General features: G+C 32.1%; 4 protein-coding genes across 6 annotated transcripts in view; 2 read left to right on the top strand and 2 right to left on the bottom strand.

Moving 5' to 3' along the window:
- Positions 1–11,721: 11,721 nt before the first annotated feature.
- On the top strand, positions 11,722–27,721 carry LOC134705764 (MAM and LDL-receptor class A domain-containing protein 1-like). Its single transcript, XM_063564482.1, has 13 exons — positions 11,722–11,825; positions 12,107–12,291; positions 13,851–13,929; positions 15,670–16,236; positions 17,268–17,359; positions 18,902–19,031; positions 20,072–20,253; positions 22,944–23,025; positions 23,515–23,609; positions 24,664–24,790; positions 25,209–25,387; positions 26,136–26,232; positions 27,622–27,721. Exons 1-13 carry the CDS (start codon positions 11,729–11,731, stop codon positions 27,648–27,650), a joined length of 1,941 nt encoding a protein of 646 aa, XP_063420552.1. The 5' UTR covers positions 11,722–11,728; the 3' UTR covers positions 27,651–27,721.
- A 5,267-nt stretch (positions 27,722–32,988) lies between these two features.
- Positions 32,989–44,279, bottom strand: LOC134707211 (uncharacterized). 2 transcript variants are annotated; one of them, XM_063566795.1, is made up of 5 exons: positions 44,009–44,279; positions 36,227–36,656; positions 35,519–35,638; positions 34,559–34,619; positions 32,989–33,113 (listed from the first exon to the last, which is right to left on the bottom strand). In XM_063566795.1, the coding sequence occupies exons 2-5, from the start codon at positions 36,630–36,632 to the stop codon at positions 33,104–33,106; spliced, it is 597 nt and encodes a 198-aa protein (XP_063422865.1). In that variant the 5' UTR covers positions 36,633–36,656; positions 44,009–44,279; the 3' UTR covers positions 32,989–33,103. The 2 variants fall into 2 exon arrangements, with proteins under 2 accessions (XP_063422865.1, XP_063422866.1); XM_063566796.1 differs by lacking the exon at positions 44,009–44,279 and adding an exon at positions 42,608–42,632.
- Positions 44,280–58,635: 14,356 nt separating this feature from the next.
- LOC134705124 (uncharacterized) lies at positions 58,636–63,104 on the top strand. Its single transcript, XM_063563880.1, has 5 exons — positions 58,636–58,736; positions 60,239–60,279; positions 61,445–61,563; positions 62,204–62,371; positions 62,907–63,104. The coding sequence occupies exons 1-5, from the start codon at positions 58,728–58,730 to the stop codon at positions 63,014–63,016; spliced, it is 447 nt and encodes a 148-aa protein (XP_063419950.1). The 5' UTR covers positions 58,636–58,727; the 3' UTR covers positions 63,017–63,104.
- Positions 63,105–65,347: 2,243 nt separating this feature from the next.
- The window catches only part of LOC134705125 (insoluble matrix shell protein 5-like), a 12,184-nt gene continuing 5,442 nt past the window's right edge, over positions 65,348–72,089 (bottom strand). Inside the window, exons 6-10 of one of the 2 annotated variants that reach the window (XM_063563881.1) lie at positions 71,831–71,942; positions 71,003–71,170; positions 70,172–70,206; positions 69,583–69,637; positions 65,348–65,411 (exon numbers count right to left, since the gene is read on the bottom strand). In XM_063563881.1, coding sequence (XP_063419951.1) covers positions 69,602–69,637; positions 70,172–70,206; positions 71,003–71,170; positions 71,831–71,942 — 351 coding nt within the window. In that variant the 3' untranslated portion in view covers positions 65,348–65,411; positions 69,583–69,601. Of the gene's footprint in view, positions 65,412–68,408; positions 68,469–69,582; positions 69,638–70,171; positions 70,207–71,002; positions 71,171–71,830; positions 71,943–72,089 lie in introns of those variants that run through there. The other variant, XM_063563882.1, reaches the window with a different exon arrangement.

The following is a 72,089-nucleotide window of genomic DNA, read 5'->3' on the forward strand; positions in this document are numbered from 1 at the left end:
TTACGGAATGTGGTATGATTCACGTATAATAATAAAATAAGAGAATGTGGTATGATTTACGTGTTATAATAAAATTGGAGAATTTGGTATGATTTGCGTGTAATAATAAAATTAGAGAATGTGGTATGATTTACGTGTAATAATAAAATTAGAGAATGTGGTATGATTTACGTGTAAAAATGAAAAAGAAGATCTGGCATGATTGTTATCGACATGCAAACATAAAATAAGAGATGTGGTATGAAAGGTCAAATGATGAATTTCAAAATAATTTACAAATGTCACTCCTAAGACCATCAACAATGAGCAAAACTCATACTGCAGTGCAAGCTATAAAAGATTCCGAATAGAGAAATGTAAAACAATTCAAACAAGACAAATAAGATAACAAATGGCCTGAGTTATGTACAATACAAAAAAATATTAGTTCCTCTCTGTCTTTGTTATAAAAAGAAATCAAATAATTCAATGATATAATCATATTTTAAACAATACCATGAAAAGTAGTACTTATGTTACATAATTCTTAATCTCTGATTCACTAACTAGCTTTCCTAATCATACAAACAATATATATTCTGTGTTGATATTGTGTTTTTTTTCTTGTTTTAGCATAGCACTATTATACACGAAATGTTACATGCCCTTGGTGCAAAGCATGAAATGGCTCGACCTGATAGAGACAACTATGTACAAATCATGTGGGACAGATTATCGATGGGTGAAGGGAACTTTGTAAAATCAAAGGTGTCAACTATTTATCCCTATGACATGTCTTCAGTTTTACAGTACGCTTTACGAGTATGTATCAATTCAGAAAATAAAAAAATAAAAAACTCAAATTTGTTTGGAAGAAAACCTCATCTCAGCTCAACTGAACTCGCAATAATTTACTTCTTACGCTTCGAGCTAAGATTACGCAGTTAAGATACCGTCTTTAAGATGTTGGAAATGATATACTTTATAAGCTTTGAGGTTAGGATTGGTCAATTAATTAATTTACAATATGCAAACATAATTGTTGAATGTCTTGTATTAAGCACCTAAGTATAAATACAAGGAGATGTGGTATGATTGGAAATGGGGAAGGTGTCAAAGACACAACAACTCGACCAAAGATCACAAAACAACCAAAGGCCACCAATGAGTCTCCTTACTTCAGCAAAGCAAATCCCGCACGCGGAGGTGGATTTCAGCTGGCCGCTTTAACAAAAGTGCGTACTCATCTCCAAAACATATAAATGAACTAAAATTAAAAATAATACTAAACTAACAAAGGCTACAGGCTCCTGACTTGGAACAGACTCATAAATTGGTGGGGTTAAACATATTTTGTGAAATCTTAAACCTCCCGTATACCTCAAGCCAATGAAGAATAAATTTTACTGGTTATCGTTGCGGTACGTTGTATCCATTTCATTATAATGTTTTAGAGTTTTACTAAAAACTGAATGGAAACCATTGTGGTAAAAGACTGGCGTCTGAAGTTTCTTGCAAGTGTCGGTAATGATCTTATGTATTATGACATAGCTGAAGTAAACAGTGTCTATAAATGTGCAGGTGAGATTATATATTTTATAACAAAGTCACTGGTGGTATAAGCGGATGGTTTACGTTACGACCATCCGAAAATGGGAGACAACTCTAGGGATAAGTTTTTCTGCACGAAACTTTACGTTACGACCACCCGCTTACCACTAGTGAAAGTAAATCTTGCTCAATTGAAAATATTTCTTATAGGACATGTTCAAAGCTTTAAAAGTGTGCTAAGGAAATTTATTTTCTGTTCTGAATTGTTCTCGTCTACAATATTCTTGTTCTTGATACATTAACGTTACATTGTTGTTGAAGATAAAACATAGATTGTGTAACAGTTTTTCGAAACAGTTGGGATGATGTTTAGACGAATGATATAATTATAAATATATAACTATCAAATAAAGATAATCTGATTCCATGTAATTATAAGTTCATAGATGTATCATGTACACATACTAAATTCTCGTTCAGTATTAAAAGTTTTTGAATTTCGACATGCACTAATGATAATAATGATACAAAAACCGAAAATGTTCAACCTATGGTATTCCTAGAAGAAATATATGTTATCATGTACAATTTCCTATAAAATTAAAATACTGTCTTTAAAAACGTTTACATCAATTTTCTAGATAACTGTCCAAGTCTTGGATGTCTAAACGGTGGATTTACTCTTTGGAACTGTACCTGTTACTGTCCAGATGTTTTGACCGGTGGTATCTGTGAACAAACTATTTCCAATAATGGTAAGACAAGTGACAGTAGCCACTTTGATCGGGTTGTTGTCTTTTTTACACATACATGTACATATAATTTATTACCTAAAAAACAGCTCTTAAATCAATCGCAAATATGGAACACAACAAAATGCAATAATTTATGTTAAAATCTTTCATTTTAGTTTTATTTAAGGAATGACTGTAATGTTTTTTTCTGTGTAAGAAGGAATAAAATAAAAAATGTGGTGCACACTAAATAAGGAGTACTGAATAAGGTGTGCACCACATTTTTGTTGTTATTTCGAATAGACAGAAAAAAAATATTACAGTCACTTTTTACAAATTATTTCTAAATTTCATTTTAAACTGAAGTAAAAGAGGGACGAAAGATACCAAAAGAACAGATCAAGAAAAAACGTTGATGACGTCACGGTCACATGACAAAAATATGTATATGAGCTAATAAACAAAACAACGTCAGCCAATCAAAAGACGCGTTACAACCAAAATTGAATTATATTATACTATTATCTGAAAATCGTTTACAGGATTGATTTCATAAAATGCATATGTCTCTTCATAATTTGACTCTTCTGTACACAAAAGTCCTGACGTTTATTCAAATAATTTTACCAGGATTAAAACCTTTTACGCCAGACGCGCGTTTAGCCTACAAATGACTCATCAGGTGCACTCGAATCAAATAAGTTAAGGCCAAATATTGACCATTTAAGGTTGTATCAGTTGTGCAAGTAATAAGCAGATTAAAATTAAGTAATTTTACCCAAAGTGTTTTCAAACGGATCTCAACAGAATTATCAGGAAATGTAGTTCAAATGCCTCATTTTAATATATTGTTGGTCTGCCAAGAAAATGCACTAATACAGTTTTTTCTTCTATACAGCTTCTTGTGGAGGCACAATCAATGTACCTTTGGGGACCGAAGTAACACTTACATCTCCTAATTATCCAAATAATTATAACACAGGACTTAGTTGCACGTGGCTTATAAAGGTAATAAAAGTAATCAAACTCATTGAATATTGGAGGTTGTTGTAAATCCTCAGACAAATAGTCTACGGTAACGTTACCAAGAGCATTTATAATATAATTATTCAACTTTAACTGCTCCAAAGACATAAAGTAAAAACAACTGGTGATCACGTTATTTCTTAGGCATCTGTGTTACTGGTGAACATGTTTTATGCATCTGTTCACCGATGAGCACGTTAGGTTTAAGACATCAGTGTTACTGGTTAACACTTTATGTTTTATGCATTTGTGTAACTGGTGAACACGTTATGTTTTAGGCATCTGTGTTCCTAGTGAACACATTATGTTTTAAGCATCTGTTTTACTAGTGTACATGTTTGATGCATCTGTGTTACTGGCGAACACGTCATGTTTTAGACATCAGTGTTACTGGTGAACACGTTATGTTTTACGCATCAGTGTTACTGGTGAACACGTTATGTTGCAGGCATCTGTATTACTAGTGATCATGTTATGTTTGAGGCATCTGTATTACTAGTGATCACGTTATATTTTAGGTATCCGTGTTACTGGTGAACACGTTTTGTTTTAGGCATCAGTTTAACTGGTGAACACGTTATGTTTTAGGCATTTGTGTTACTGGTGAACACGTTATGTTTAAGGCATTTGTGTTACTACTGTTCACGTTATGTTTTAGGCATCAGTGTTAATTGTGAGCACGTTAGGTTCTAGACATCAGTGTTACTGGTGAACACGTTATGTTTTACGCATCAGTGTTACTGGTGAACACATTATGTTTTAGTCATCTGTGTTACTGGTCTTCACGTTATGTTTTAGGCATCAGTGTTACTGGTGAACACGTTATGTTTTGGGCATCTGTGTTACTAGTGTTCACGTCATGTTTTAGACATCAGTGTTACTGGTAATCACGTTATGTATCAGACATCTGTGTTACTAGTGTTCACGTCATGTTTTTGGCATCTGTGTAACTGGTGTTCACTTTATGTGTTAGGTATCTGTGATTCTGGTGAACACGTTCTGTTTAATGCATCTGTGTTACTACTGTTCAATTTATGTTTAAGGCATTTGTGTTACTGGTGAACACGTTATGTTTTAGGCATCTGTTATACTAGTGTTCGCGTTATGTTTTAGGCATCAGTGTTACTGGTGTTCACGTTATGTTTTAGGCATCTGTGTTACTGGTGTTCACGTTATGTTTGAGACATCAGTGTTACTTGTGAACACGTTAGGTTAGAGGCATCAGTGTTACTGATGAGAACAATGTGTTTCATGTTTCAGTGTTACTGGTGATTACGCATTGTTTTATGCATCAGTGTTACTGATGAGCACGTTATGTTTTATTGGCATCACATGTTTTTAAAACATGAAACGATTCACAGGAAATATTACTATACACTAACATTTTAGGGATACTCAGTTGGGGACCGAAGTAACACTTACATCTCCTAATTATCCAAATAATTTTAACACAGGACTTAGTTGCACGTGGCTTATAAAGGTAATAAAAGTAATCAAACTCATTGAATATTGGAGGTTGTTGTAAATCCTCAGACAAATAGTCTACGGTAACGTTACCAAGAGCATTTATAATATAATTATTCAACTTTAACTGCTCCAAAGACATAAAGTAAAAACAACTGGTGATCACGTTATTTCTTAGGCATCTGTGTTACTGGTGAACATGTTTTATGCATCTGTTCACCGATGAGCACGTTAGGTTTAAGACATCAGTGTTACTGGTGAACACTTTATGTTTTAGGCATTTGTGTAACTGGTGAACACGTTATGTTTTAGGCATCTGTGTTCCTAGTGAACACATTATGTTTTAAGCATCTGTTTTACTAGTGTACATGTTTGATGCATCTGTGTTACTGGCGAACACGTCATGTTTTAGACATCAGTGTTACTGGTGAACACGTTATGTTTTACGCATCAGTGTTACTGGTGAACACGTTATGTTGCAGGCATCTGTATTACTAGTGATCATGTTATATTTTAGGCATCCGTATTACTAGTGATCACGTTATATTTTAGGCATCCGTGTTACTGGTGAACACGTTTTGTTTTAGGCATCAGTTTAACTGGTGAACACGTTATGTTTTAGGCATTTGTGTTACTGGTGAACACGTTATGTTTTAGGCATTTGTGTTACTACTGTTCACGTTATGTTTTAGGCATCAGTGTTAATTGTGAGCACGTTAGGTTCTAGACATCAGTGTTACTGGTGAACACGTTATGTTTTACGCATCAGTGTTACTGGTGAACACATTATGTTTTAGTCATCTGTGTTACTGGTGTTCACGTTATGTTTTAGACATCAGTGTTACTGGTGAACACGTTATGTTTTGGGCATCTGTGTTACTAGTGTTCACGTCATGTTTTAGACATCAGTGTTACTGGTAATCACGTAGTGTATCAGACATATGTGTTACTAGTGTTCACGTCATGTTTTAGGCATCTGTCTAACTGGTGTTCACGTTATGTTTTAGGTATCTGTGATTCTGGTGAACACGTTCTGTTTAATGCATCTGTGTTACTACTGTTCACGTTATGTTTAAGGCATTTGTGTTACTGGTGAACACGTTATGTTTTAGGCATCTGTAATACTAGTGTTCACGTTATGTTTTAGGCATCAGTGTTACTGGTGTTCACGTTATGTTTTAGGCATCTGTGTTACTGGTGTTCACGTTATGTTTTAGGCATCTGTGTTACTGGTGTTCACGTTATGTTTTAGACATCAGTGTTACTTGTGAACACGTTAGGTTAGAAGCATCAGTGTTACAGATGAGAACAATGTGTTTCATGTATCAGTGTTACTGGTGATTACGCATTGTTTTATGCATCAGTGTTACTGATGAGCACGTTATGTTTTATTGGCATCACATGTTATTAAAACATGAAACGATTCACAGGGAATATTACTAAACACTAACATTTTAGGGATACTCAGTACATACGAATCTTGCATATGTCGGTTTAGATAATAACTATGCAAATATATTTCAAGGCGTTTTAAATCGTTAGTTTTTAACATATTATACGAACATATTGATTGTATTACTAAGCATCATGTCTTTTGTTAATTTGTTGGAGAATTTATGTATTATATGTTTAGATATTTTGGCGTTTTAATTCTACACGTAATTATTCACCATCCCGTGTGGATTCCTATATGATCTCGGGAACAAAGTGATTTTAAGCAACACATGTTTTGGTATTCTAACAATAAACCTGATATAAAAGGCCAGTGTGATATTTTCCGTTCACTAAGCATGCGTCTTCCGTCGTTCGTTAACTTTTGCAAAAATTCCCCCCTGAAACTACTTGACCACACTCATCATTTTGATATTTGGTTTTAAAATATTTCATTGACCCGTGCCAAGATGGCCGACATGGCTCAAGAACGCGATATATTAGTATAAGATCATCCCGATGGTTGGAGGTTAGATGGTAATCTTACACTTACACTAACAGCTTTTCTAGACTATATAAAAAACATTTATGACGCTTCATACATGTACATGTACCATGTAGTTCAGATTACCATACAATAATTGTACTCTATGTATCATTATTTAGTAAATATCCTTTATGAGCCCCGGATACAATGTTAACATATGTTTAGTAAACAGTTAGATTGAATATAGCCGCCTCAGTGTAATAGTATAAATTGTGGCTTCTTATGCGTAGGATCTTCAATTCTCCACATATATACTGAAACTTTAGAAGATTTTTTCCTGCATAAATTTTGAAAGTTAGTATTCATTCTGCTTAAATATTTGTAAGTTGTATTGTGTGTTACACGTTCCTGCCAAAAATGTTACAGAATAAAAGCTAGCATACAGAACAAAGAAACTGAAGTGAGGGTAATCCGACTCAGATCATCACTGTTAGAGCAAAACAGTTGGGATGTAAACGTAACATAGGACTAAAATGATACCACCTTTGGTCAACATCTCTTAATGCTGCAAAGATCAAATTATCAATTATGTTCTAATAGAGTGATTACCTGTAAATGACAAGTTCAACCCTTTGTTTGTGTGTTAGATAAAGAGAAATTATAGATAGAAAAAATGACGTCACAAGATCAATAGAAATGAGATTTAAGTCAGTAATTATCTTCTTGTCATCAATGTTGGAGAGTGCCTATTCTTCAAGATGTGTCGAACTTAGTGAGCGATACAGACTCATTCGGGCATTTTATTATCTGACTTTTGTCGTTTCCGAATATCAAATGCAATATCTTTAATTATTCGACAACAAATTAGGATATGTATGTTCTTAACTGTAAGCAAAATATTTATTTACAACTAGGGTGTAGAAAATAATATACTAAGAGGAACCATTGTTGACATGGAAATCAGTAATAACGACTATGCATGTTACCATTGGATGGAGATACGATACAACATCATGGGACAAAAGGGGCCAGAGTATGTATTAATAAACTTTAGAAACATAATATTATGGGTAACGCTACAACATGACGGAACAAAAAGGGCCAAAGTTTGTATGACATATGTTTTAGAGTAATTCTCTTTGACTTGAAACTGTTAATGAAGAGTGTACATGTCTGTTAATGAAGAGTGTACATGTCTGTTAATGAAGAGTGTACATGTCTGTTAATGAAGAGTGTACATGTCTGTTAATGAAGAGTGTACATGTTTGTTAATGAAGAGTGTACATGTCTGTTAATGAAGAGTGTACATGTCTGTTAATGATGAGTGTACATGTCTGTTAATGAAGAGTGTACATGTCTGTTAATGAAGAGTGTACATGTCTGTTAATGATGAGTGTATATGTCTGTTAATGAAGAGTGTACATGTCAGGACACATTTTTGTTATGCAACAGATAGCCATTGTTTGTGTAAGGATTACTGCAGGATCGATTCTTTCGTGTTCACTCATTATAATAGTCAGCACTTCGGTGTTGACATGAATATCAATTATGTGGTCGTATTTATAAATTTCCTGTTAACAAAACTTTGATTTTTTTGAAAAACTAAGGATTTTCTTATCCCAGGCATAGATTACCTTAGCCGTATTTGGTACATTGTTTTGGAATTTTGGATCCTCTATGCTTTGTACTTGTTAAGCTTTTGTAATTATGTTGATATGAGCGTCACTGGTGAGTCTAATGTAGACGAAACGTGCGTCTGGTGTACTAAATTATAATCCTTGTACCTTTGATAACATAATTATATTCTCGATTATGAGTTTTCTTTTTGTCTTAACGACATATCGTGTTTGATTGTTCCAACTTTTATTTTTTACATGTTTAGAACATGCAAATAGGAAGAATAATCACACGGATTAAGTTACAATAAATACGAATTAAGTATGCACTCTATAAAAAGATAATATTTTTCTCCACAGACGTTGTGGTTCAACAAACCATGAGGTTTGGGATACAACTGCTGATGAGGAAATGAACACAATGATCATCATTTTTGATAGCTTTGTAGGCAGTGATAAAACTCCAGGAAGGGGATTTAAAATGAATTTTGTTTCCATTGGAACGGGTGAGTTTGATGACAGGATTGTTTTCATGTTGATATTATCGAAACAGGAACATATATATATTCTGTTCTCAGATCGAACTAATAATTAAAAAAAACGTTTAATTAACGAGTTTTGACCTTGTTTTGACGGACAAGTTTCTGCTACAATCGTGGACTATCTGACTTTTGACGGACAGGTTTCTGCTACAATCTTGGACTACTAGTAACTGACTTTTAACGGACAGGTTTCTGTTACAATCGTGGACTAAATGACTTTTAACGAAAAAGTTTCTGTTACAGTCGTGAACTATCTGAATCATTCTAAAATAAACTTACATAAAATTGAGAATGGAAATGGGGAATGTGTCAAAGAGACAACAACCCGATATATACATCATGTTATTATTGTGTATTTGAAATGTTATTGTTTTAAAATTGCATCGTTGTGGGTTGTTTCTTAATTTCAAAATAATGTAAAAAGTGCTACTTTTTTTTTATATAATACTTTCAAAACAGTCGCTCCTTACAATATAGAGACCACTAAATGTTACTATTGCATGTTTTATTTCATGTGTATGAGTACGTTTATCATATTCAAGTATTCGCCGACGTTTATGCTCACTAGGAAAGATTTAAAAAAAAAAACATGTGTTGTATATCAAACCAGTTTGCCTTCATGAAAGTTTTTTTTTCTCTTTGAAGGATGCTTGAGTAACCCATGCAAATTTGGATCTTGTGACAGTCCAATTAACACTGATAGCTACGTATGTACGTGTGATTATGGATTCAAAGGCATAAACTGCACTGAACTTTCAGGTAACACATAGGAATGGCAAAGACTACCTCAATGTTTGGAACAAATTTGTTATATATGGAATTAAAATTTAAGTGAGCCGAAGTAAACGCCAATGTAACAAGTAATGAAATCTATTTAATCATTTTACAATATACGGTGGTCTCATTATTAACCGCAGAAATTCTTTTTATTTTATTAAGACAAGTACGGATTCAAGAGTTTTTAAAAAAAAACCTGGTTTTTATTACATCTATGCAGATAACGCACAAGGTAAAATAAGATTATTATTCTTTATACGATTGTATATAATGATAGAATACATTATTTTATTTGAAAGTACGTTTTGAAACTTTAATATCTAAAACGAAAACGTTAATAACAACTAATTCTGTATTCAAAATCACATCGATTACATTAAGTGTAAAATCTTTAAAATGCATATTGAAAACATAAATCACGTTAGGTACCCCGGTGTATGTATTATGCGAGACACGACATTTAGAATGTTCATAATGCTTTTTATCGTTTACCATATTTCAGAATACGCATCTATTGGTTGCACTGCAGAAGTGGGTGAATACTGTGTGTTTATGCAGGAACCAACAACAGACCAAATGAATTGGGACACAAGTTCGGTAAGTTTAACTGATTTTGGAAGAAAATGTTTAGCCGTACATAAGAGAAAGAAACTAAATGGATAAAGCTTATTGTTTGGAATATCTCTTTTCATAATATATATCCGATACTTCTCGTTCTAATGGTGGACGATTGAAGTATCTTTTAATGTATACTTATTTAACAAGATACATCTTGTCTCTTCAAAATTGTTTCAATATGAATACACACTCCGGACCAAGTGGGGATTGGAAACTTATTAATCAAGATTTACCCGTTTTGGACAATGCAATAAACCCATCCAAGATACCAAGTATGTTATTTAGAACGCAAGACGCATGTTTTGTCGAATAAAGACTTCCCAGTGAGTACCGAATTACAAGTTCGAAGCTTAATCATTCAATCGTATATGCTGGTTCGTATCACGACAAAATATAACATAAGCAGAATAATCCACATCTTCATTTGTGAACTGTTTTGGTCACAGTATGGCTACAGTGACGTAGTTAAGGGTAAAATCCTTCTTGCAGCTCAGTAAATATAATAATTTCAACTGGACTAATCGACGTTGATTAAATTATGGTCAGCGCAGTAGACATCGGCTCCTCGGAATTTCATTATCTGACAATTTGATGTCCCCAATGTAATAAATCATAAATCAAATAGATACAAGCATATAGCTATCGTCTAGATATTGTAAAACACAGACTTTTCAGAGCGGTTGGCATTGGGAAAGATGTTACGGAGAAAGAATTATGTTTTAAGCTTTCCTTTATCAAAAAATGCAGCGATGCAATTACTTTATGCAATATTCTTTAACATAAAAGTGTTCAAACGATTATAAATCTTATTTGATTCGTATATCTTTGAATACATGAATCGGATTGGTCAATTATAATGTTTACATTTCGATAATAATTATCAAAGGTACCAGGATAATAATTTAGTACCCCAGACGCTCGTTTCGTCTACATAAGACTGATCAGTGACGCTCATTAACCATGTTTCCTAAACCACTTTCTTAACCTTCACTGCTGAAGATATGTAAGCCTGAAAAAAATAATTGAAAAAACAACTGTAAAACACTAATTCAGACAGAGCTTAACGTTACAAAAGATTTTTTTCCCGAATAGATTTAGACTATAAAAAAATTTTACTTAACAAAACTGAATGGGTTTATGAACGTTTATGTTTCATCTATCTTCAAAGACCAAAAGGATGCTTAGCATCAGACCTTCTTCTACATGTATAATTAAACTCCAAGCAGACCGAAAGCAAACAAAAAACAACATAAAGACAAATTACAGTATACAACATCTACATAAAAACTAAAGCCTGAGCAACATAAAAAAAACTAAAGCCTGAGCAACATAAACCTTACCGAAAAACCGTGGTAATCTCTAGTGCTCCGGGAGGGGAAGTAAATTTTGCTGGAAATGTGATACCTGTCGTGATGCTCATGATATTACAACCCTTAAACATCAAAAGGATATAATCGTTAATATATATTTCAGAAAGCACCTTACATATACTCAGGTCCTCAAATGGCCAAAGAAGGTTTTATATTTCTGTACCTTCATTCATCTGGAAGGACCACGAGTGGCGACAAGGCTGTCATGTCAACACAAATTGACTTCCCAAGTAAGACATTGCATGACCAGTTCAATCTTTTGGAGAAACGGTATATTAATATAGGAATAACTTGATAAAGATAAGAGTAATTGCGTTCTTTTTAATGTTTAACAATTATTTATAACACAAGTACTTGAATAACTTGAAGAAATTTTACCGCTCAATCCATACATTTTTATCTTCCAGTTACATTTTCTCAGTTTACCAGATTGCGGAGCTCTACTCATACTGTATGTTGTTCTTTTCCCCCCGTTATTATCATTTTACCATTTTCTATTTTAATTTTTTAGAGGTAAAACGGTGCCTGTCATTCTGGTATCATATGTATAGCTGGACTGCAGCGGACATGGGTTTTATGAATGTGTTTGTGAGTAATTCAGAAGGTCAAGATGTGTCAGTGTTTTTAAAGAATGGAACACAAGGCAAATATTGGTTGTATCAGGAAATAGATATTCCAGCAGTTGACAATTTGAAGGTTTGTATAGTTTTGTTGCATATCTCATATTGTTTTGGAGTTTTAAGACTCACAATCGCCAACCAATCTAAAACAAAATGTGTATAAGTATATATTCAGAAGAAGAATTTACGATAATAAAAAGTTAAAAGACAAGCAGCATTCTGATTCAAGTTTTATTTAGCAGATTGTGAAAAATTACTGACAGAGGCATATTTTCTAAGAATGTTTCTACCTTCAATGTTTTTTACCTTTCATTGGTCAACACAAATGAATTAAGTCGATAATCGATGTTTTAAATATGGCCAGAATCATTTTAATGAATGGATAACTAAGCTTCATTTTTGAATTGTAAACATAGTTTTCACTCTTTGAAATACAAAGAATTGAGCAAGACTGCGCATAAAAACCAATGCACATGAGAAAATTCAGAGGTGTTACTAAGGGCGACTCATACCTTACGATTTTTGTTAAAACAGCTGTTATTATAACATATTGAACAATTCAAAATATTGATATATTTATATAACAAATGCCTTATATATATTCATAGGTAACATATTGTAGTATTAGAAGTTTTTTCTAGTTGAGAAATGGCGTTCATTTTCAAATAACTATATTGCCTGAATAGTTTCCCGATCTACATAATAAGTTATGTATTCTGTTTTTTAGTATGTGTGTCCGTTCGTCAGTTGTTGTATCCCTCCATCAAATTTCAGGTTAATGTTTTGGTTCAAGCTAGTTTTTCCATGATGGTGTGGTGACATAAACTTAAAATTTTTTATGTGTTTTGGTGTCAGCGTTTTAAGATAAACTCTTCATTAGTGATTTGACGAAATTTTCACAGTTTACTGAACATTCAAAGAATTGTTTTTGAAATCAGTGTATTATCAGGTTAAATGTTTTGCGGTAGTTTATTTAGCATGAACCTATATTATGTCTATGTTATTATTCATAGGATTTGAAAGTTAAAGAAATCAAGGGTCAGGTTTTCCTTAATGTTATGTTAAATATGTTGGTTTGGTTTTTTTTTTAGTTCTTTTTTATGCCCCACTTACTTATTTTTTCTGGTCTATGGATCCGTTCTTCCGTCCGTTCGTCTGTTCATCCATTCGTCCGTTCTTCCGTCTGTCCCGCTTTATGTTAGAGTTTTTTGTCAAGGTAGTTTTTGATTAAGTTGAAAATCAATCAACTTGAATCTTAGTACACATGTTTCCTATGATATCATCTTTCTAATTTCAATGCCAAATCAGAGTTTTAACCCTAATTGCACGGTCCCCTGGATATAAGATATGATAATGCATGTGGGGCATCTATGTACTATAGACACATTTTTGTTCATTTTGAACTCATGTGGGGTTTTTTGCTCCAAATTTGTAATGAACAATATGCTTAGATAGTGTCGCCTTCGTTAACATGCATTTTTAACAAACTTCCAAATTAAACAAGTATCAAAAATTGAAAAGTTCCTCTTCATAGGAACTCGAAAACTTCTGCATTTGTTTTAACGCAAATGACTAAAAGATCTGTGATATCGAGTGAGCTTGTCTTTTTATAAAGAAATGTTTTATTTTACATAGGTGTCATTCGTAGGCACTAGAAATAAATGGCAGTCGTATATGGCGGTTGATGATATTTGGTTGATCCCTGGAACCTGCGGTTTGTATTATTTGAAAGTTAAATATGATAAGTAATACAATATAAAACCAGAAGACAAACACTGGTACGATTGTAAAACAGTTTTGGTTCAATTGATGCAAGAATGAATCATTGAAACGTTGCCTAGGCGATGCACGCAACAAAGTATTTGTAGAGAAGAACTTATTTACATTAGCTGTACAAGGTCCTTTAAGAACAACAGTGATCACCAACGATATAGGTAAAAAAGAAGACACCAACATCTTACAAATTTTAATGTAACATTTCAGAGATAACTAAATAAGTTTTATAACATGTGTTTTTTTTAAACAAAGGTATAGTCATACTTTTTTTAATTAAAATTCTCTTAGATATTTTTCTCTATTTAAAACCAATATGAAATTTAGATGCATGTAAAAATAAATGCACATTAGTTAACCGTTGTTCAAAATTCATAAATCGATTAGGGTAAGAAAATGAAGGTAACACAGTGAAACAGAGAGAATCGCATGAACTCTAGGAGCGATTCCAGTTGCGTCTACAGAGTAAGCGCTTTGTGAATTAACAAATAGTTAGAGTGTCACAATCGGATATGTAGTCTTTAGCGACTCTACTGGTATATAAAGAGATAACACTGCAAAAATATATCGCAGGTACTAGTAATACAGACACATATTGGTCACGCAATTCTTGATGGTAACCGTAAAACTTGAAGGGTCGATTTCAGTTCTTCTTCCTTATAACTCTGTTTGAGCAGATATTGTGTAAAGTGCACCACCTTGTTAACGACGTTCGTAGGGATTAAATATGCACGAACTTTGTGTAATAATTGAGATATGTAAACGCAAAGGATGGAGGAGAAGGTATTTTACTACTGAGAAAGGGGGAGTTTTGGAAAACTAAAATCATCACGTTTGTCACAGTTTCTAGTTTGAAGCCGTCCATCTCTGTCAATATCGTAAAAACAATGATCAAAATACGAGAAGAATCTTTTACTTACGGCAGTATCATAAATTTTACATTAACTGGGATGTAAGAGGTGTAAGCACTCACATACTTTGGGTTATTGAGTGACATTTAAGTGAAATTAAAGAAGCTTGCAAAATGTGTATTTTTCTTTTACTTTTGATTCTGTTCTGTAAGTACGCCAGACGCGCGTTTCGTCTACATAAGACTCGTCAGTGACGCTCATATCAAAATATTTATTAAGCCAAACAAGTAAAAAGTTGAAGAGCATTGAGGATCCAAAATTTCAAAAAGTTGTGCCAAATACGGCTAAGGTAATATATGCCTGGGATAAGAAAATCCTTAGTTTTTCGAAAAATTCAAAGTTTTGTAAACAGGAAATTTGTAAAAATTACCACATTATTGATAATCCGAAGTGTTGACTACTATGTTGGTGATACCCTCGGGGACGAAACGTCCACCAGCAATGACATCGACCCAGTGGTGTAAATAGTTATAAAAGGTACCAGGATTATAATTTATTACGCCAGACGCGCGTTTAGTCTACATAAGGCTCATCAATGACGCTCATATCAAAATATTTATGAAGCCAAACAAGTAAAACGTGGAAGAGCATTGAGGATCAAAAATTTCAAAAAGTTGTGCTAAATACGGCTAAGGTAGTCTATACCTGGGATAAGAAAACATGCATTTGATTTGAATCAAGATAACTTCCAAAATATTACAATGCAAAATAACAGAATGTATTTTAAATATGATACTACTGTGGATAACAATGCATTATTCTTTTGACAGCAAGTCCTTTAACCAGTACAACAACATCGAGCACAACAACGCCAACCACTACAACACCAACTACTACAACACCAACCACTACAACACCAACCACTACAACACCAACAACTACAACACCAACCACAACAACGCCAACAACTACAACACCAACAACTACAACACCAACCACAACAACACCAACTACTACAACACCAACTACAACAACTACAACACCAGCACCAACCACAACAACTACAACAACTACAACACCAGCACCAACAACAACGCCAACCACAACAACACCAGCACCAACCACAACAACGCCAACCACTACAACACCAGCACCAATCACAATAACACCAACCACAACAACGCCATCCACTACAACACCAACCACTACAACGCCAGCACCAACCACTACAACACCAACCACAACAACGACAACTTCAACAACGTCATCTTTTACAACTTCAACCACAACAACGCCAACCACAACACCAACGCCAACAACAACAACACCAACCACTACAACGCCAACCGCTAGTACGCCAACCACTACTGCAAATCCAGGAGTTACTTCGACGTCAGGTAAACTGACCCATTGGTGGCCTTTGGTTGTCATCTGCTCTTTGGTCAGGTTGTTGTCTCTTTGATACATTCCCAATTTCATTTTCAATTTGAATTTTATGTTAAACACGTTATATGAAATTAAAAAAATATAAGTCTTTCATTGATTTCGATGCTTAATATTTGGTTTTCGATGCAATGGTTTGTGGATTGCTTGTATTAAAAGGGATATAGTATGATTGTCAATGCGGCAACTATCGTTAAAAATGTATGTCAACGTTCAGCTTTCAGTAATGACTAATTATTTTACTGTATAGTTAGCTTTAAAAGTTTCCTAGTTTTTAATAAACTTAAAAGATCTCATAAGAGAAAGGCAATTTTCAAATATAAACTAAACGATTAAAAAAAAACTTGTGATAGACAGCAACCAAAGACTACAATCACTAGAATAAATGAGTCTTTTGTCGAACACACACAATAATGTGCCCAGTTTTATTTGTAGAGAACTAATTAGTGTTCACTTTCTTGAGATGTTGTTAAAAGCACAATGCAACACCAACATGTTAAAATAACTTTGACTCAGATTGGTTTGGTCCCTTGAAAATTGTGTTTTAAATTTGTTTGTCGATTTGTATTTAAACAATGATTTTCCTCTTGGTAACTGCTTTCCATTTACCAATTGCAGTAATAAGTGGTGTGAATTGTACAATCTATTGCCACGCGAATATTTAAAATTAAATACAAATAACGTGTAATGTCTTCTGTAAAACGCTATGTTAATGACAAGACTTTGCTCGGTTCACATTTATTTTGTAACTTACAAAAGACAACACAGAAAAAATCCCAATTATAGGAATAATAAAACTTGATACCAACATATGCATATCTTTGACCTACAGGAAAGTTAAAAATCCAACGCGTTAATGTTGTTTTAGGATTTTAAAAATGTGTTCGATTTTGGAATACATCTGTGATTCTATAGGAAAAAAAACATTAAACATACCATTTTAATATAAATTAATCTATTACAATCGCTATCATTATTTTAATAGTTTCATATTTATGTGGATTTGAGTCATCAGAAGATGATTGCATATTTGAAAATTCAAACAATGGCGACTTTGATTGGCAGCTTGGACATACAGTAAGTATACAATAAATTATGTCTAGTTGTGTTGTGTATGCATTTGTTGCGACTGTCATACAAGTGAGAGGTTTTGTGCAATTAAAACCAAGTTCGATTCACCATTTACTACATTTGAAAATTCCTGTACCAAGTCAGGGATATAACAGTCGTTGTCCATTCGTTTGATGTGTTTTGTCTTTGATTTTTATCATTTGAATAGGGACTTTCCGTTTTGAATTTTCCTCGGGAGTTCAGTATTTTTGTGATTTTATTATTTTTGATCTATGTTTTTGTAGGATTTTCATTGTATTTATTGATTAATTTTACAATTGGAAACACCAATTTAAAGCATAGCAAATACTAGTGATTTTAACAAGAAAAGTGCAAATAATGCTGCAGACTAGCAATTTTGTAAATCGACTACATATGTTAGAATTCAGACATGAATTGTGAAATCTGAGTATTTGGGAATAATATTCAAAACGTCACAAATCTCCGTTGCTGAAGGTATGTTGTGATCTATGAAGACTATCAATCTAACGATAGTATCAAATGAATGTCGTCATTTATTAAGAACAAAATATGTTTTACTAATTGTGTGGTATAAGTCAAACGGATCAATACACTTTTTGTATACATTATTCTCATTTTATTCCGTTCAGTCTGATATTAATAATCTCTGCATGCGGTTTTTACAAACAACATCCACAAGAAATTAATATTTTACAAAACAAAATACACTTACTTCTTTTTTGTCCCTTTTCTCCTTCAGTAAAACTTAGCCTTATACCGATAGTGATAACTATTGTAACAATGTGTGTCAGATATAGGATCTTCTTTTTGTAAGTCAATAATCAAAGGACAGGTTTCACACGTATTGACACTTAATTTTTTATGATTTGTTTTTTTTTTACTCAAGAAGTGTTTTTTGTCTCCAGGGTCATCTTTAATTCATGCTTTCACCAAGATATTAACACACAGTTTCGTGTATATACGCGTCCTTTCGTTTTTCGTTTGGAAAACTATGCCTCAGTGTTTGCTAGTAATACGCTTGCGTTTTAAGGAGATTTTGAAAATTTTAATTGGATTTCCTACTAATTCTTTGTATTTTAAGGTGCCATTATACAATTTAATATAAAAATAAACACACTCATGGAGTAAATGTGACTTAATTTACAGAATTATCAATAAAAATGTCATTGTACAATCTTGATAAAAGTGTAGTTTGCACATTGATAGACCTTGACATTGCAAAATGATTATCTTAAAAAAAAACGTCTATGAAAAACAGGAAGACTTTATCCTTTCGATTTTTAAATTTCGAATTTGTTAATAATTTTTTTTTTTTTATGGATAATAATATTTAGATGTGGTACAATATGAAATTCTTTGGTATGAGGCTTGTGCAATATTATTTCTAGACTTGTCTTAGACACAATTTCAACAGTTTGTGCATTGTTGTTACTTGTTGACACTAAGTCAAATACTGCTAGTTAAATAGATGAATACACTTTGCTTGGTGACAGTTTTGTAAGCAAATATGTTTTTTCATTCTCACAGGGAGGAACACCTACATTAGGAACTGGTCCTGCAAATGCATACTCTGGTGATCAATACGCATATATTGAGGTTACTAAAAAAAGGAAAAATAAGGTTGCAATCTTATCAACACTTAACAAAGTTCTAGATGGTATGTAATGATTATTTACATATACGATTAAAGTATAAATGAATTATTTTCACTGCTTATAATTGACAACACTATAAATCGTTATTAAATCCACATAGTTTTATTGCTGTAAAAATGTTTTCATTGATAAATAAACATAAATATAGACTGAATGTGAGTGCACTCTTTCACACGTTCTGTTGTACTCCGTGTGAATAAAAAGAGGATAGCCTGGTTGTTGTTTTTTTTAATTATCAGCCGATTAAAGTATTGCATTTCACGCATGTTAAACAGAAACAGAAATAAATTCATTATGTTGATTTTAACAATATCGTTGTTACTTTCTGAAGCTCTTAATTCATTTTTTATATCACAAAGGAGTAGGTCCGGTAAGGACTCATTTTGGCCTCAAATTTCAGTTTCATGTGACGAAAGATTTTAACCACTTTTTAAACACTTAAGTGTCTATTTTACTTGATTCAATTAGTTTTTGTGAAAGATGTTAACTAATTTAGTCATTAAAAACGACCCGATTCAAGCTAAAATATGAAAAATCTCTCAAATATGCCAAAAAACGTCACTTTTCAGATGGTTTTTGTCAAGAATGAAAGTGGCCGCAGCCGTGTTCATCCACAACCTTTATATATGTTATGTATTATCATAAAATACAACTTACATTTCAATATTAAGGATGAACACGAATGCGGCCACTTTCGTTTTACACGGAAACCGTCTAAAATTAAACTAAAATGATAGAATTTTGAAGATTTCAGTAATTTAGCATGACTAAATGGTGCTACAACCCGATATATGTGTATTGTATTGTCAAAAACAGCCCATATTTATGAAGCAGAAGCATTCAAGTGTTCAATAAATCACTAAAAGTTTACATTTAAACAATTTTGTGAAACTGTTATATTTTGGGGCCAAAAAGGGGTCTTACCGGACCTACTCCTTTATGATACTTATTTTACTGCTTAAATTCACATTACTACAAAATGTACCTTCAAGTAAAACAGAAAGACGATAGAATTCATTTTACAGTTACTTAATTGTTTCAGCCTCAAACTATTGTCTGCAGTTTCACTATCATATGAGAGGAGCTGGCAGTGGAACACTCTCAGTGTCGGTGCAGGAATATGGATATTCATCTAGTTGGGATAACGTGTTTACTGCCAATGGAAATCAAGGAGATCGCTGGATGTTCGCCTCCATTAATATTCCATATCATACCGATCTTTATGTATGTATAAAGTTGACACTAATTTAATTAAAAGATATAGGGTGTTAGAAAAATAATGCAAGTGGAACTAATAAGGTATACACTATGATACGGTCAAACAGTATTTATTGTGGTAAAACTGTAATCTTATGGACGTCTGTTCTTATGGATTCATGGTTCTTTCGAGCTATTTTGTTTGCATTCCTTTTTTAGCTCACCTTGCCTAAAGGGCCAAGTGAGCTTTTCCCATCACTTGACGTCCGGCGTCCGTCGACGTCGTCCGTCGTCGTTACTTTTTACAAAAATCTTCTCCCCTGAAACTACTGGGCCAAATTAAATTAAACTTGCCCACAATCATCATTGGGGTATCTAGTTTAAAAAATGTGTGGCGTGACCCGGTCAATCAACCAAGATGGCCGCCATGACTAAAAAGAGAACATCGGGGTAAAATGCAGTTTTTGGCTTATAACTCAAAAACCAAAGCATTTAGAGCAAATCTGACACAAATATAATTGTTTATCAGGTCAAGATCTATCTGCCCTGAAATTTTCAGATGAATCGGACAACTCGTTGTTGGGTTGCTGCCCCTGAGTTGGTAATTTTAAGGAAATTTTGCTGTTTTTGGTTATTATTTTGAATATTATTATAGATAGAGATAAACCGTGAACAGCAATAATGTTCAGCAAAGTAAGATTTTCAAATAAGTCAACATGACCGAAATGGTCAGTTGATCTCTTTAGGAGTTATTGCCCTTTATAGTCAATTTTTAACCATTTTTCGTAAATCTTAGTTATCTTTTACAAAAATCTTCTCCTCTGAAACTACTTGGCCAAATTAATCCAAACTTGGCAACAATCATCTTTGAGGTATCTAGTTTTAAAAATGTGTGGCGTGACCTGGTCAACCAACCAAGATGGCCACCACGGCTAAATATAGAACATAGGGGTAAAATGCAGTTTTTGGCTTATAACTCAAAAACCAAAGCATTTAGAGCAAATCCGACATGGGGTGTAATTGTTTATCAAATGAATATCTATCTGCCCTGTAATTTTCAGATGAATCTAACAACCCGTTGTTGGGTTGCTGCCCGTGAATCGGTAATTTTAAGGAAATTTTGCTGTTTTTGGTTATTATCTTGAATATTATTATAGATAAGATAAACTGTAAACAGCAATAATGTTCAGCAAAGTAAGATGTACAAATAAGTCAGCATGACCGAAATGGTCAATTGACCCCCTAAGGAGTTATTGTCCTTTATAGTCAATTTTTAACAATTTTTATCAAATTTATAAATATTTATTATCATTTCCACTGATACTACTGGGCCAAGTTCCTTATAGATAGAAATCATTGTAAGCAGCAAGACTGTTTAGAAAAGTAAGGTTTACAAACACACAAAAAAACACCAAAACACAATTTTGTCATGAATCCATCTGCTTCCTTTGTTTAATATTCACATATATCAAGGTGAGCGACACAAGTTCTTTAGAGCCTCTAGTTGTTTTACGTGTTCGGTTTTATTTGTGGTTATTCACCACTTCCGTGTTAACATGAATCTCAATTATATTGTCATTTTTATAAATTTAATTTTGTAAAAGTAAGAATATTCTAAAAACTAAGGATTTTCTTATCCCAGGTATAGATAACCCTAGTCGTATTTGGAACAACTTTATGGAAGTGTGTGTCATTTACGCTATTCCACTTTGTACTCGTTTGGCTTTCTTTACTATTTTGATCTGAGCGTCACTGGTTAGTATTATAAGGACGAAACGCACGTATGGTATATTTAATTATAAACTTGGTCCCTTTGATAACTATTATCATGTCGAAATGTCCTATTTTAATGTTTATTTGTGTATTCCTTTGTACTGAATGTTCTTGCATTAATTTGTACTGTAATCCTGTCATGTAATGTTGTCATATTAGTGTTATATTAATCATTGCCATAAAAGCACGAAGTTTGGCTCGCCGCAAAACCAAGTTCAACCAACAATTTATCTAAATATGTCCAATACCAAGTCAGTGAAATGGCAGTTGTTATGTTTTAGTTTGTATCTATCATCTAGCGCTATATAGCCAGGTTTAATCCACCAGTTTATACATTTGAAAATGCCTGGAAAAAGTCAGGAAAAAGTAAGGAATACGACAGTTGTTGTCCATTCGTTCGATGTATTTTATTGTCATTTGATTAGGGACTTTCCGTTTTTGAACATTCCTCAGTTCAGTATTTTTGTGATTTTACTTTTTTCTGTGTGTGTTGCATTACCGTTTTTGTTTTTTGTAGCACTTCAGTTTTGTTTCGTTTTTTTTCTCTCAATCGATTGATAATTTTCGAACATTGGTATACTACGTTTGCCTTTACTTTTTATACACATCCCGAAAGTGCGAAAAAAATCAGACATACTATGTACTTGGTCAATATAATCTGGACAGATCCATATAAAACGGATTGGCCTCGTCAAAAATCCATAATTGATAATTGTTTATAAAAACAAAATAAACAAAACAATACATAGGAATTGTGGAGTCAATTTTACGAAATACTTTATCATTGTTATATAGTATTCCCAATTTTCCTTTATTTCTGTTATAAGTTTAGAGATTTAAATAAGATATTGACCTTTTTTTATGTGCTCAGGTGCTATCATATTTGACTGGTGATATCTATGATCGAGATACAACTAGTAATCGATGAACTATTTTCTTTATAGATTGAAATTACGGCAGACAAAGGAGGCAATAAAGGTGACATCGCAATTGATGAAATTGTGTTATCGACTGGAGAATGTACTAGTAAGTTACTTCAGCGGCTGTATAGTTCGTATGATAATATCTGTGTTAGACATACACATTATATTGCTTGTGCATATATCAAATCAAATGAGATAATACAATGCAATTTTTTTCATACATTTTCAATACTGTTCAATAGAATACTTTAATATCAATATTTCAACAACTATATAATAAAAAAAAAACAGAAATAAATCAAATATTAACTTGTCTAATTATTTTAAATGGAAGTATAAACAATTAGGACTGACAGGAAAGAATAAACAATGATGTACCGACTTGTCTGTAATACTAAATAAACGACTTTAAAAAAAAATCTTGTTTTATTCGTTAATCTATAATAAATGCTGATGGAATTATGTGACGTTAAAATGATGTTCTTCTTTTCCCTCTCTGAAACCACTATTTGAGTAACATTTAAACGTCAGTTTTCGGTTTCGGATGTAAATCATGCAATGAAAAAAGTATATCTGAAATGTATGTTCACAGATGACTTATTTGTTTGTGGATTTGAGTTATTAGACGAAACCTGCATATTTAGAAACAGCGGCAATGATGATTTTGATTGGAAGCTTGGTCAATTGGTTAGTAAAGTAATAAAATATAGTAATAATAGTATAAATTTATGCAAACAATATAAACTTAGTTATTATGTGTAAGTTTGTGTTTTGTAACAATTGATTGATATCTGTTGTGGCAAATATTTCACGAATATTTAAAACAAATGAGTTGGTTATACCTTTAACAAAATAATAAAAATGTTTATTGTGAACCCTTTAACTGGTTTTGAATTTGTAATGCTGATTTTCATGTCCCGTCAACATGGAAGAAATTGAAAAATCACAAATACATTAAGGTTTATACCCCAACAAATTAGCTGTCATGGTTAAATTAAATGTTTGTGTATGTGCTGAATCAATTGAGTGTGTATACATGCCATTTATGTCCAGTTGTTTGTTCTTATTACAATTACAATTATAACACAGTGTTGACTGTTGATACCTAATTATTTACATCTTTATTTAGTATGTCTGGGTTTTTTGTTCATAAATTGGTTGTCAATATATTGGAATTATATGAGATGTCAAAGTATCACCAATTTAATTGTAAAACGTATAATACAATCACCATACTATATCCAATGTGTAGAATAGTAATTGTACAAGTTAAACTAAAATTTCCATTCTATAAAGAATTATGATAGACTATACATACGAATAAAAATTACAATGCATTATGAGTATATAATTATCATCTTTATAAAAAAAATCAATCTGTTTTGTTAAATACAGGTATCCTGTCTAAACAAAAAACTGCGTTTTAAAAACTATCGATCAAGTATATAAAATAAAAAACATGCAAGGGAGAGTGGTTAGCTACATATATTAACAGGTTTTATCTATCATTTTCTACATAATTCCTGTACCTGGTTAGGAATATGACAGTTTTTTCCATTCGTTTGATGTTTTTGAGCTTTTTAGTTCGCCATTTGATCAGGGACTTTCCATTTTGAATTTTCCTTGGAGTTTAAAATTTAGTTTTATTGTTATTTTGTAACACATATCGAACTGAATAACTGCATTATCAATACATATAATTGTGATATTATACTAATTTAATATCGTTTTCGCTAATTAGAACACACCAACACTAAATACTGGACCAACTGATGCATATTCCGGCAATCAGTATGCTTATATTGAAGTAAATAAGAAGGAATCGAGAGCAGTTGCTGTTTTATCGACAGACGGTACAGTTTTAGCAGGTATTTAACATATATTGCAATCATCTTTTAGTCACTGGTCATAATAGTGTATAATATTTATATTTTTACAAGATTTTATATTAAGTATGTGAATGGTTTAAATGCAGCTATTTTTTTCAGCTAAAAAAAGTGAATTCGAAAAATATTGGTTACTAAAGACAAGACTAAATACAGTATTCATGTATCGAATGATTGCATCGCTTATCCAATTGCAATGTTTCTCCCTTTTCACAAAATACCGAACGTGAGAAGTAACAATAAATGTCCACACATTAGTATAATTTACTCCGTTTTCCTTCTCATATTTCCACAAGATGTATAGGCTGAAAATTCAAATCTGAAATATGCATTAGTCAATTAAAATCAGAGCAGAGCGGTGCAAAAGTTAATACGCTTTAAACATCTAATTTTATTTCAGCTTCCAAATATTGCCTCCAGTTTTACTACCATATGTACGGAGCTCATATAGGAAATCTTGTAGTTTATATAAAAGAGAATGGTTCCGATATGTGGGAAATTGTGTTTACAAAGGATAAAGATCAGGGAAATCAGTGGAACCATGCATGTTTGAATTTATCGTATCAGAATGAAATCACTGTACGTATATATTGTTCAGGCTATGTGTCAATTTATGTTAAGTTATTACTTTCTATGTGGTTTTAAAAGTAGATGTTCACTCACTTTAAAAGTCCATTTATAAATAATTACTGCTCCATACATAATACATCTCTTCAACCATTTTGATTATTCAGCCAAATGAATTTAAAAATCAGCAACAAGTGCATACATACATGCATTATTTAATGGAAATGAAGAATTGCGTGTTGTTCATTTGTAAAAAATATTTGCTACCACACAAGAAAAAGAAAAAGTCTCAAAAATGCCTCCAAGAAAGAGAAAAACAATAACATATGATCACTGCAAAGTAAAAATGTAATGTAGCTGAAATTAAATATGAATGATTTTCCTTATTTTGATAACTGACTATAAGTGTATATAAGGGCATATATGCGAACTTAAATCAACAAATTGCTGGCAATATGATTCAAACAAACATAAGAAAAAGTGTTATAATTTTAATATTACAAAATAAACATGTCAACTTGGCATTCAAAGTAATAAGTTACTTTTCTGTAAGGCTGTGGTAAGAGCAGTGCAAATACATTAAGGAAATGCATAACAGTTTACCTAAAATATACAATATGCCATACTTGTACCAACTATGAATGGAAAAACATAAACATAGTGCAACCGGAACTCAAAGCCTTTTGTCCTTTCTAGCTTGTTACTTTATTTGAAAAAGAACGGCAAAAAAATATAATTACATGATCATTTCTGTATTCAGATTGAAATAGAAGCAAGCAAAGGAGGCCAAACCAGTAAGAACAACAAAGGGGACATATCAATTGATGATATTCAGTTGTCTACTGGTGCTTGTACATGTAAGCTTTCTTTTTTATTTGTCCGACAATTAAATAACCTTAAATGCATATAACTCATAGATCGCAACCTTTGAAGGTTTATATCTCTTACTACATGTTTGAACGTGACCGTGTTACATATTGTATTCCAGATTATAAGTTTGTAAAAATCAAAGCATATTTGTTTTACAGATAACATTATTTATTTACCTGTTGATATAATAACATACATATTTATAATCCGCCTTTATTTATGTATAAAGTAAAATTTTAAAAAATAATGAATTCCGAGGAAAATTCAAAGCAGAAAGTCCCTTACCAAATGGCAAAATAAAAAGCATAAAACATCAAACAAATGGATAACAACTGTCATATTCCTGACTTGGAACAGGCATTTTCTTATGTAGAAAATGGTGGATTGAATCAGGTTTTATAGCTAGATAAACCTCTCACTTGTTTTATTTTTAACCATGGTGTTGTCAGTTTATTTTCTATCTATGAGTTTGACTCTCACTCTGGTATCTTTCGTCCCTCTTTTATGTTTAGGATTGCCTATAAGAGTGGACTGTGGAATTTAAAGTGACTGCAATTACTTTCATATAATGTATATAAAGTTTAGTCAAATCTCCAAACATGGAATTTAATTGCTTTTAGTATAAGCTATTTTGATACTTACTTTATATAATAAATGTTCGCTTCCAAAATCCAAGAAGCGTTAGCCCCGAAAATAGTGGAAGTCTATTGTCATAGTTCCTTGATATTAATGTATACATGTGGTTATTATGAAGGTAGATGAGTGCCTAAATTATAATTCCTAGATTTATTTTTTAATAATTTGCCAAAATGTAGTTTATATTATGCTTTAAAAACAAATAAGGAAAAGAATGGGTCACTGGGCTTATTTTCACGCCACACGGTGTTCAAAATTGACAAATTTTGTATAGATTCTGCAATAAAGCTTAATATACACCATAGAACTTTGAGATAATATACGAGAAGATGGCTTTAATAGTATGCTTTCAGTTAAGATAAAGAAACAATGGGGTCACCGGACCGGTTATCGTGCTACATTATAAAATAGGTAAATTCCTAACACATTCTTTTGTAAAAGTACCTTAATCTGATTTATTTGCCCTTGCATTTGAGATGCCTCCCCTTATGTGGCAAAATTGAACAATCAAAATTGTAAAAATACTACCATTAATATGATAAAACATGTCATTTTCTATATCGAAGTGGAAGTTCTTACACATGAATAATCTTCTATACTGCACATTCTATTAAAGATCTAGACCTTGTTTTCTAATATTTCCAAATTCAAGATTGAGGAAGACACCCTATCTACCTTAAGCATTCTCCTGAAAGAGGAATCAATTTCTTGTAAAATAACGAGTATGTTTTCTCTTACAGGCCAATATATCGACTCTCACCTGAAGTAGGTTTGATTACAGAAAGACAAAAAGACTGGAATATATCTGAATACGAAAACAAGGACTTATCAAAATATAATAGACTAATATAATCATACTAGTATTTGTTTTACATTGAGAATTCATTATCTGCAGATTGTAAATAGGTAAATCCATGTCATGTGTGTATATTTATTTCTTTATCAGAATATATATTTTGCAAGTGACGAGGGTTTTTTTGTTAAAAAAAATTTAGTACCGTTCAAAACATTATAGGTTATTTCTTACATAATTTATAATTTATTCTACTCACAAGGAAGCTATTAAACCAAGAATTCCAAATGGTGAAGTTGAAATTTGAAAGTTGATTTGGTTCGTGTTGCTTAGTCTTTAGTTTTCTATGTTGTGTCTTCTGTACTATTATTTGTCTGTTTGTCTTTCTATTTTTAACCATGGTGTTGTCAGTTTATTTTCTATCTATGAGTTTGGAATTTAAAGTGACTGCAATTACTTTCATATAATGTATATAAAGTTTAGTCAAATTTCTCCAAATATGAAATTTAATTGCTATACGTATAAGCTATTTTAATAGATGTTAGCGTCTGAAATCTGAGGGGCGTTAGCTCCGAAGATACTGGAATTCATCTTATGTAAAACCGGATTCAATCCACCATTTTTTTCTTAAAATATCCTGTACCAAGTCAGGAATATGGCAGTTGCTGACGATTATATGTTTTAATTAATGTCGGACAACCAAAACATGTTTGTCCTTTAAGCTTTTTATGGTATATACTATACATATATATACTTCATCACCATTAAGAAAAACATGACCAGTAGGAGAAGAAGCATAATCCTCATCTTATTTTGCCATCCAGTATAGGTCTTGTGTGAATCAGATGTTGATACTCAAATATTTAAAGACTTGTTAGGGTGCTTACAATATATAATCATTCTCGTTATGCAATAGTAAACTAATTGATATTTCTACGCTTTATATTAGTATTCATTATGAAAAACAATACTCCATCTTTGCGGCATAAAATAGAATGTTCATCTCAGGTAATAAAATATGTTTATGTTTTTGCATAAGAACATCCCTGTATGACATTTGTTATCCATTCGTTTGATGTGTTTGAGCTTTTGATTTTTTTTAAACTTGTTTTATAACAGGCATTTGACATTCTTTTGGAAAACAACTATGTCATTTTGAACCGACTTGGTTCTAATTTCCAATGAATCAGACGCCCTTAAAATCCATCTCGAGAAAAGCAAAAGGAAGCTGAAATATTTTACTTCACTATATAAATGTATTTGTAACTGAATAGTATTTTTATCACAATCAAAGAAAAGCTTGTTTCTAGAAATTTACAAAGAGAGTCTACGATAAAACAAAGGATTCCAGTTGGGTTTGTAGCATTTTGTAAAGCAACCTCCAGACCTGGTACATCACCCAATTAAATGTTCGATAGTATAACTGCTCAAAAGGAACCCATTAAATTAAGAAATCAAAGTAGAAAAGTTAAAGTCAACCATTCCAAAGTTTTGATAGATCCATCATATTTTAGTAAGCCTTTTTATTGAATGTTGAAGATGACCAAGAATACGTTCCACGCATCCTCCCAACAGTCCCGTCTTCTTATCTTTATATATGTCATTACAAATACCATTTATCATAAAATCTTGTCTAGCACTATCACCACGTGTGTCACGTGTGTAGAATGAACTTCCTAGCACTCATTTGCACCTTATTTTATTCTAAGGATTGATGGAATTCGTATTGCTCAATTTTTGGTTTTCTATGTATTATTTGGTCCTGGAAATGTCTTTTCAAAGGTTTTTTTATTCTACCATAGTGTTGTCTGTTTCATTTGATTTATGATTTTCGATTGACTCATTGGTATCGCCTCTCGTTTTACAATATGTTAAATTCCTAATTCAGTACAAACTGGATGACAAAAACATTGCGGTATATATACCATCTATTATTCCAATGAATCAATTCGGAAGCACATATTTATCTTTTTCTCTGAAGATAAGATGGTGATCTGTACCAAATTTAAAACAACAATCAGGAATAGTATTGGTATATGAGAAAGGTTATAATGACCAGTCACTTTATTCTTTCTGTTTATATCTTGAATTAGTTTTCAAGCTGTAAATTTGTCAGATTTAAACACGATAACCAGAAAGTATATGCGTGTTCTGCAGTTTTGAAAAGCCTTTAGACAAACCATATATCGCTTTTTAAGGGTACATTAAATTCCTTCTGTTTTTTGTTTTTTTATCTTAATTTATGTCTTCTTCACCTTTCACTGAGATTTGAACATTGTTAAAGTACTGTTGCTTTGATTTATATGGATGGTACAATTCAATATAGTCAAAATGTCAAAATCGTGAACAGGACACAATTGGTTAAATTACCAATAACAAATGTACTATGATGTCTTGAGATATAAGGCTGCGAAGATATTCGATATGGAGTCGAATCATAGATATAGTATATCGCTGTTTAGGGCATTATGATGACCGCAAATCTTCTGTAAAAATATATGAAATTATCATTTTATAAATTGTGAGCGTCTGAACACCTCTCCTCGATTGTGTTCGAAGACACATTGGGTTTGCCTGAGAGTTTGAAACTCAGTTTCATGCTTGCAAATGAAATCCTTTGTTTTGTAAGAATATGTATCTGACCGATATAGATCTTTTTGTAACGATTATATTTTGGTCGAAAGATGTGTTTTGAAGAAGGATTTATGCCTTACAAATACTAATATAAATAGGTAATTTGTAAACTGTCATTCTTTTTATGAAGCTATTAACATTCTGAAAACAAGCAGCAGTCAACAAAATTTAAGTCTATCCTAATTTACATATTTAAGATTTTTTCGTTGGTCAAACTCTCTGTGAAGTGGTACTTTAAAATCTATTACACACGTAAAATTGCTGATAAAACCAAACGGACCAATAGTAAATACAAACCTAAATAAGAAATTAGAGTTTTGCATTTGGGGATCCATTCCTTTATTCAAACATTTCAACAATCTTATGATAACAATAACATATATATATATATATAATTAAAATAGTAAGTTGTACGTCATTTTGAATTCTTTTGAACTAAAAAAAAAGTTTAAGCCGTTTTTATTGTGGTCCTTAAAAAGGGAAATGGACGCAGCTTTACCCGTCTAAAACTTAGTATGACTCTCTAAGATTGAAGCTTAGAGAAATGTTCGATTTGAACTGGATGCAAACTATGTATTTATAAGTAAGCATTCCGCAATATTCTGATTTTTAACAAATGTCTTTTCGGTTTTAAAAGAGCATAATAAGACAGGTAATAAAACTCATATCGTCATTATATATAATTGACTGACCATAATAAAAGTTTATGACCGCAACCATCTCCCTGTGTTCAAATCATATAATATGTTCTAAAGTATTGTTTCGGGTGTGTACATTTCATCAGACAAATAAATATGCTTGTAAAGAAAGAAAAAACAATAAATAGCAAATAGTCCCACTGAAGTTATAATTGAATTCAAAACATAAAACGATCACAGTATTATTCAACTATTTCTTCTTTTTGTTTTAGTGTTCAGCCATCCAGTCTTTTGTCAATACATACAATATAACGACTTAACATACTGCATTTCACCACTTTACACTTAAAAAGCATCCAAAGTCACTGTTGTCACTCCTTCTAGTTTCTATTTCTATTGGTATGCATTCTTACATGATCGATGTGCTCTCTAACACGATCGATGTGCATTTTAACAATTGGTGTACATTCTAATACTATTGGTGAACATTCTTACCCGAGTGTGTGCATTCATCCACGATTGGTGTGCATTCTACACGATTGATGTACAGTCTAACACGATTGATGTGCATTCTAATTTAATTGGTTCATTCTTATACGAGCGATGTGTATTCTGACACGATTGGTGTACATTCTAAAACGATTGGTGCACATTTTAACCCAATTGGTGTGCATTCTAACCCAATTGGTGTGCATTCTAACACGATTTGTGTGAATTCGTCTACGATTGATGTGCATTCTAACACGATTGGTGCACATTTTAACCCGATTAGTGTGCATTCTAAACCAATTGGTTAAAATTCTAACACGATCGGTGTGCATTATAACACGATTAGTGTTCATTCTAACACGATTTGTGTGCATTCTAACCCGATTGGTGCGCATTCTAACACGATTGATGTACATTCTAACACGATTGATGTGCATTCTAGCTGGATTGCTTTGCATTCTTACACGATCAATGTGCATTTTTAAACGATTGGTGTACATTCTAACACACCTAGTTTAAATTATACCACGATCGGTGTGGATTTTAACACGAATAGTGTACATTATAACACGATTGGTATACATTCTAACACGATTTGTGTGCATTTCTAACCGATGGGTGTGCATTCTAATCCGATTGGTGTACATTCTAACCCGATTGGTGTATATTCTAACCCGATTGGTGTACATTCTAACCCAATTAGTGTGCATTCTAACCCAATGAGTGTGCATTCTAACCCTATTGGTGTATATTCTTACCCGATTGGTGTATATTCTAACCCGATTGATGTGCATTCTAATCCTATTGGTGTACATTCTAACCCGATTGGTATATATTCTAACCCGTCGGTGTGCATTCTAACCAAATTGGTGTACATTCTAACCCGATTGGTGTATATTCTAACCCGATTGGTGTACATTCTAACCCGATTGGTGTATATTCTAACCCGATTGTTGTGCATTCGAACCCGATTGGTGTACATTCTAACCCGATTGGTATATATTCTAACCCGTCGGTGTGCATTCTAACCAAATTGGTGTACATTCTAACCCGATGGGTGTACATTCTAACCCGATTGGTGTATATTCTAACCCGATTTGTGTACATTCTAACCCGATTGGTGTACATTCTAACCCGATTGGTGTATATTCTAACCCGATTGGTGTACATTCTAACTCGATTGGTGTACATTCTAACCCGATTGGTGTATATTCTAACCCGATTTGTGTACATTCTAACCCGATTGGTGTACATTCTAACCCGATTGGTGTATATTCTAACCCGATTGGTGTACATTCTAACACGTCTTGTGCGGAATTCGTGTGTAGAATGAGGTCAAGTCGACAAGACAGTAATCATTTTTATGATTTATCCTAAGGTACTAAAATTTGGATCATCTTTAAATTGTAAGACAAATTTGACGATGAAATGAAAAAACGTTGCATTGCATGAGTTTGTATCTGTAAATGTATTACGAAATAAATTAAAATGCTTATATTACAAATTTATGATTTTTTCGTTTCAATAATTTCATGAAAATAAATGCTTTCATATCTTTCAGTTATTGTTTTATTAATTTCTTGACAAGTATATATACATTTTCTACTGATGAAATATGCTTCAGCTGTAACAATTGTCTGGCATATATCATATACTTGTATCCATTATCTAGAATTTCCTGGAATGAAAATTTGTTCGTATTAATTGGTATTCTCCAAGACATAACAACATTTAAAAAATGCAATCTACACCTTATACCTAAATACTATTAGATAAATCGGTAAGTTTTTAACCCATTGTATGAAAGTACATTACAAGATATGATAGTATTACATTATAAGATAGTCAAGACTTTTGTTCAGTTGGTCTCTGGTGGAGATTCGTCTAATTGCCATAAAAATCCATATTATAATTTTCACATACTACAATGTTGACTGCTGTACACCTTTTTTTGACATTTTTAGCTACCGGTATTTTTTGTTTGTTTTCTTCGTACATAGTCAATATAATGACATTTTATGCGATTATCATACAAGCGTGAGGTTAAGCTAGCTATAAAACCAGGGTTTTTTTTAATCCTCCATTGTCTACGTAAAAAAATGCCTGTACCAAGACAAGAATATGACAGCTGCTATCGGGTTTCCCTTCGTTTGATGTGTTTGAGTTTTTGATTTTTTCCGTTAGATAATGGACTTTTGATTTTGAATTTTCGAAGTTCGGTATTTTTTGTTAAATTACTTTATACTGTTACGTTAACTTTGTATAAATTGTTAAACCAACAATAGGCTAATTAAGGTGATAATAGTTTACTGGTGTTCAAATCTATTAAGGGACTTCGCTTCTCAGTTTCAAAATAATTAACTTTTCAAAACACTAATTTATATCGATATGGCATAAATAAAGGAATCCAAAGAGCAAAACAAATATATATATATAAAGGTCACCGTGATTGTTTTTGAGATATTAGCCATTGAAATTTTGGCGGGAAACTATTCTCTCTTGACTTTTCATAGCTTTATCATAGACAATTTAAGTGCTAAAAAACAATTAAAAAATAATTTAATAAGACTTTTACAGATGGCTTCTCATTATACATGTAAAAGATTTACAAAAAGAAAAATGGGGGTCACGGGCATTCAAATAGATAAAACCAGAGGATTCTGAAAATCTGACAAAAAATCCCACACATGACAAGACAGCTTCCTTAACTCGATTGTGATGAGACAAATCAAGGTATCAAACAAAACCTAGGTTATGAACTCAAAAGGAGACAGCAGAATGCGAAAACAGGATAATCGTCTCTTGCTATTCATGCGCCACCAGTCCATCTGTCCAAATATACATTTGTGTATTCTTTATTCGATTATAACTTTGACCTTACCTTTTCCTTTATATTGCATAAATATTTACAGATTTATTTTAATTTGTCATTGTTTTAGAGTTGTGATATGCATTTATCTTTGATATCAAATTAGCTCATGCACTCAGAAATTTGGACGTCAAATGAGTATATAAACTTGAAAAATGTGCAAAAGTTTATCAGACTATGTTGCCTGATACTTGAAGTTGGTCCGAATATTTACATAAATCAATTGAATAAAGAGAGAATTAGATGTTACTTACAATTCTGTATAATCAATACCAAACACGCTGGTTATTGGGGGAACTACAAATCTAAAAAATGCTGAAAATACATACATAATTAATAATGGCCCGAGAACACAGTTATTTCGTAGTGCATTTCTTTTAGACAATAAATTCAAATTAAAAAAATCGCACCTGCTCTTTCTCAAAAAGATTTTTACAGTGTAGTGTACTACCAGTGAGACAAATAATATCAAAATTATAGAAACTTCTACCAGCTCTAACTCAAAATGTTGACAATTCTGTGTTAAGGGGGTGTAAAATTCAGTTTGACAGCTTCAGACGTGCTAAAATTTGACCTTTTAGAACTTCTTAACATAAAGATTCAGCACCCAATTTTTTTTTACATGTTATTACATCCCCCTACTTGATATTTCATGCATTTAATATCAAGAAATAAATTGGGAAAGTGTATCAAATAAGACATGCAAGTTATACACTGTTTACACTAGGGACTATATTCGTAGACAACGAAAACCAAAGGACGATAACTGTGTCCTTGGACCTAATGAAACGTTTTCCATTTACAATTGATATTTCTGTTATTAAAGAAATGTTTTTAAAGTAATTCATTTTTTATGTCAACATGTCCGTTGTTACAACAATATCTTTCGTTAAATATATATATAATATTTCCTTCGGATCGATTAGTACAATTTTCATTAATATTAAGTTTAGTGGCTCTAGTTTAATTTGTTTATTTTTACTATGGGAAAGGCACTACACATATAAATCTACATTTTTCTGAATGCTGGACAATTAAAACTTTCCATACAGAAAGGCTGAAACCTTAAGTTGTTTGTTACAACATTTCGTTTTTCTGTTTTTCTCGTACAAGATTTAATTTCATGTATATCATATTCATTCTACAGCATGCAAAATTTATAAACCAATATAATATCACAAGAACAAATACCAAAATACAGTAATCACACGTACCTTCCTGACATCCTTGTTCAACAGCCCAATTCCTGAATACCGTATCTCGCAATATCAAAGGTATAAACCATAATCCGTGAACGTATGTTTCACATGCCGTCCAGGATACTGCATTCTCAACTAAAAAACACGTCATTTTGTTCATTATGAGCTACGAACATTGCTGTTTATATTGTTAAAATGATTGCGGAGTATACAAAACATCGACAGAATATATATCTTTATCAAATTTAGAATAGTAAAGGGGAAACGTGTGAAAGAGACAACAACCCTTCCAAGGAGCAAAAAACAACACAAGGCAACCAACAGACGAGAACATTTCGCGCTCGGAGGCTGGAGTCAGGTAGCCATTAAACAAAAATGTGAACAAGTTCAGTGAAAAAGCATGACACAGCCTCAATGTGAATAATAATTGTTTAATGTTGACTTTTTTCACACAGTATTCAACAATTTACGACATTTTGCTATCAATGCGGGGTTTTGTTTTCACTGTTAGTCATAAATATTTCAGTATAACCAACGATCAATTTCAATCGTAATATATTTTGTGAAAACAGTTTCATATTCGTAAGACAGAGTTTCGAACAAAAATTGTCATATTTTACGTTAATATCGTCTTCTTTATATTTTATACTTTAACACATACGTTGTCCCTCTCTCTTGTTCTCTCGATATATATATACATATAAATAGGTGTGTGCTACTCACAGAAATCTTTCCATGTTGCCAAGTCATCTTCGTCTTCTTCGTCACGCATTGGTGCATTTCTCTGGTTCATGTACTCGATGGCAGGACCAAAGTTCGGATTATTTGTCTCAATGCTCTCTACTGGTAAGTTGTTCTTTTGTAAATGATTAATGAATTGTGCGGAACGATCTTTTGGTAAAGGAAACATTTCATTATCTGAAGCTAACAAAATATTCCTTCTAATTTGATCTTTTTTTATATTATTTATGATTTGAAAAGAAACGGCGTTTTGAATAGATTGTCCAAAGTTATTTGAATCAAAAGCCTGTCTATACAGGGGTTGTTGTTCATCTGCGTTCATGATGTTATCATACGCCAGGCAAAATGTAATAAGTACTTTCAGACATATCCAAAATGTCCATGGCATAGTATCAATTTACCGCAGAGTATTCTACAAAGTAGCATAAAAGATCATATTATAATTTTAAATCAAATGCAATCATCAATGGTATAACAAACATTCTCTCGTAAAACAAACATTCGCTCAGATCAATAATGATAAGATAATTTTAAAATGAAATTAGAAACTTTATACAAAATATCATTTGTAACAATATATATATTTAACAAGATGGTATGGTTGCAAATGGAACAACTCTTCATCAGAGACCAATTGACGTAGAAGCAAGGAACTACAGGACACCATACGACCTTCAACAATAGGCAAAATTTATAACACTGTAACGTGTAACCGGGCGATCAATGGATCCGTATCTGAATAAATCAGGATTTCAAGTGTTCAACTCAAATTTGCACCACAACCAGTTGTCCTATTCAAAACAATTAACACATCCTTAAATTGATTCACAACAAAAACTATATACACAGCACAATGCACATAAATCAAAATGCAAGGTGAAGTAACTCATTCACAATCCATAAACACACTGTATCATAACAGAATACATATACACAATGTCACTATGCAATCACTATGCAACATGTATCAGACCGATTTATTCACAATGTCACTAACAGATTATTATGCAACATGCATACGACCCTTAATTACACCATGTCACCAACAGATTACTTTGCAACATGTATCAAGTACGTATCACACAAAACGTATGAACACAAAATCACATATATACAACTTCTATTTACAATGTCCACCAATATGTAGTATCATCTTGCTAGTCTACAACTAACCACAATAACACAATGACATCTTTACACATGCACAAATCCTTCAATGCACAAGGAACATATATATAAACACAGCTGAACTCACGCACTAACTATCTCCTTGAGTTCACACACAATGAATATTATCCAACTGGTAAGGTTTAACACAGTGCACTTTCACTAATACACTTCCACAATATTACAACTTGCAACACCAGCAAGTAAACACGTTGTATTCTCACTAATACAAATTTATGAAGTATTCACACTTCCACATAGTACAACTTGCAACACCAGCAAGTATACACCTTGTATTCTCATTAATACAAATCACTTATATATATATATCAGATTCACTTTATACATTGTATCACAATCACTATTGCAACATCCACATATAAATCAGAACACTATTTATATATCCTTTGGAATCACTTATTTCACTCTACTTACCAGTTGGAATATTTAATCCTGATGTTAACACTTCAACGGTCCTCATATAACTGACGAAGTTTCTCTGTCGTGAGCTGCCTTATATACTACGATATGGAACGGTCCATTATACGTGAAGGGGTGAAAATCAAGACTATACCAAAATTAGGGGTGTTTTAAGTAATAGATGGTGCTCCAACTATGGAGAAACTTGTATACATATAGAAACACAATTAACAGGGAAAGACAACTGGAGTTTCACATCAAAATAAATATACTATGACCGATTTTCGTTACACTACCCACGCCTCAAAAATCATGCGTCCTCGCATGACTCCTTGAATATATCTGACATGCTGATAAATCATCTATCAAAGTGGTCATTTTTCATACCCGAACTCTTACCATAGTGCAGTCACTATTTCCATTGGACATATCTGCTGACCACAACGTCAGCCTATAATTTGTCCATCAGGTCTTAACTGATGACATTACAAGGCACAACCCGTAGAAACAAAGCCTACCTATGTCCTAATTCCTGTCAGCCATATCAAAACACATTAAACTTTCTTCCTATAAACAAACACTTTTCACAGTATATTTCTCCTTTTGTCCGAATAAAACTTTTTAAAACTTCCTATTTCAAAATATCTCTGTTTCCAACAATGAACCTCTTTCCTAATAACGTCTGTAATTTACAGTGTCACTGCCAAAGAATATATTTAAACGGTCCCTAACAAATTTTGCCTCTGCAGCGGCCCCAATGAGCCTACTCTTAACGAAATCTACAGGAGGGGTCTTTTACATGCACAGGGCGTGACATTTTCCTGTACATGGGGCCTCGGATTTAACGTCCCCATCCGACGGACTCACATTTAACTATGTACACTATATACACTACAAAACTACAAAACTACAAAACTATCTATATACACATATACATTGATCCTTTACCCCAAAATGCTTCCTCTTTTCAGGCTCATGATTACTTTCTTCCAAACACTACAGTATATGTTATTATTTCAACATCATCTTTAATTCCTGAATCATTTTCCTTTTGCAAAAAATAAGAAGCTGAATGAATAAAACTGTGTCTGAGGCAATATTTCAATTTTTCAATTTCACTTGTTAAAAGCCCAATTTCCGCATCAAAAAGATTTTCTGCCATTTCTATTTCAACTGACTTAATGTTCCTTCTTACTAAAAAAAACGCACTATACTTTGACTACAAACACAACACACACATAACTTTGAAATATTACAACTGGTTCAATCATACATTCATATAAGTATTTACAGTCACGAAATCAACACATGAAATCCCACCGCTGCCACCAAATTTGTAACGTGTAACCGGGCGATCAATGGATCCGTATCTGAATAAATCAGGATTTCAAGTGTTCAACTCAAATTTGCACCACAACCAGTTGTCCTATTCAAAACAATTAACACATCCTTAAATTGATTCACAACAAAAACTATATACACAGCACAATGCACATAAATCAAAATGCAAGGTGAAGTAACTCATTCACAATCCATAAACACACTGTATCATAACAGAATACATATACACAATGTCACTATGCAATCACTATGCAACATGTATCAGACCGATTTATTCACAATGTCACTAACAGATTATTATGCAACATGCATACGACCCTTAATTACACCATGTCACCAACAGATTACTTTGCAACATGTATCAAGTACGTATCACACAAAACGTATGAACACAAAATCACATATATACAACTTCTATTTACAATGTCCACCAATATGTAGTATCATCTTGCTAGTCTACAACTAACCACAATAACACAATGACATCTTTACACATGCACAAATCCTTCAATGCACAAGGAACATATATATAAACACAGCTGAACTCACGCACTAACTATCTCCTTGAGTTCACACACAATGAATATTATCCAACTGGTAAGGTTTAACACAGTGCACTTTCACTAATACACTTCCACAATATTACAACTTGCAACACCAGCAAGTAAACACGTTGTATTCTCACTAATACAAATTTATGAAGTATTCACACTTCCACATAGTACAACTTGCAACACCAGCAAGTATACACCTTGTATTCTCATTAATACAAATCACTTATATATATATATCAGATTCACTTTATACATTGTATCACAATCACTATTGCAACATCCACATATAAATCAGAACACTATTTATATATCCTTTGGAATCACTTATTTCACTCTACTTACCAGTTGGAATATTTAATCCTGATGTTAACACTTCAACGGTCCTCATATAACTGACGAAGTTTCTCTGTCGTGAGCTGCCTTATATACTACGATATGGAACGGTCCATTATACGTGAAGGGGTGAAAATCAAGACTATACCAAAATTAGGGGTGTTTTAAGTAATAGATGGTGCTCCAACTATGGAGAAACTTGTATACATATAGAAACACAATTAACAGGGAAAGACAACTGGAGTTTCACATCAAAATAAATATACTATGACCGATTTTCGTTACACTACATAGCAACTATGAACAAAAACGACATGACAATTCAAACTCAAAACACAACGTCAGATGTATGTACAAAACAATTAAAAACTGAAAACAAATGGATTACTAGTATACAGCAAACAAACTACAACCGGTTAATTATATTTATATGACTCCTGACTCGAGACAGGAGCATACAGAATCTGGCGAATCTCGAATAAAACAAGGTTAATTATTTTTTGATTGGTGATTACTTTACGTCGCACAAGGTCAACGGCAAATATGCCATGATAAATTATATTTTTTAAGAGCACTTTTTATATGCCATGTTCCCTCGGACATAATTCTCTATCTTAAAAATTTTACACAATGGAGGCAAAAGGTTTTTAAGACAATCGGATAGTCAAGATTGTTACTGTTAAAAACAACCGAGACATTGAAAAGTGTTTAGCACAATCACAGGCACTTTTCTCTAATTTTTCATCTGGTGAGAATATAAGTTATCTTGGTGTAATTAGGGGTGTACAGAATTTTACAGCGTTGTTGAAAATTCATACACCCTGAGGCGAATGGGGTATGAATTTTCAACAACGGTGTAAAATTCCGTACACCCCTGACTACACAAAGATAACGAATTTATTTCTTATAAACTTATTCCTTTTTGAAACCAGGATGTAAAATTGAAAAATGGTAATGAAAAATTTACAGCGTAACATTTTTTTTCAATTTTAATGTTGCTGCGCATTGTCAAATACTTTTTTCTCTATTTTTGGAAAAAAATCTGAATTTTTTGTGTTTTTTTTTTAGTTTTCAATTTTATTATTTTTTTACGTGTTATTTTGGTCAAAATTTCATATTTAAAAATTTTGGAATTTTTTTTTTTTTTTTTTTATTAAATTTTGGCAAAATTTTATTTATCCCGGGGTGGGTGAACCAGGGTGGAGTATTTTTGCTGTATAAGAAATAAGAAGAAATATTTAAGGTTGACAAACTTCGAAGTCCTGTTACGAATGATTTTGAAATAGGTAAGTTATACATATTGTAGTGGATAATTGGATGTAAATCGTCATAAAAAGTGTCAGTGGAACACCAGTGGACTAGACTACCACGGAATTAAAATATAACGTAAGATAGCGACCGGGTAACATTTCTAATATATGTGAGCTAGGAACCTTGTTTTATATTAATAAAAGTATATAGGATTAACAAGAATGTGTCCAAAGTACACGAATGCCCCACTCGCACTATCATTTTCTATGTTCAGTAGACCGTGAAGTTGGGGTATAAACTCTAATTGGGCATTAAAATTAGAAAGATCATAACAAAGAGAACATGAGTAGTAAGTTTTAAGCAAGTCAATTGGACTTAAACATCATCAAAAACTACATTGACCAAAACCTTTAACCTGAAGCGGGACAGACGGACGGACAGACAGACGAATAAACGGACGCACAAACCAGACAACAAAATGCCTCTCTACTATAGTAGGTGGGGCATAAAAAATCAGAAACAAGTGCCTGAAGAAATACAACACTAACAATGAAAACAAAAGTAACACAAATTCTTTAGAACCAAACTTTTGATATCAGATCCCCAAGAAGTACCTCATGTTCAAAATCGAGAGAAACAACATTTACCATGGCTACGGCAGTCAAGTACAATATATGTATGGTTATCTATGGCGCAGTTATTCCATTACGTATATGAAAAAAGAAGATGTGGTATGATTGCCAATGAGACAACTGTCCACAAGACACCAACATGACACAGACATTAACAACTATAGGTTCGGTCAATCAACGCATGCTGGTGTATAGCAAAATTAAACGATTAAAGAAATGACTTCAACTTTACCATTAGAAACCATGGGTTCATTTGCTTTCGTAAAACCATCAATCTTGTATAAAGGAAATAACTTAGGGGAACGCAAGCCCGGAAGTATCGAACTAACTTCTAAATATATAGTTGCATATATGCATGCGTTAGAAAACGATGTAATAATATCGTGTTATTCGAGAGTTGTCCATAAGTGTGTTTAAATGTCATATCTAGTATTACTAAGTTTGACTGAGGTCACTTCGGTTCCAATATTAACAGTAAAAACTAAAAATGACATGAACTTTGATAAGAGTAAATTTTTTACCGAAGTTAATATAAAATACAGTTAGATTAAGTAAATTATTCATGTTAAATATTTTAAAACATACGAAAACAGTTTCATATACAATTTTGTAAAATATCGGAATTTTCTGAATTTTCTGGTAATTTATAAAATATAATGCCTAACCTTGACAGGCATTATATAACATGACTAAAAATACACAGTCAGTATGTTAAATGACTACAAATACAACAAATTGCTCGTTTATGTTCAGGTAATTTGTCGAAAACGTATATTATTGAGATACATGACAAAAAGAGACAAAAACACAATACATTGGCAAAGAAAGGAACACAATGGTATAGTGAAATTAAGTTGTTTTCTTCTGAAACCAGCAGGTAAAGTTAAATGATTACAATTAGTAATCACATTAAAACTAAGTCTTGTTTAAAATATTTATATTTATATTTTTTTTTGCGATATATTATCATGTTTAGAGGTACATGTAATCGTTTGTTAAATTAAAATACCACTTATTTCCAAACACGACGAAAATAGATTTATAATTCCATATATATTTTGTTAAATTATTTTATTATTTTCGAAATGTATGAAAATAGAAGTAGGAATAAAATTAACTCACAGATAACCAAATTAAGACAAATTGGTTAATATTTTTTTGAAAATTATGAACCAAATACATCAAAATGAAATAATACACAAACCAATGCGAACACTTAGATCTGAAAATTTCATGATTTTAACAACCCCACGTGTAAGAACTAAAACATATGGGGAAAGATGATTCGACAAAGCAGCAGCCGTTCTGTGGAATGGGAATGATTTACCAAGTGATCTACGAAACATCCATTGTGTGAACGTTTTTAAGAAAAAAAATAAAAGTCATTTATTCAGACATGCTTTAAATAGTTTTTAAACTATTTCTACATAATTGTATTTTTTGAATTTTTAAGCTATTACTTTTTTTGAATTTTTAAGCTATTACTTTTTTTGAATTTTTAAGCTATTACTTTTTTGAATTTTTAAGCTATTACTTTTTTTAACTTACTTATATTAGAACCGATTCAATATCTCCTTAATTTTATCATGCCCATTTTATATAAATTTTATTGTTTTATCAATGGTATATTTTTCAAATCTTTTAGTTTTAAAGTTTTAAAAATGGGCTTTTATATTTTATATTTTATTGTTAATACTTAAGCGCTTAGGGTAATTTTAATATTATATAATGCGCTGTTATAAATACTGTATAAGAATAATAATAATAAAATAATCAATTTATGAAATCTGTTTCAAGAATTAGAAATTAAAATCCCGAAAATAGTTGCGAAAATTAAATAGCGTTGAAATGAATGTAAAAGTGAAAAATTTTAATAACCCGTTCAAACGAGGAAGTACATAGACTTTAAAGATTTTTAAAAAAGAATTTATAATTTATCAAACGTACACTATGTCAAAGAGTATGTACGATAGCATCCATAAAGAATGATAAAAAAAAATTCTCAATTTCCTATTTCTTTACACATTTTTTATTATTCTTAACGACAAAGTTTAGAAGTCACTTACCGCTTCAACACCTTCATCGATTGTGTGTTTTGGAAATGATGTCAAATTGTACCCTTAGGGAATAAACTGGTTATAACCTGATGACCAGTGTATTACAAATTGGAAATCCGTGTATTATAGCATTACAAGGCATTTTAATTTCGTTTTTTCGCACTTTTTATTTTTTTGTTAAAATTCTTAGACTTATCAACTTTTATAGTCCAAAGAAATTTTTTTCTTTCCTGTAACAGGTTATAATCACTTGAATAACATTATCACGGTTAACCAGTGACATGTTCAACCTCAGGTTTGACCTTATAACATATTTAGAGAAGATTATTATATTTATAGATTTCCGATTGAATGATTGATCGGAGCGAGGATTTGTATAGTTACAAATCGTTGATCGTAGCAAAATATTTCACGCTTTCCAAGTATGAAGTTCAACGACTTACGTTTATTTTTTTTCTGCGATATATTATCATGTCTAGAGGTACATGTAGTCGTTTGTAAAATCAAAATACCACAAAGTTACCAAACACGTCGAAAATAGATTTATAATTCCATATACATTTTGTGAAATTACTTTAAACTTAATATCAACTGTTGCACTTTTTAATATCAACCAAGGTACACTTTTATTGCCTCAGTTTTGCATAATTTTACCATATAGACTCCAGTTAACAATGAAAAGTTTACTTGCATAGCGCCAGACAAGATTTTTCTGTCTTTACTAATGTTTTTTATTGTTTTGAATTGGAAAGATGACAGCATATTAATAAGGCAGAAACATACTATAACTGTTAAGGCACACACTTCTCAACATAGACATCATAGGACATTACAGTGCTGTAATATTAACCATAATTATCTTAATTTCCAGATAGGACGTTAAGAGGGAAATTTCTTATTATAATTTCAAATGAATAATGAAGACTCAATTTTTTTCAACCGAGTAATTCGACCGGTTCTGCTTAGACCCATTAAAGAGCAATTTTACGATAATCACCTATCAATATACACCTTCCTTATACACCATTGTAAAACTACAATCTGTGACTAACATCAAAATTCGAAGTTTAAATGTTGATGCACCTCACAACTGCACAGATAAGATGGAGGAACAGAATTTCCTGGGGCCGTGTCAATGAAAGTATCCTAGGATATGTCCTAAGATAGGTCTTAGGACATTATTTAGGATGGTCTTAGGACGTGTCTGAGACATGTCTTAGGATGTGAAACAAAGCTGTCTTAGGGCTGTCCTAACTACGATGGTCCTAGGACCATCATAACACATTTATTTAATAGAAAATATATGTAGAGATTTGAATGACAGATTGAATTGTATTTTAGAACCTACATGTATATGTAAAGAGAGGGAGGATGACTCTTATATAAAAAACATTTATAAACGTAAATAGTTTTGTCCTTAAGTCCACTCGATTTTATCACATGTATCGAATTAGGATTAGGTAAAAAAAGGAGTAAACTTTTTCTCAGATTTGAATTATTTGAAATATGTTGCTTATGGTGATAGTATTGTTTAGGCTTCAAAAAGGGCAGCACGAAATAATTTAATATAATACAATTAAATCTTTAACAAACATTTAACAATAATTTTTTTTATTAATTTTATCTAATGATAGTTTAATTATGTATTAGTAATTTTAGTATTGAGTTTATGCCATATTTGTTGTTTTGATTACGTTTTAGGACGATGTAACCGGTATGACTATCCTAAGACACCTAATTGTATGTCCTAACTTTAGGACCAAATTTAGGACATATCTTATTTTAGGAGACTTTCGTTAACCCGACTTAGGACCAAGACGTGTCCTAAGACCATCCTAAGACATGTCTTAGTCCTAGGACAGCTTCGTTGACACGGCCCCTGGACCTAGGATATTTAAGCCCGATCTGACTAGTAAATGATGGCATTGCCGAGTTTTGAGTTTTATGACAGTGCTTTGGGGTTTTTCCCCAATTAAAAGCTGTTTTTACTGTGTCCGTTATAAACTCAACATTAAATCAACTATACTTCCTGTTAAAAAATCATACTTGTCTTCCACGAGTTGTTCCCGTAGTGAGCAGGGTTAACAGATTACTATATCTGGCTTGCGAAAGACGTACAAACGTCATTCTTTATTTAAAATTATTTTGCTCAAATGTTCTATGAGTATCTTTATTTTTGCTCAAATGTCCTATAATTGCGGCGCTCAAATATCCTAAACAAAAATCAAATGTCCATTGCCGTTTTATAACATGCTTTTCGGAATTAGTATAGATCACACATAGTTACAAGAAAAAATCATTTTGTGTGAAATCAGAAAATTGATCGATAGAATTTTGACTGATATAAAATATTTGAAGATGGTTCTTATGAATTGCACTCAGACAATTATAGACAATAGACAATACTTTATTATTAAACCTTAGACACCATCATATATACAAGTATACACATGTTTACACTAAACAGAATAATGCATCATGCATGTTACCATATAGCAGAATGTCGATTTACACATTGATTAGAAAATAGATGCAGACAGCGGGACTTGATTTTTTGCTACCAAACTTATTGAGCCCTTATATGAAAAATTTGATAAAAAAATAATCTTAAATTAAATGTTCTCCATTTTTTTAATACCGTCCAAATAACGTATAAAAAATATTTACTATTGTTTTCTTCGTATTTGTCTACGAACTGAACTACATTTGTGAAAATATTTTTAACCTTTTCTATAGTTGCATGGTGTGAAAATCGTCAATACTGCCTTTTTATTTAGAATTAATCGGTGAAACAATCTGCAAACGATTAACACATGATGAAAATACTTGACGTCAATGATAACAATAGACAAAATAACTGTAAACTCACGTGAAGCAACATCAATTTCATCTAATTTTTAACCTAGAAGACGCTTAGAAATTAACAAGAACAAGCTCAAAACACAAGTTAAAAAGGCGCAGAAGACTATTAACTTATGCGGAAAGAGTTGTCCATAAGATAAAAGCGACATCAGTTTTAAATCGTGCATTGTAAAGAGTACGTCAAATTTAAATACACCCTGTCAGGAGCAAGACTTAGTAAACATTTGTAAATAAAGACCGATCGCGACAAGGTTATATAAACTGTGAAACTCTTATTTTAAAAGTTATGGAGCCTTGGTTGGAAGCTACGATCATTACATTAATGACAGTTCTTGTAGTCGCTGCATTCTTATTTTGCTTTTGCTGTCGAATAGCAAAAAAAGAACGTACTATGGAAGAAGGATTTAGCCAATCAGGTTACAGTAAAACCGCTGGTAGGTCATATTTACTTACTTTATTTATCAGATTTTTCTTCTTTTCTTTTGTTTGCATGTTATTTTTTGGAAATGTTGTTTATAATTTAGTACGTCAATCTAAGGCATACTTTGATTTAGATCGTGATAAATTTCCGCCAGAATCATTAGGTGCTTTTTACCAAAATAAATATCGTTTTGTTATTCACCAATCGACATTAAAAACGGGGGGATATCTCAGATATCAGTGGCGGACCCAGAAAAGATTCAGATTGAATTATAAACTTCTTATGATCGAACAATACAAAAATATTTATGATACAATTAACGATCTGATATAAGTTCCATGACTTCATGTTTGCATTTCTTTTACAGGAACAATGGTAACAGAAACAAAACAGTGAAATAGATTTAGAAGATTTTCTGTGACTCTACATTATATTCTATACATATGTTTTCTGCTTGATTCATATATATTTGTCATGTTTAACGCTTTGTTTAATGCGTGCAGTTGGCATAAGAAAGTTTGAAACATTCGACTGTATTTGGTTCATTTCAAGTGAGAAGAATATTTCATTATGGTAAAACAATATTCACTTCACCTGGCCAAAAGAGTCACTGTGGACTATTGTTTCACTTGGCGTTCGTCGTCCGTCGATAAACTTGTTTCGAAAACAATCAATGAAACCGCTGTTCCAATTGGAACAAAAACCTGGTTATACTGATTATAAAGGTTTCTAGTGTCACTGGTTTTGGGTTTGTTCTTGTTGTTCATGTCGATTAACTAACATAACCACCGTTAAAAAAATAGGAAATAATGGTTTATTGTAAGTAATTGACTGATATCTTAAAACCATAATGGAAAAAACAATTCTTAACAGAAGGTCAAGAACTAACACCAAATTTATAATTGGGCCCCAAAACGGAGTAATTATTACCTTAAACGACGTCAGAGTAGTAATTCCTTCAATAGTGATGTTTATTAATTTGATTTAAAAATAAGGAAATTTGGTATGATTGCAAATTGAGAATTATATGGGAAATAATAACTATATTGTAGCATAATTGCGACAGTTTGAGCGATACAGCGAATATTTTGAACTGTCTAGCAACTGTTGATTTCAGTTTTTTACAGAAATTGGCAGGTGGTTTTTTTCCTTGTTCAGGTAGATAATGTTCGATTTTTTTCCCGTTTGAATACAGCATGGTCTTGTCATAACCTTCAAAAGCTTTATAGTAGTGAACAAAAATTAACTATGAAATCAGACATTCAGTGGAATTTTTTTAGCATACGGTAGAACTTCCCTAATCAAAGTAGATGAAGTTTACTTTGATAAAGCCAGACAAATAAAAGGAAATTTTTAAAATATAAGGCCAGACTGTCTTTTATCATCCGATATATCCAAAAGTCGATTACATGTAAATACCTAGCTTTCTTACAGAAAGAAGAAATCATGCATTGGCTGTTTCAGGGTTACATGTTCTGCCAGGTAAAATAAACCCTGATATTGCACAATTAATGTCACAATAGTATTATCAAAAACATCGATACTTTTTATACGGAATTGATTGTTAATAAAATAAATGATAGTACAGTTACATAAACTGTTTACCTGATTCCAGTTTGTAACTTGTAAACTTGAACATCATTGAATAAATTAATTTAATGGAAAAGAATGTGTAATTTATTCCAGTTTAACAGATGACCAAGGATATATACCAATTGTAATCACAATCCCATACCCATTTTCGGAATTGTGATATCATATAGTTAGACTTAGCACCGAATGTCCACTTACCACTGACAATATATGACAGGAGTCACTTTTGGAGCAGGATCTTTATTTCTTACTTGTTTTGCCATGGCGCTGATTGTGCCCTTGGTATATTCCACCTTTTATTTTTCATTTTCAATTGGAATTTTGCTAGCAAGCTGTATAATTTACAGTATTAAACTTTTAGAATATAAAAAAATAAGTCTGATTTGTAATTCCAATGTAGTTTATTTCATTGTCAAATCAAAACTTTCGAGAAACATATCTTATTACAAAGATTTAATATTCAATCTATAGAAAATCAATTTAAAACATCTGGCATCTCTTCGTATTTTCGACTTTTTTTATTGATCTTTCAAGAGTTCAAAAAGTGTTCCTTTAACTAGTTAATATAATATATTTCAATTGGTTAACAACGTAAAAACAGTTTTAAATAAAAGAATATGATACGTTAATGTGAATGATGTTATGCATGGTAAGAAATTTGAAGAAACAAAAAACGGATAAATTTTTCGTTTCAAATTGATATATTAAATAAAGTTGCTAAATATTTCATTTGTAAATATTCTGTTAATAAATAACCGTCTGAAATGTAACAGACAGTTGACACATTTCCCTTGAGTGGTATGTTGTAATAGTGATGTATACTGTTTAGGACATAACTTGTCACAACTATCAACTGTTATTGGGCATGAGTTAGCATTAATATACTAGGCATAGGCGTTTTGCATTTGCGCCGATCTGCACTTCATTTGCGCCGATCTATTTTTTCATATGCGCCGATTTACAGGTAAGGCAGCAACCATTTAATTTTCGAGGGGGGTAGGGGGCTATGGATTTTTTTTTTGGAAAAAAAGTTTGTTTCCAGTATTTTAGGGAAAAAAATATTTATCATTTATCAGGAACAAATATAAAATCGGCGATCTAAAATCTGTTCGACATAAAATTCCCTCTTAAATTTGATTTGATATTCAGAATATGTCCAATTCCATTTTATGATAATCATTTATATATATATATAAATTTTGCAAAAGCAAATTTACAGATCTAACATTGTTGGGTTGATGACCCAACAATGTTAGATCTGTAAATTTGCTTTTGCAAATTTTTGGTTCTTCCCTCGCCGGGATTCGAACCCATGCTACTGTGATATCGTGACACCAAATCGCCTGCACTGCAGCCGTCCCGCTAGACCACACGACCACCTGGGCTCTCAAAAAAAGAGTTTTCGGTGGGCATGTGTTACCTTTCCACGTCAGTTTTAATCTAGCGGCGTACTACATACAGTACATGATATATAAGGCATGAAGATGTTATTGTTACAGATCAGCTAAATTATCTATAGTAAAGGATCCTACAAATTAATGTAAGATACAGTCACAGAAAATAATTATATTCATAAGTACGTCTGAGTCAGTGACAACCCTACAACAGATGTATCCATCGGATCGCCATCAATGATGGTGATACATGGCTGTGTACATAATGTATATACAACTCGTCTCAACATCAACCCAACAATGTTAGATCTGTAAATTTGCTTTTACAAATTTTTGGTTCTTCCCTCGCCGGGATTCGAACCCATGCTACTGTGATATCGTGACACCAAATCGCCTGCACTGCAACCGTCCCGCTAGACCACACGACCACCTGGGCTCTCAAAAAAAGAGCTTTCGGTGGGCATGTGTTACCTTTCCAAGTCAGTTTTAATCTAGCGGCGTACTACAGTACATGATATATAAGGCGTGAAGATGTTATTGTTAAAGATCAGCTAAATTATCTATAGTAAAGGATCCTACAAATTAATGTAAGATACAGTCACAGAAAATAATTATATTCATAAGTACGTCTGAGTCAGTGACAACCCTACAACAGATGTATCCATGGGATCGCCATCAATGATGGTGATACATGGCTGTGTACATAATGTATATACAACTCGTCTCAACATCAACCCAACAATGTTAGATCTGTAAATTTGCTTTTGCAAATTTTTGGTTCTTCCCTCGCCGGGATTCGAACCCATGCTTCTGTGATATCGTGATATATATATATCGGTGCTAAGTCGGTGCTAAGTCTATATATATATAAGAAAAAGTTAAGTAAAGTCCGTATGCTGGTAACATATAAGAAAATACTAATGTCATTTTAAGATTTTGAAATGTTACCTTAAAATTAGAATATCATTTATCATTTAATCCCGGGTTGAGAATGTTTATGAAGAGTTCTTCCTTCTTCCTCCGGAGAAAATCATTTTGACGATTGACCATATACAATGGAAATATTTTAAATCGTCCATTAGAACAACGATGGAAATGGTCGTTTGCCCTGATGAGTGTTAAATCTTCATAATTTGTTTGCTGTCTATGTAAAGTCATTCTAGTCCGCAGTTCATTTTTTGTCCCTCCAACAATAGAATTCCTCACAATTTGAACATATGAGAGAATAGATGACGTTTGAACTTTTACAAGACATATTTTGCTTAACAGTATAATGCTTTCCATTTTTGTAATTAATTGAATTTTCTTCTATTAAATTTGGACAAGTCATACATCGTTTATCGGTACATTTTTTACAATTGGCACAGTTTCATTGAAGTCAAATTTCGAAGATGTTAAATATCGTTTCAGACTTTTTGACTGTCTTTTGTTGTTGATAATCTTCTTTTTCTGTAAAACTTTGTCCATTCTTTCACTTTTGTGTAAATGTGTTTCAATTTGTCGCATGAAACTAAATATGTCATAATCTCGCGGATTATAAGTTGTGACCAACGGCATATTTTTTTTAAATTGTCGGATGATTCTTCGGTAGTTTTGGATCGCCGTGATTCTGTAGCAATTGGTCCTTTTGTCAGTGCCTTTTGAATTCCGTAAGTTATTACTTGTTCCGGGTAGTGTTGCTTCTATAAATACGCTTTTAATTCTTCCAGCCTTTTATTGCGTAATATGTCTGTACTTGTAATAGTGATTATTTTTGACGCTAGATTAAAAGGTATATTTAATTTTACATGTTTTGGATGATTTGAGTAAAAATTTAAACACATATGTGTATCAATGTCTTTCAAGAAGATATCTGTGACAATTTCATTGTCTTCCGTTATAATTACCAAAATATCCAAAAAACGGCATTTCCCTAACATTTCTGTTAATAGTGAAACGAATATATGGATTTTAAGAATTTAAATCAGAATGAAAATCTTAGACAGATATATCCGAATTCCAAATTATAAAACAATCGTCAAGAAATCGTTTCCAGTTTTGACGTATGTAAATGGCAAATTCATTTCCGTACTTGTGGCTCATTTTTTCTCATAATAATTGTTCCAAATATCCAAGTACCAAAGTTGCATATGAAGGCGCCATTTTAGTACCCATAGCTGTTCCTTATTTCTGATGATAGTATGTTCCGTTAAAGTAAAAAATATTTCTTTCAAGTATAAGTTTCAAAGATGCAAGGATAAATTCTTTTGTTAATCTGTTTTCAATGACGTTTTCCGTAGTTTCCAACCAATACTGTAATTCCTAAATCATGAGGGATATTTTTGTATAGGCTGACAATATCAAAAGTAATGAGTTCTGAATTCGGGTTTACAGTTTTTGGTAGATGATTTAAAAATTCCAAATCGTCTCGTATAAAACTTGGAACTTCACGACATAAAGGTTTAAGCACAATGTCTATAAAATGGCTTAAATTCTGTGTTACGCTGTTGGTCGAAATTTTAAATCATTTGGTGTTAAAAATTCGATGTATTCACTTGTTTGTTCTGATATCGCATTTGAAATTTCCTCACTTTTGTGAATTTTTGGTAAACCATAGAAATAGCTTTCCGAAAATTTAGAATTTGAAATGTAATCTATCTCTTCTTCAAACAATTCCGTTTTATGTTTCTTTAGTAATTTTTTAATCATTTATATACTTTATATATAATGTATATATATATATCAAGTAGTATTGTATATTTAAAAACGAATACTAAAAATCTAGCGTTGCGTTAATGAGTATAAAGTCAAGGATTACAATTATCCTTACATCAAATTCTCAAACACCGTTCTAATATTTGGTTTGGAAAAAATCGAGATAACGCATGTTAATATTTATGTTGTGAAGTTAATAGTGCACACACATTTAGATAGATCCATGTAACGGTATTGATAACAAGAAAAAGAAGTTACCACAGAGGCAATTAAGTTAGAAGGACAATACTAACAGGCTTCAATATGGCAAAAAAGAACAAAACACAAAAATATAAAAACATCACACATAAAAACAAATTAAAGATTTAGCAACACGAATACCATCAACCAGATTAAACTTGTTTGGCCGTCGATCAACGCGGTACGTATGATATATCAATACAAAGGGTCCGTCTGTAAGTGGTTTTTATACAGGTTTATATCAGTTATATCTCAAAAAGTTTGAACATCAGTGCCAAAACTATTTGTAAAGGAGGCATACCCCTTGGAAACAAAAATTGAAAGCACCCTCTTGTCTCCTTTTTTGTAGGATTACATGAATGTTTATATGACCGGTGTTTAAGTTGAGTTCCAATATCAGCGCTGATAAATAATGCTAAAAGGAGTTATGTCCCTTCAAATGAAAACTGCATACTGAACAATTCTTGTCAGATGTTTAGGAAGTTTATATCGGAATTTTCAAACACTGGTTCGAAAATCAGCGCCGCTCAAATATTTTTAAGAGTTCATGGGAAATATATATTCGTAACAATATTTTGTATAAAGTGCATCGAAAGCCATCTCCACCCCTACATTTCTTGTAAGGTAGTATTGCAATGTACATATATTAATATACAATGTATTGTTAATTTATAAAATTGATATCAACGGCTTATATCAGCATGGTCTAGGAAGAGAGCAGACTTTTTTTTACACTGGGAGTTATGTCCCCTAGAAATAGAAAATACATTAAAAAAAACATTGTTAGTTTTATTTTTGGTGTATTTTTTGTTTGTCGATCTGATGATGAGTCTAACCTTTTCAGCTATTTTTGTAGTTTGTTCTTATGTTGTCCTGTTACATCATTGCCATGGATAAGGGGAGGGTTTGGGGCTCCTCATACGTTCAACCCCTTCACATTCTTCAGATGCCTTTTCCAAGACACGCAACTGCAATTCAGTACATTTTGTTGGTTGCTGCCAGTCATAGTTATTTGTTGCTTTTATTGTTTATTTGGTTTTTTTTTGTGTTTTTGTTTCAGGTATTTTGAATTGTCATGACGGGCCCTTTTTTAGCTAACTAGTGGGTTGGGTTTTGCTCATTGTTGAATACCGTGAGATGACTATTTGTTGTTTTCATATCAACGTACTTTTGTATATTGTGGTTGACAATCGTAACACAATTCCTTATCTTTATATAAATAAAACCATGTAAAGTCTAACTGTGAAAAGTTGAAGTATGAATGATTTAACGGTTAATACTCCTTATCTCCAATTCTTTGTTAAATATCATACATTGACATCTAAATAGAATGTTGTTTGTTTGCGTTGACGTATGTACAGTTATCTCTGTATCAAGATGTTTTATGATTATTTAAAAACCTATTTTCATTAGTTTCCCATATTACCATAAACTTCTGAAATACATCGTCAAAAATCGAAGTTTTAAAGTTTTTTATTGATAAATTTTTAAATTACAAAAAAAAAGTTTAGTTGTAAATATACTTTGTTTATTTGTAATTTTTCTATATAAACGAAAAAAGTTCAAAACTCGAGCTTTTAACGGTTAAATTTTAATGAGTTTATTTAAAACAAAATTGTTTTGTTTTGTTTTGGTCAAACATTATTAAAGTCGAAAACAAGGTTTAATGACCAAACTTATTAATTAGTCATTCTATATTGCAGATTTCAAAAAAGATCTAATTTATTAGGGATCATCAATAAAGGAATGTGTTTATCGTTTAAGATTATAAAGGACTGTTTCTAATTTCATTGTATGTTCTCAAAATAAAAACAATGTCACGTCATTGGTTGGGTTTCCATTGCTTAAATCACAACGTTTTTTAAGTACATGTACACTTTGAAAATATCACATTGAGTGCCAAGATCTAAACTAGTAATTTATGTTGATCTACATATGAATTTCTCACTTTCCCGTTAATTATTTCCGCGTTTTTTGTTTATTTGCAGTTGATATGTTCATCTTTCTAGAAATCAAATTCGAAAGTTATTTGCATTATAGTCCGTTGGCCTTTAGTGCTGTCTTTATTGATGTTTCATTGGCAACCATACCACATGACATTCAAATAACGATTAACACCCTATCAACTGTTTGACGTCAACTCGATGGTGATAATTCTATGTCGTAAATACATGTAGTTAAAAGCAAAATCAGTTAATTTAGACAATTGAAAGTGCCTTCAGTTCAGCCTATTTGGATAGGTGTTGTATAATCATGAAAATGGTCATCTGTTTAGTATTTAAAACGAGGTTAACTATCTTGACCTCTAGGCATCTCAAGATTTGTGCTGTGTCTACATTGATCTATGCCAACATTCTAATCCTACACTATAACTTCAAATGGAATCTAAAAAAGTTAAGCTGAAAATTGTTTCAAAAGGTCCAAAAGTAAATTGTTACAAGCAATATTTATAATATAGTTGCCTAATTTTGTAGTCACTGCCTTGTTGTGCACAAATGGAGTTGTGTGCTAAACGTCAATGAAACAGCAATGGAACGAGAAAAAAAAATCAAACTTGAATTCTTTTTTGTAAAAAAATATCATAGAAAATGAATTCAGGTTAGTGAAATAGAGACAAAAGTAATTATTCTGTAAAATAGAAGTATGTGGACCTTTGTAGGTTGTTGTTCTGTGTGAGCCCAGGCTCCGTGTTGAAGGCCGTACATTGACCTATAATGGTTTACTTTTTTCAAATTGTTATTTGGATGGCGAGTTGTCTCATTGGCATCTTCCTATATCTATTTGTATGTTCATTTATTTTATTCAATAGCATCCGTTTTCATCTAGCCTGTAGTATAAGAGAAAAATGAGTTTCTCATAGTTAAACGTTTTAATAACGATGTATAAGGAAACATTATGCTATAATCATGGGAAAAGATTATTTTTTGTGAGTGAATTGGCCTATTTATTGCTGTTAGTTTCACGTATCTCTAAAATTAACCATGGAATGGATTTTCTTAAACTTGTAGAGCCTCACTGTGAAACAAAGAACAGCCATTACGTTTTTATGCAGTGATTTTTTTGTAATGGATGGATACCCCATATCATTTGGTTTTCTATCATGAGTATTCAGCACAGTAGATTCGAATTTATTGTTAAATGATTATTTGATAACGAATTTAGGTGTTCTTTGTTTGAATTGATAACTTGGCTGAATCACAAATGTTTTGCAACTGCTGCTTCTCAATTAAAGACAACAGAGTGTTGGTAACCTGTCAAAATATTATATACTCCGGAGTCGCAAAAGAAGATAACATTTCAGGGACTTAATTTTCTGCTCTCCCTTGACACCATTTGCGAGTATGGTCTTGAGGAAACGATGACAGTCCGTCGGAAGGGGACTATACATGGCTGACCCGTGTAAGAGAGAGCCATATCTCTTGCACGTTTAAGACACCCTTGTAGATTTCGAAAAAGAGCAGGCTAATGCCGCTACAAGGCAGCACTCGCACCCGCAAAGTGGAAAGGGAGTAATGTAAGTTGCAAAACTTGTTTCACAATCCACTATTATAAAATAAATATGTTTAAATTAAGATAACATGAAGATAATCAATTCTAGTCATGTTTACGCTAGCTGGGCTGTTCTTCCGGATGTTAGCCAAATAAAGTTCTGCTTTAATATTGGTATGTAATTACTAAGTTCTTTTCTATGAAATAAGATCTTTCTAAACGGCGCTTAGCAGTGGTACAACACTTAAAGAGCGACTTGGTCAAGGGTGATATAGGCACTTTGCAGTACAATAACAACTGTTATTAACTTTTATACAATTCCGTATGTAATATGCTGCATCAAATTATTCTTCATTACAGTTTTTGAGCCTCAAATCTTAAAAGGAAGTTCGATTACTTTACCGATCACTCTGTTTTTTTCATTTAAATTTATTGTAATACAAAATGTATAAGCAAATGTAAATATTTCAATGGTGTGCTTTGAAAATATCAAAATATGTTAGATACAGCACATAAAAATATTCTTCCAGACTCCCAATCTAACATTATTTAACATGTTCCCTTGAAACTTCTTTGTTGAACCAGTCTTCTATACCTGAACTATCATAGTACTTTGCTTTACACCAGGTAGATATATCCGAGTAAACTATCTAATTTGCTGTGTTTCAAAGACTTGTCTAGATATTTTTCATCAGTAGTCACAAACAGAGAATAATAATAATAAAAAAAGTGTAATACAAAAATGTATAAAAAGATCAGAAGCAGTATTAGGGGGTCTACAATAAGTACAGAAAACAGTAAATTTCGAACAAGAATAAGGTCATGTTGGAAGGGTCTACATGGAATAAAAAAAAACGAAATAAAGTCATGATGGAGAAATCTACATGGAATAAGTAAAACCGTAATGTGCCATACTGGAGTGGTCTAAATACAATAAATAAAACCGATTAAGTTAATATTGGAGGGGTCGACATGGAATGCATAAAACCTTGTAGTGTAATTTTAGTGGGATCTACATGGAAAGGATAAAACCGAATAAGGTTACGTTGAAGCATTCTACAAAGAATTATAGATAAAACCGTATAAATTGTTTTTCCCCAAGTTTTAAAAAAGATTTGTAAAAGAAACTATCAGAAAGGAGCAGTTTCAGTTAGACCCCTTTTTTGGCCCCAAAATATAGCAGTTTAACAAAATTGTTTAAACGTAAACTTTAAGTTATTTTTTGGAAAGTATGATGCCTCTGCTACATAAATATGGGCTGTTTTTTGGCATTACAATGCACATATATATATCGGGTACTTGCATTATTAAGCCATGCTAAATTACTGAAATCTTCTGCATTTTAGTTAAATTTTAGATGGTATCCGTCTTAAACGGAAGTGGCCGCATTCGTGTTTATTCTTGATATTGAAATGCAAGTTGTGTTTAATGATAATACATAACATATACAAAGGCTGAGGATAAACACGGGTGCGGCCACTTTTGTTTTTGACAGAAAAACATCTGAAAAATGACAGTTTTTAGCATATTTGACAGATTTCTCATATTTAAGCTAAAATCGGAGCGTTTTTAAAGAGTGAATCAGTTAAAGTTTTTTTACAAAAAATAATTGAATCGATTAAAATAGACATTTAAGTGTTTAAAAAGTGTCCAAAATCATTCGTCATGTAAACTTGAAATTTGAGGCCAAAACCGGCCCTTACCGGACCTACTCCTTTTCAACTTTCTAAGCTATTAAAATAAACTTTCACGAAATACTAGTAACTATGAAAACTTCGGACGGGTTTCTATACCTAGGACAGGCACGTAAACACATTGTGGTGTTTAACTAGATTTTAAAGATTTCAAATAATGCCTTTTAATCCCGATCAAGTATTTGAAGAAGTTTATCTGACACACATGCATATAAAGCAGTTCTAGTGAGTTCTATGACTATGTTCATGTGAACTGTAAGATAACAGTTGGCACTGATAATTCAAATCAGTACTTAAGACGTACACTCTACAGCCTTGTTCTCTTATCGTAACCAGACAACATGAAAAAGGCAAGTCTGATTTTCTTCTCATATCAAATATATTCATATAAGACTGTCATTCCAACGTTCACTGTTCTGTTTAAAGCAAAATAAGTACTATCACGAATTGTACTTGAATTCATATAAGTATGTACTACGTTGAAAATTGAACGCATTAGTAAAAAGATTAGTCATCTTATACAGAGCTGAACGCCCCAAACCTACATCGTAGCTAATCTTTCGTCTTTTTCATGACTTACACTATTACTTGGTGTCCACCTTAAAATTAAAACAACCTAGTATAATACATTGTACATATTGTAAAGAAACTTACAAAACTATGATTTATTAATAACAGTATTTCAATGATAATGTAGAACCTCGAATGGAACATTCAGAGGAATGGTTCTTCTCCTTCCATCAAATATTACCCCATCCGGAAGATTATACAGCGGTTAGCGTCCCAAGTACTTAGTATATGTTTTTGAATGTTTGTTCGTGAATTTTTGAGTCATCCATTGTACATGGCAGATTTGAATAGTGTTTAAACCGAATTTTAAAGGTCACAGCGTGCGACAAAACACTCCATCATAGTCAATAACATAAAAACAAGACGCATTTTCCATTTTTAGAACGGTACTTGAAGATATTTTTAAAGGAATAAATGTCAAAAACAATTTGATGGCGCCTACAACGTCAATCGCCCACTCACTTTACTTTATTTTGATAATAATAAAATTTGTCTGATTTTATTTGTTAGTACGTGAACTTTTGTCAGCCCTGTAGTGCAAGCCGCTTTATTATTTATTCCATTTTCAAGGTATATTTATAGTAGAACCTAATTTACTTTAGCAGTAACTGATCTACAGGCGCATGCAAAATACATATACATTATAATAACAAATGACAGAAATTAAAAATGATAAGATATGTTATCGTGTTTATTTAAAAAAGAATATCTTATAAATTTATCTCATTTTTTTGTATTCTTAATATATCTTATAAACTGTACAAGGTATCACATAAAATACTTTTAAAAGATATCTTATAAACTATGCAAAGTATCACAAAAAATACTTGTTTTAAAGATATCTTTGTTAAGATATCATATAAACTTAATAAGATATATGATTTGGTTTACGTAACATATTTCAAAGTTAATAAGATATCTTATAAATTAAAATATCTTTAAAATATACTAACTAATTTATTTAAGTATAATGCTATATAACGTATTATAAGGAATACAAGAATGTTTATATACGTTATAGGATATCATATACACAGACTACTTAATACTAAGATATCTTGAAACTGAATGAATATATTAAAAAGGCTTCTCATAATCCGTGCATAAAATTATTCAAAATTCCTATGTGTGCTATCCTGGCAGTATTATTGTAAATAGTGCATATATTCATGTATTTATGTCTGTATGTGTTGAAGTAGTTAAGTGTCTGGATATACGATTTTAATTATTTTTGATTACTTATGAAAATGTCAGTTCATTTAAAAATATATATATTTTTCAGATTTTTGGCGTAATAACTCTACTGACATTTCTCGCAGGAATGTAAGTTATAGATAAGAGATGTGGTGTTTTAAGTAAAAACAAGAATAGTTGGGGGGAAATATAAAAGAAGAAATAAAGTCAGTAATGTAAAAAGAATAGGACTTAAAAAATATAAGAACTTCATTTAGTATAAACACGACAAGACCAACTAAATCCTCAAACTTTATGCAGAAACTCATAAATTGAACCATTTGAAAACAGATATAGGAAGATGTGGTGTGAGTGCCAACGAGACAACTCTCCATCCAAATAACAATTTATAAAAGTAAACAATTATAGTTCAATGTACGGTCTTCAACACGGAGCCTTGGCTCACACCGAACAGCAAGCTATAAAGGAACCCAAAATTACTAGTGTAAAACCATTCAAACGGGGAAAAAACGGTCTAAAACCCTTACAAAACATAACCCCAAAATATGATTCCAACCAAGCGTAGCATTCACAAATAAGACTAAAGATAAGGTCATAATAACTTCTGAAGTAATCACAAGTCATCAACATTTTCATAGTTTCCCTCACGAATTTGTTATTTCGTAACAGCCCGTCTGAATACACAACGACAGTTGAATACTGACATGGACACCAGGCATACACTATAGTTGCATAAAGATTTGTGATTCTGAATATTTAGTCATTAATTGTAGTGTGTGTCTGTTATGCCGTGCTTTATGATTCTTTAGGTTGCACTTTGTGAATACAGCTATTTTTCAAAACACGCCTCTTTTGGGGAGATCTTGAATATTCATAGAAAATTAATTTTGTTTTCATACTGGTTCCCAGTTATGCTCTCTGTGTTCCATCTCACACAGACATAACTTGGGAATGTTACCTGTAAATAAACATACACATTGTTTACATTGAAATCTGTGGTAACGTTTCATTCGAGGTAGTTAAGAAAATTATTGTTATAGTTTAAACTCTGAGAAATTCAGAACATATAAACGTTGATAATATGCCGCACAGCCCTATATTTTGACCTTTGAAAAAAATTGTGGTACATATGAACTTTCAATTCTAGGATAAGATTTTTTTTTAAACTTCATAGTAAAAGTGGTACAGTTTTAGCCGTAAAAGGAGTTCCTATGGGAAATTACATTGTCAATATTTTCAGAAATGAAACCTATAGTGATGTTAGTAATACCTTTACAACATTTATATTTCATAGCCTTGCTGATTCTGAACCTCAGAGAGAGCAAATACTATTTGAAAAAGTGGATAAAAATTTAGACGGATATTTGACCAGGGCCGAACTTGATTCAGTGTTTCTTCTGTTTGATACAAATGGTAAGTCAGCAATTATGTTCGCTTTTCAAGGTCAACACAAATGGGGTTAGGTTCTCAAAGACTACATTTTGAAAACAATATCATGGCCATACATAAATACAAGTGGTCATATCAAATACAAGACTCATAAAATCTCTATGCGTATCGAAGCTTGAGAGTTAACGTTCGGAAGATATTGCTATATTTTGCATACAAAATAAAAAAAAAAGTTTATATTAACAAATGTGAAGGAACCTTTTTTTTTTATTTCAGAAACTTAAAATTTTTAAGCCAAGAAACATCCAAAAGACTGATACACTTGTACTTGTACTAAAAGTATGAACAAATAAGAGAGGTTGTTGATAGTGGAAACGTACGACGGATACTTACATGCACCAGTACAATTTGAACAAAATCAAAATATAAATTATAATTTGTACATTTTTGTTTGAACAAATCATAATTTGTACAAAATGACAACTTGTACACAACATATAAATATCAGTGAATCTTTTATACAAGTTGTGTTTGTTTGAATTTCTTGTTAACAGTTGCTGCGTTATAATATTTGGTGCTTCAAGGGAAGACGGATACTAATGAATCTAAATAGTTTACCCCTCATCTTTTTTTTGAATTAAGTATACACCTTATTTGATTTTAGGAGACACAAATATAACTAAGCAGGAGTTTGACACTGACTGGATATCTCTGTACAAGCTAGGAACTCAGAAAGAGGCTAACGTGTTGTTTGATAAAGCTGATGCCAATGACGACTTGATTATCGATGCAGCTGATTTGCCATTTATCTTCAAATTCTTCGATGCAAATTGTAAGTTATGCGTTTCTAATCATTAACCGATTTCAATCGATGACAATGCCATTACACAATTGTTTTTTTTTTAAGTTATATAAATTCAATGCCAACAACATCTTTTCAAAATTATAATCAAATTTGATATCAAGGTACAGCAACAGTATAACATACAAAATAGTAAAGATAGTTTGTGTATCAAGGTACGCCAATATCATATCCAAATAAATGCAATTGGTATGCATCCGTTTCACCTGAACAGAATACATCCATTCAAAAAAGCTACAGATATATGCATAGCTATACATTCTCTGACTTGATAAGTTGAGTGAAGACGACCAAATGGTTCTTAAAGAATATCTACTGGGAGTCAGTTTGTCTATGTGTCAATGTGTCACCCTTCTGGTAATATAAATTCTCTCTCTGCAAAAAAATATAGATGAGCGCTGTTATCATTTATATATGGAAACCTTTATCCTCATAATTTTATGTAAATTAGAGATGTTTTCAATACACACAATTTATTGATACCTATATGGTCAATATATTTTAGCTGACAATACAGTTAGTATTGATGAGTTTTTGACACAGTGGGGACAACTGACTCTAATGGCGTTTGGAACAGCACCAACAGTAACTGCAGACAGTACCACTACAAGTTGACAAGCTCATACTACACCAGGACTTTATTTTGATATTCCTTATAATTCATTCTACTAGTATTAATGAAAATAAAAGCTAGTGCATTAAACGACAAAGAATTATTCTTCTATATTTTTTAATAATAAAAGTGATTTTATGTGGATTATTGATGTATCAGCTTGACAGACTCGTTTAAAGCTAGATTAAATCGTATGGATTTTTGTTTAGTTTGTGAGTGAAAAGTTAAATTAACACATTTAACCCACTCTGTGATAATACGTGTTAAAGACTTATATATCTAACAATATTGATAACATTTATACTTTCATATCAAACATTTAATCAACACTTATCTAACTTTCTTTTAATGTGAAAATAAATCATTTTGGTGATGTCATGAAACCTGTTTATACAGTGATAGTACATTTTAGTTGCTTTAAACCAGTTTATACAGGTTTACGTCTAGGTTGCCATGAAATCGGATTATACAGTGTTAGTGCTGGACTTTTTAATCGACAAAATATTTGATGAGTTTGGAGGACTGACATTTAAATAGACAGTCGGTATTCAAATGGGTACTTATTGTGCACCCCTTCTCGCCGAGTTGTATTTGTACTCGTATGAAGTAGAATTCATTCAGAACCTTCTAAATGACAATAAGAAAACGTACCATGCAAAATTCTTCAATTTTATTTTCAGCTATATGAATTTTCTTTCCACTGAATAAATCATAATTTATTTAATAAGTAGTTGCATCTTTTATATCCCAGTGAAATTAATACTAATGATACTAGAAGGTCTGCTTCATGCCTTGATCTTTTCCACACTATTGACACAGATGGACAATTCACACTAAAATCTATGACAAACGGGATGATTTCAGCTTCCAAATTATCAATTTCTCATTTCTCAACAGTAACATACACTCTTCTACGTCGTATGGTGTTTACATATTATAATTGATACGTTATAGTCGTGTTTTTTCACACTATATTCATAAACAGGAGAGTGCTTCTTACACAGACACTGCTTCAGTAGAGTTATGTTAAGGAAAGAGTCAAATTGTCACTCTGTAAATCTTATGGACACCATCATGAATTGGTTTATCAATACGATGTGTCTGTTTCAATAAAATTAACGGTAGCAATTTTCTTGCACCAGATGCGCATTTCGACAATACATGTCTCTTCAGTGATGCTCGCGGCCAAAATATTTGAAATCCAAAGCTTATATAAAAGACGAAGAGCTATAATCCAAAGGTCCAAAAAGTATAGCTAAATTTCAAACTATCTTAAGACATTTCTACAACATCTTAGATTGTGGTTTAACATCTATGTCGTCTGTCTGCAAAGTATCGAACGTGACCTTTTTTCGAATATGACTGTTTTGCCGAGTGTGCATTTGCATTGCTATTTGACGTGTCTCTGTATAAATACATCCAACAATCATTTATTTAGGCAAGATGATTCTGTTATGAGTGCGTTGGACATTGTGTTATGGCTTATCGTTTGAAGTTTGAATTCTGTATTTTTGGTACATTTCGAATATGTATTATTTGTCAGTATAGTCTAGTTTATTTTATATTTTCAATGGATAAAATATTGGATATAAGTCCAAATAATTATGTCGCCATCACAACATTTATTTTAGATAGTCTTTCAGTACCGTTATTATTATAATTATTGTTTGTACTAATATTGGGACCATAATTGTATGAATTTCAAGATGATATATTCGTCACAAAAATACGACACTTTTTGTTTTGTACTGTGCTGTCTTTAATGAAAGATATATGTTGTTATTTTTCGGTTTACATGTTGTAATGACCATTATTTTATTCGTCTCTGCGTTTTTCTGTGCATATGTGTTATTGTGTTTGTCCTGTATTCCTGTCATACAGTGTTGTCATTTTAGGGATTTTTTTTACATTGCCGTATAAGTGGTGTAATTGGCTACCAATAAAACCAGGATCAACCCACCTTTTTTCTTCAATTGTAGCGAGTGAGGAATCTGGCAGTTGTTATCAAATAGTTCTTTTCTTTGTATGTTGGCGTTTGCTTTTGTGGCACTTCAGTGTTTCTTTTGTTCCGTTGTTTCCTTTGATAGTTGATGTGTTTAGATCAATTTGTAAACCGGATACGTTTTTTCCCAATCGATTTATGACTTTTGAACAGAGGTATACCCCTGTTGCCGTTATTTAACGATTTTTTGCCATGAAACCGGGTTTTACAGAGTTCACGTTTTAGTTGCCATGACACTCGCCAATAAAATGATATTTTTGATTGCCCAAAGATACCTTTACTTCGAAGCAGAATAATGTGCCCTGTTAATAGACTGATACAGAAGGTAGGGTTATGTGTTTGCAATTTTATTTTGTTGTTGGTGAAAACTTCTTCTGGATTGCATCAATATCAACCTGTAAAAAGAAACATTTAATTAAAAAAAAACGTCTCACTTTACGAATGTGCTCATTTTATAATGATACAACTCACCAAAAACAAATGAAACAAAATAATTGAAAATCAGAATTCATTAAAACCATTTTTCAAACTTGATACACCATTTTATTCTAAATTCAGATCATATTATGTGTAAAAAAAATTCTAGCAAATAGAGAGTAAATCATGTTTATTCTTTTTCTTGTACAGGAATTCAGAGAATTCATTATAAACTAGTAGGCAACCAAACATAGAACTTATTGAAAGTACCAAAAGAGAATTACTGCTAGTTCCTAGGATTGCTCTTTCTTGTATAACATTGAAATATCAAAATGATAAAAAAAATTCACAGAATTCCAAAATGTTTCATGTGACTATTTATCGGATTTGTTATTACATAAGCAACACGACTGGTGCCACATGTGGAACAGGATCTTCTTACCCTTCCGGAGCACCTGAGATCACCCCGATTTTTGGTGGGTTTTGTTTTACTTATTCCTTAGTTTTTTTAAGTTGTGTCATGTGCTCTATTGTTTGTCTGTTTGTCTTCTTTCATTTTAAGCCGGGTGTTGTCAGTTTATTTTCAATTTATGAGTTTGACTGTTCCTCTGGTAACTTTCGTTCCTCTTTTAAAAGTACATTGTACAATAAAAATATCAAAACTGATATGATACCGAGTTTGTTTTCAAGTAAATGGTTGTAAAACAATTACACATTTCATTTGGACTATACCGTCAAAAAAAGTTATTATGTGAATAGAAGGTAAACTAAATTACATAATTTTGAAAAAAAGATTGCTATTATTAACAGAATATTGAAAATAAAAAAGGGCGTCACTGTTCGTTTCTTCCTTCTATAACAAAAAAAGGAGGACTTATTCTTCTATATTTTTTACAAATAAAAGTGATTTTGAAGTGAATTATTGGTGTATTAGCTTGACAGACTCTTTAAAACTAGATTAAGTCGGATGGTTTTTTGTTTAGTTTGTGAGTGATAGGTCAAATTAACACATTCAACCCACTCTGTGATAAGACGTGTTAAAGACTTATATATCTAACAACTTTCGATAACATTTATACTTTGATATCAAACATTTAATCAACACTTATCTAACTTATTTTTCTGCGTAAATTGATAATTCTGGTGATGTCATGAAACCTGTTTATACAGTGCCAGTACATTTCGATTGCTATTTAACCAGTTTATACAGGTTTACGTTTTCGTTGCCATGAAATCGGATTATACAGTGTTAATGCTGGACTTTTTAATCGACGAAATATTTAATGAGTTTGGAGGATTGACATTTAAATAGACAGTCGGTATTCCAACGGGTTGTAGTTGTACTCGTATGAAGTAGAATTCATTCAGAACCTTCTAAATGACAATAAGAAAACGTACCATGCAAAATTCTTTAATTTTTACTTTCAGCTATATGGACTTTCTTTCCACTGAATAATTCATTATTTAATCAGTAGTTACATCTTTTATATTCCAGTGAAATTAATACTAATGATACAAGAAGGTCTGCTTCACGCCTTGATCTTTTCCATACTATTGACACAGATGAACAATTTACACCTAAATCTATGACAAACGGGATGATTTCAACTTCCAAATTATCAATTTCTCATTTCTCAATACTCTGCTACGTCGTAGGGTGTTTACCTATCCTAATTGATACGTTACAGTCGTGTGCATTTTCACACTTCATGGACTTCATAAACAACACGAACCCCTCCAAAAATTAGGGGTGATCTCAGGTGCTCCGGAAGGGAAAGCAGATCCTGCTCCACATGTGGCACCCGTCGCGTTGCTTATGCGATTACAAATCCGGTAAATAGTCTAATTAGGTATGTCACATTCATGAAAGGGAAGGGGGTTGTAATTACGACGTTAATTAAGACATTTCTACCACATCTTAGATTGTGGTTTAACATCTATTTCGTCTGTCTGCTAAGTACCGAGCGTGACCTATTTTCGAATATGACTGTTTTGCAGAGTGTGAATTTGCATTGCTATATGAAGTGTCTCTGTATAAATACATCCAACACTTATTTATTTAGCTAAGATCATTTTGTTATGGGTGCATTGGACATTGTGTTATGGCTTATCGTTTGTAGTTTGAATTCTGTATTTTTGGTACATTTCACATATGTCTTATTTGTCAGTATAGTCTAGTTTATTTTCTATTTTCAATGGATAAAATATTGGATATAAGTCCAAATAATTATGTCGCCATCACATAATTTATTTTAGATAGTCTTCCAGTAACGTAATAATTATAATAATTGTTTGGACTAGTATTGTGACAATAATTTTTTTGAATTTCAAGATGATATATTCGTCACAAAATACTACACTTTTTGTTTTGTACTGTGCTGTCTTTAATGAAAGATGTCTGTTGCTATTTTCCGGTTTACATGTTATATATCGACCATTATCTTATTCGTCTCTGCGTTTCTCTGTGCATATGTGTTCTTGTGTTTGTCCTGTATTCCTGTCATACAGTATTGTCATTTTAGGGGTATTTTTAACATTGCCATATAAGCGGGGTACTTGGGTACCCATAAAAGGAGGATCAACCTACCTTATTTTTCTTCAATTGTAGCGAGTGAGGAATCTGGCAGTTGTTATCAAATAGTTCTTTTCTTTGTATGTTGGCGTTTGCCTTTGTGGCACTTCAGTGTTTCTTTTTTTCCGTTGTTTTACATTGATAGTTGATGTGTTAACCTCAGTTTTAATTTGTAAACCGGATATATTTTCTCCCAATCGATTGATGAATTTTAAACAGAGGTATACCCCTGTTGCCGTTATTTAACGTTTTATTTGCCATGAAACCGGGTTTTACAGAGTTCACGTTTTAGTTGTTTTGACACTCGCCAATACAATGTTGTTTTTGATTGCCCAAAGATACCTTTTACTTCGAAGCAGCATAATGTGCCCTGTTAATAGACTGATACAGAAGTTAGGGTTATGTGTTTGCAATTTTATTTTGTTGTTGGTGAAAACTTCTTTTGGATTGCATCATTATCAATCTGTAAAAAGAAACATTTAATAAAAAAACGTCTTACTTTACGAATGTGCTCATTTTATAGTGATACAACTCATCAAAAACAAATGAAACAAAATAATTGAATATCAGAATTCATTAAAACCATTTTTCAAACTTGATACACCATTTTATTCTATTTTCAGATCATATAATAAATTTCTATCAAAAAGAGAGTAAATTATGTTTATTCTTTTCTTGTACAGGAATTCAGAGAATTCATGATAAACTAGTAGGCAACCAAGAATAGAACTTATTGTCAAAATGTTTCATGTGACTATTTATCGGATTTGTTATTACATAAGCAACACGGCGGGTGCCACATGTGAAGCAGGATCTGCTTACCCTTCCGGAGCACCTGCGATCCCCCCTATTTTTTGGTGGGTTTCGTTTTACTTATTCCTTCATTTTTTAAGTTGTGTCCTGTGTTCTATTGTTTGTCTATTTGTCTTCTTTCATTTTAAGCCGGGTGTTGTCAGTTTATTTTCAATTTATGAGTTTAACTGTCCCTCTGGTACATGTATCTTTCGTTCCTCTTTTAAAAGTACATTGTATAATAAAAAATATCAAAACTGATATGCTACCGAGCTTGTTTTCAAGTAAATGGTTGTAAAACAATTACATATTTTATTTGGACTATACCTTCAAAAAAGTTATTATGTGTATAGAAGGTAAACTAAATTACATAATTTTGAACAAAAAAATGCTATTATTAACAGAATATTGAAAATAAAAAAGAGCGTCACTCTACGTTTCTTCCTTCTATAACAAAAATAGGAGAAACAAAATACTGTGGATTCCTTTATAAACTAAACAATTTCTGAGTTAACGTCCCTTAATAAGCTGAATAAAACAATTGTGTTCGTTCAAAAAAAAAACATTATAGTAATTATAAGATAAAATAGCAGTAACTTGTTTATTTAAATGTATATTCCAATTCCTCATTGAAAGAGTATTCCTGCATCGATTGCATAATTATCTTGACCTATTGTGATCTGCTATTTTACATATCGAAAAAGACTGAGGACTCTCATACTGCCTCAATTCAAAACATGTATTTTTTGTAACTGTAATCCGAAAAGATCAGTTCCATTAAATACCTGGATTGCTGTCATTTCTTTAGTGTAGATTAACTGGTGGAAGAAGTAGGGACATCTGAAATACACAAAACACTCAATATTTACAAATATGTATACAATTCCCGACTTTCAAGTTCACAATGTTGAAGGCCGTACGGTGACCTATAATTGTTAATGTTTGTGTCATTTTGGTCTTTTGTGGATAGTTGTCTCATTGGCAATCATACCACATCTTCTTTTTAAATTGAATGAATGTCAAGATAAGTTTGAGATTTAAACATTGTTTATGAATAAAAGTAAGCAATGGGAAACAAAAAAACAAGACGAATTATAATGGGGTAAACTCAATATTGAAAATCGTTTTTAAAAATTGCTTTTATTTCTACGCTAAAATGAAATCAAAAAAGTTCAATATATTTCTGAAAATAAAAGTAGCTAACTTTGCTGTTTCTATTTCATTCCAGTTAGAAAATTGGTCGCAAAAACAATGAATATAATTGAAGTAAATTATAGGTGAATTCATACAAATGTTCTACAACTTTATTAACGCGCAATATAAAAAGTGTCAATACCTTAAACTGTTGTTGTAATAAAAAAAACTATAACTTACCTTAACTGTTTCGATAATATCAAGGTGGCTGTCATCTACAGAGAAAATACATTTTTAGGTAATTTTGATAATAATGTTTCAAATATTTAGTATCTTAGTAAGTTTATGCTATCCATTACATGTAGGTAAAAATAAACGAAAACTAAATACCAGCTTTCAGTAATTGCGAGTACATCTACTTCAGTGCTTTGTATCTATTGTTTTATGATAGTTGTGTTGTACCTTGTACCGATCGTGTGAGTTAGGCCAATTGTAATTGACACAACTGAGTGTTCTTATGTAGTGCATTAATACCAATATCCTAATAGGGAAAAATCCAGCGCTCATACACATGCTTAACCCCACCACATTCCGTATGTGCCTTTCCCAAGCTATGAACCTGTAGTTTAGTGGTTCTCGTTGGTTGATTTGTTGTTCGTAAACTAGTATGTTATAAATTAGACCGTTATTTGTTTTCAATTGCATTATTTCACATTTTTCATGTCGCAGCTTTTTATAGACGCCTATATGGTACAAGTTTTTCTTTTTTTTTTGTTGAAGGCGTACGGTTGCCTTTAATTGCTTGTGTCCATTTTATTTGAACCTTGGTGGGTAATTGTAGCATTTGGCAATTATATTACATCACCTTATGTTCATACGACCCTTTGAATTTTCTATTGAAATATATTGTGTCTTTATAGATATGAACTCATGTTGCAGCATTTCAGTTTAAAGTTCTTTTTTACAGTGGGTTTTCGAATACAACGCAAAAAATTAAGTGCTCTCGTCCCAACATTTCCATTTTACTAGCTCTATCGATGTTGACTGGTGAATAACTCATTATATACTCACGGTTAGTGTCGTAAACGTTAAACCAATGGCTCATATCTGGACTGGATAAAAATCCATCGTGATTGTTGTCTAGTTTATCGAATAGAACGTCAGAGTCTTTTACAGTGTCGGCAAACCCATTTGCCTTCCAAGCCGTCTCGATCTCAGATTTACTCACTTTACCATCATCTTAAATAAGTGAAATACAAATGAGGATTGCCTATGCATAAGTTCCGTAGTTTAAAACTTAATAACACTGAATTAAATTAAAATTATGCCCGAGGGTATCACCAGCCCGGTTGTCAGCACTTCGGTGTTGACATGATTATCCATTATATGGTAATTTTCATAAATTTACTGTTTACAAGAGTATTGATTATTCGAAATACCAAGGATTTTCGGATCCTAGTCATAGATAACCTTAAACATATTTGCCACTTTTTTTTGGAATTTTGGGTCATTATGCTCTTCACATTTGTACTTCTTTTGCTTTCTATCTATTTTGATCTGCGCATCAGCGATTAGTCTTATGTAGACGTCTGGAGTATTAAGTTATACGCCTGGTACCTTTGATAACTACTTATGATTAAAAGTTCATTCTTAGTAAGATGAATTACTTATATGGATCTAAATAATATGTCTAGTGTATATTGTTTTCTTTTCCTGCATATCATTTCTTATCGCTGTGTTGGTTTGTGAAGCAATACTTCAAATCAAAGCATAAAAAAGTTAAAGGGTAATAAAATAAACAATAAGTCGATTTCTTCTAGGATTATATTTTAAATGAACACTTCATTGCACATATTTCCATTAATCGACATATTCATTAAGGACAACAACTCAACTTACGATCTGCATCGAATGATATGAAAAAGTTATTGTATTCTGTCTTATTGAGGAGGTTGTTTTTATTCAAGTCAGACCTCACAAACAACACTGTGAATGGTGTTTCTCTTATTATCTGGAAAATATTGCATTACAGGGCAATAAAATAAAAATGCAATAAATTGTATAAGAAAAAAATTGTTCCTTATACAAAACTAAAATTGTGTTTTCGATTGATTAGCTTTTATCTGTGTAAGGTGGAGACCAACCTAAATAAACAGGC

This window comes from Mytilus trossulus, chromosome 2, assembly GCF_036588685.1.
Source record: "Mytilus trossulus isolate FHL-02 chromosome 2, PNRI_Mtr1.1.1.hap1, whole genome shotgun sequence".
Lineage (NCBI taxonomy): Eukaryota > Metazoa > Mollusca > Bivalvia > Mytilida > Mytilidae > Mytilus > Mytilus trossulus.

Excerpts from the sequence above, each read along its gene's own strand:
- LOC134705764 (XM_063564482.1), top strand. The coding sequence starts at position 11,729 with ATGGCCAAAGAAGGTTTTATATTTCTGTACCTTCATTCATCTGGAAGG. Across the intron at positions 11,826-12,106 it reads AACACAAATTGACTTCCCAA|AGGTAAAACGGTGCCTGTCA; the intron begins GTAAGACATTGC and ends TTAATTTTTTAG. Across the intron at positions 17,360-18,901 it reads ATTGGCAGCTTGGACATACA|GGAGGAACACCTACATTAGG; the intron begins GTAAGTATACAA and ends TCATTCTCACAG.
- LOC134707211 (XM_063566795.1), bottom strand. The coding sequence starts at position 36,632 with ATGCCATGGACATTTTGGATATGTCTGAAAGTACTTATTACATTTTGC. Across the intron at positions 35,639-36,226 it reads GGCAACATGGAAAGATTTCT|TTGAGAATGCAGTATCCTGG; the intron begins GTGAGTAGCACA and ends CGTGTTTTTTAG. Across the intron at positions 34,620-35,518 it reads TGAACAAGGATGTCAGGAAG|CATTTTTTAGATTTGTAGTT; the intron begins GTACGTGTGATT and ends ATGTATTTTCAG.
- LOC134705124 (XM_063563880.1), top strand. Across the intron at positions 60,280-61,444 it reads CTGACATTTCTCGCAGGAAT|CCTTGCTGATTCTGAACCTC; the intron begins GTAAGTTATAGA and ends TATATTTCATAG. Across the intron at positions 61,564-62,203 it reads TCTTCTGTTTGATACAAATG|GAGACACAAATATAACTAAG; the intron begins GTAAGTCAGCAA and ends ATTTGATTTTAG.